Source organism: Salvia hispanica, chromosome 3, assembly GCF_029641045.1.
Source record: "Salvia hispanica isolate PSC_SH4W2 chromosome 3, Shi_PSC_v1, whole genome shotgun sequence".
In the NCBI taxonomy this organism is placed as follows: Eukaryota; Viridiplantae; Streptophyta; class Magnoliopsida; order Lamiales; family Lamiaceae; genus Salvia; species Salvia hispanica.
In genome coordinates, this window is record NC_142694.1 from 30,778,404 (window position 1) to 30,843,310 (window position 64,907).

Consider the following 64,907-nt stretch of genomic DNA (forward strand, 5'->3'; position numbering starts at 1 on the left):
GGCTTCTGGTGACGATGAAATCAGAGTCTATGAACATAACTTTGTCGTACTCTGCTAGTTCCCAGAGGCGGAGCTTGCTGTAGTTCCACTCGTTGTAGGCGTTTTTTTTCGAGTGAGGGTTGCGTATCCGCTGGATTCGCTTGATCTTCCACCCGGCTGCTCGGAGGCCGTTGATGGATTCGGGAGAGACATGGTTGTCGGCTAGCAAGACGAGGTCTTTTGTTGTGTTTGATTGGATGATGCTCTGTGCTAGAGCTATTGCCCCACATACATAGGCTTCTGAAGAGTGTAGTATAGTGGAATAAGCCTCTCTTGGCTGCTTCGTCCTCTCGTCCTCGGTTGCCTGTGCCCGTAAGCCTTCACCCGATACGACTTCGTTGTTGAGTTGGCAACTTCCGACAGGCGTGAGTAGTATCTGTCTTATCCTTCTCAATTGAGGTTTGTAAATCCAGAAATTAGAATCTTGCAAGACAAGATCATCACATCTAAAGATCTCCCACATGGGCCCACTTGACCCTATAAACACTGCAAATATAGGTCTAGTAGTAACCCTACTTTGGGCTCTCCCACTTCTCACTAACAAGTTCGCCACCACCAAATTCACTTGCAATCTAAAAACATCCCTCACTCCAATCTCCACACATCCATTAGAAGGAACCCTAGCAACCACCACGTCGAGCTCCTTGTGGTTCTCGAACACTGGCATTGGTACCTCGGGGCACTTGGAGGAGTCCTCGTTGATCCACGATGGATACAGGTCGGACCACCGCATGCCCTCTTCCACGTGGCGGAAATCCACTGTGACGGTCTTTCCTTTGGTCGGGATCGGGCCCGGCATCGTCCTTTGGTCGATGTTGACCAGTGCGGCGTTGATGCGATCGTCTCCGAACTCTTGTGCAACGAATTCGAACCAGCCGTGGTTCGTGGCTGGTTTAAGGTAGGTTGTTGGATTTTCGACCTCTTCTTGCATTTGTCTTAGGTATTGAATGTTGAGAGTTGTGAGGACTGCAAAGAAAAGAATGACAGAAAAGGTGTAGAACTTAGACATCATCAAGAAAAATTTTTGTTGTTGTAAAGATTGGAAAGAGTTTGAACTAATTATATGCAAATCGAATTTAAAGAGTCTTGATTAAATTCAACCAACTAAACCTCCCAATCCTTGCAAGAAATTACAAGACTAGTTTATGAACTCATTAAGTGACAATTATTATGAAAAAAGTGAGAACTCAAAAAATGAATTCACTTATTTATAAATTAGACAAGTAACTAGTACATATATGTGATGAATCTCTACGAAAATATAAAAAGATTTCAACATTATTTTCACGCCTAATTTTTTCTATATATAGCGGTTTTAATATGTCATTTAACTTAATTAATTGGTGGTTTCCATCATTATTCGACATTTCATCTTCAATAATAAATACTGAAAAACCATGTTACATTATTAATTAAAATTGTAATTACGCATAGTTATAAAAAACAGTAAATAGACAATTGATGACCAAGGTTTTAAAAAACTAGAATATATTTTTAGTGGAAAACTCTAAATAAGAATTGATCTTATAAATGTCAATTACATTGATATAGGTACGAGAATGTGACCATTCAACAAACCGAATAATGATGAACTTTGCATTAATGTACTTATTTTTAGGGATAATATTACAAGTAATCACGAACGTACATCTCTTTACTTGATTGTAAAATGTTTATACCATCTTAGATAGAACCCTTAAACACAAACCTCTTTCCCTAATCAGTGATAGATTAGTTAAACTCAATAATTTCAAGGAATAAAAAAAATTGGGCAGCTGGCCGAGGACGGAGGTGATCACGGTAAAAAAAATATTCATTATGGAATCTATTTCATCTATTAGACCTAAAAAAGATTTAATTCAAATTTGGAATTAATCTGAGTTCAAAATTTCAAATCGATCTGTCATTGTATTAGAACTAATTTCTAATTTCAAAATCGAGGTCATTAAATTTGACTCGTTTCAGTTTGATGACTTGGTCCGAATCTTAACTCGGTCACTCACTTTGTTCATATTTTACAATATAATTTTCAGTTCTTGGTATGCTAGTGCTAGCCAGTATATTACTAGATTAAACTAATTTATGTTCTTTTTTCTATTCTTTTCAAAACCTTGCTGAAAACTATGCATCTGAACTATGCACGTTGTGTTTTGCGATATCAGATCCCTATAATAAAGTATGGAGCCGTATACAATAAAGTACATAAATAATCGATTTACTATTATTTATGTAAATTGCTTTTCATCTTAACCCAAATTAAAATGTTTCATTCTTTATAACATACATATTTTTCTCCCTCATTTCATCATCTAGAGGATAAATATTTACTCTGTGTTTGTATTAAGAGTAAACTACAAAAACAATCTCTGGATTATGAGTTTATCTCGTCAATAGTTTGATAAAACCTCGTTTGATCAGGTTTGAGCACACACGTTTATAACGAAATAAGAGAAAGATAAACCCTAGTTGAAGTGCTAGGGGGCGATTTCCGCCAGAACCGAGAATGAGAATGAGTAATTAATTTTATTTTTCAATGAATCAAACAAATACTATAGAATTCTATTATTTATAGAATTCTAAACCCTCAAAATATATCTTGTTGAGCAAGCAAGATAATAAATAACAAGATTACAATAAGATATGCAAAATCTAATAATAACAAATATGGAGATTGAGATAGATTTGGACACGATCTTGGGTATGATTTAAATGCTCAAGGCCCTATCATAGTCCATGGACTTTAAAAATATCTCCAGTAGTCCTGGACTAAGGGTTTATTTCAAAATTGATCATTTTATACGGTATTCTTTCGAAAATGTCCTTTTGGACGGCTTGGCAATTTCATCTTATCACATTTTAACTGTTTTAATATGATATTATTTCAATGATGTACTAAATTTGATATTATTTCAAAATTATCTTCTTCTTCCCTTTGTCATCCTTCACTTTGTTTTTTATTTTTTATTTTATTTCAATATTAGATTTAATTTTATAAAAATAAATTAAAATTTAAAAGTTTTAATATCAATAAATTATTTTAACTAAAATTATTAATAAAACTATATCATTTTTTATATATCGATATCTTTGAATAATACTCCAAATATAATAATGGCATTTCGTAAAAAATATAATAATATTTTGTTGCCACATATTTGATTATTCCATTTGAAATATTTATGGAATTTTTGTGATTTAGAAAACAATCATTCCTTATTTAATCAATACTCCGTATTCAGTATTTTTTTTTGTCCCAACTTGATGGCCTGTGTGGATGGAAAATTGAAAATGAAATGTGACATGGAGTAATTTTTATTATTGGTAATGAACTAAAATAAAATACTACTAAGAGCACTCCCAATGGAGGTGGCGAATTCTCGGCGATAAATCGCCGATTATCGCCGAATTATCGCCGGCCATTGTGGCGAAGTCGGCGATAATTCGGCGATAATGTTACCGTTGCTTCGCCGAGTGGCGATTTATCGCCGGATTATCGCCGAGCGATCGCCGGCCACTGTGGGCGACGCTCGGCGATAATCGGCGATTTTTAAAATTTTTTTTTTTTTTTTTGGCCGAACGGCTATTTTATCCCACCCCTATAAATATTTCATCCTCTTCCTCCATTCATCACCCACAAACTTCATTCACACAAATTTTCAATCTTTTTTCTCTCCATCTTTATTAAATGAGTTCTGATTCATCGTCTCGTGCTCAGTCCGACGAGGAAATATCACATTCTTCTTCCGAAGAAGAGGTACCTCCCGCTCCCACCGGATGGGATGTAGCGGGTTTCGCCAACAACCCAATCAACAACTATATCTCCCGCTGCATACAAAGCGAGATCGCTCGAATGCAGCAGCCACCCCCCCAACGGCCAATCCGCCGGCGGCGCCGATACATCCCTCGCAACCACACTGGTGCGCACGATCGGCTGTTCGCCGATTATTTCGCGGAGGAACCACGTTATCCGGCAGATGTATTTCGTCGCCGGTTCAGAATGCGCCGCTCCCTCTTCCTGCGCATTGTTAATGCGTTGTCCGCGCGTTACCCCGAGTTCCGGCTCCAGCGAGACGCAGCAGGGAAGCCCGGACTATCGCCCCTACAGAAATGCACTGTTGCCATCCGGCAGTTGGCATATGGAGGGTCCGCCGACATGTTCGATGAGTATCTGCAATGCGGCGAGACGACTGGCAACGAGTGCCTGAAGAATTTCTGTCAGGGCGTGCGAGAGATATTTGGGGAGCACTACCTTCGCTCGCCGGACGCAGCTGACTGCCAGTTCCTACTGGATTGGCACTGGAGGACCCACGGCTTTCCGGGGATGCTCGGCAGCATCGACTGTATGCACTGGCAGTGGAAGAACTGCCCAACCGCGTGGCGAGGCCAGTTTACTACCGGCTACAAAGGTACGCATCCCACCATCATTCTTGAAGCCGTTGCCGACCAACGGCTTTGGATTTGGCATGCTTATTTTGGTATAGCCGGGTCGAACAACGACCTAAATGTTCTCAATTCCTCGCCCCTTTTCAACGAGCGGATCAACGGATTAGGCCCCTCCATCGAATTCACGGCCAATGGCAATGTGCATAACATGGGGTACTACCTGGCTGACGGCATCTATCCGCAATGGCCCGTGTTTCTGAAGACGATCAGATGCCCACTCGGAGATAGAAGAAGGTATTTTGCCCGAGCGCAAGAGTCTGCGCGCAAGGATGTGGAGAGGGCATTTGGGGTGCTCCAATCGCGATTTGCACTGGTAAAGGGTCCGACGCGCTTTTTCTACCAGGGGGATATTGCCGATATCATGTATGCGTGCATCATCATGCATAACATGATCATCGAAGATGAACACGAAGGCGTCCTCGACGTCACCAACGACCCAAGTGTTGCATCATCGAGTCACGGTGTCTCAACCGAGTCCGCCCGCCAGGGTGTACCGCACAACGAACATGAACGGTTCCAGGCGTTCATGGACATACACCAGAAGGAGGCCCATCAAGCACTACAACACGATATCATCGAAGAATTGTGGGCAAATAGAAACCGCGCCCACCGCCCTTGAATTTTTTTTTCTTTGAATTTTTTTTTTGATTTTTTATTTCCATTCGTGTACTTTTTTTTTTTTTAATTTTCTTCGTTGTAATGTGTACCCGTGTTTAATACAACGAACTTTATTACTATTTATTTGATTTATCTTTATAAATTAAATAAGCTAGCTTTATTATATATAAAAATAAAACAATTAAATTAGTGATGATGTAAAAATGAAATGTTGAGTTAGGGAGAAATAAGGGAGAAATAAGGGAGAAACCATTGTAGGGGTTGGCTAAAAACTGGGGATAAAATGTGATGCTGATGTGGCGCTGATGTGGCAGGAGTTAGGGAGAAATAAGGGAGAAATAAGGGAACTCCATTGGGAGTGCTCTAATAATCATAATAGAAAAGTGGCTTAATTTCGTCAACCCAAATGTTGTCATAATGCAACCACGTCGATATTTCAATTAAAGGAAAAAATGATAAAGTGGAAAAAAGATGAACCTTGTTGGGATACTCGTCACATACTCGGCATTTTGAATAGCTATTTCATATTATATGAAGACTAAGATTATGGTAAAAAGGAGACTAAATGCCAAAACTGGTCATGAACATATAGTCATTTTACGATTTTGGTCCTAAATTTTATTTTTTGAATTTTTTGATCTTGTATATTTCAAATCGGATCACAATTGATCATCCGTTTACAATTCTATTAATTTTATATCAGTCAACGGGTTTAACCCAATTTTAACCGATTAAAACTCTTAATTATGATTTTTAAGCCACTAAATCATTAATTATTATTCTATTTATTACTCCTAATAAAAAAAATATATATTAAACAATTTGATGAATCATCTTCTCCCCTCTCCCTCCCGCGACGTTTAACCCTCCGTCTCCCTCCCCCTCACTTCGATCGCCGGCGATAAAGGCATGGGTTTCGCCGCTGACTCCGCCGGTGCCGGGAGGTCCCCAGAGGATGACGGAGGGGCGGAGGAGGGAGTCGCCGGAGAGGAGATGGTCCTGGCCCAGCACCTCGTCGAGCGAGCGCGGCGGTTCTGGTTCTGGTTCTGGGGATCTGGGGGCTTTTGGTGGTGGATCAAATCAGGGGAGTGTTGGATTTTCTCAATTATGGTTTTTTGATATCTGTTTTGGAATTGGGATTGAGATTGATGAATCGGTTGATTTTGGGCTGGATATTGGGAGGGGTGGAATCGAGAGGTGGTGGTGGGGTTTGAGGAAGGTGGGGGTTGTGGTTGAGGAGGAAATCGGTTGCTTTGTGGATATCGCCGCCACAGGAGGAGAAGACGGAGGGTTAAACGTCGCGGAAGGGAGAGGGGAGAAGATGATTCATCAAATTGTTTAATATATTTATTATGTTTTATTAGGAGTAATAAATAGAATAATAATTAAAGATATAATTAGTAACTTAAATCATAATTAAGAATTTTAGTCGCTTAAAATTGGGTTAAATCCGTTGACCGTTATAAAATTAACAGAATTGTAAATGGAGGACTAATTGTGACGATTTGAAATATACATGACCAAAAAATTTAAAAGATAAAGTTCATGATCAAAATCGTAAAATGATAATATGTTCAGTATCAATTTTGACATCTACTTTAATAAGAATACTAGTATAAATATTATTGGAATATGATTAAAAAAGTACTATATGAATATCATTGGAATATGATAAAAACTCGTGTGAATATTATTGGAATATTGGTTTTTATTTTGTCATAATGAGTGGATTAATAATTAATCATTATGTTAGTATTGTTAATTGCAAAATTGTAACGCTTATCTAACTTCCGAAACTACCCCTCTCTCTTTCTCTCTCTCCAAAGTCCAACCTCTCTAAAATCAGGTATCAGATTTTCGCGAAATAAACACAGAATTGCAGAAACAAATACCGGAGAGAGAGTAACACATCACCGGAAGAGATAGGGTTTCAAATCCTCCCCCAATCATAGTTTCCCTTCTATCAATCTCCCAATTCCACCGGGAGATTGATTGCTGCAGGCAACCACCTTTGGCTTTCCGGAGAATATCATTCTCACTCTTCGCAGCTTCCCGGGAAATTCCAGGTTCGATTTTCGTGACGCGATTCAGGAAATATCTCATTTATGCGTGCGGATTTGTATTTGTTTACGCGTCGTGTGTATTGCAGGGAATTTAATGGCGATTGAATCATTTTTATCCGGAACCATAGGTTTTTATCTGTATTGTGGCATGGATGGGGAAATTTATTAATACATATACGGGTGGAGGAGTTGGAGCTTTTGAATTCTGAATTTATTGAGAAATTTTATCTATAGTTGGGTTAAAATTGTGAGTTTCTGGTGGTGAAGTTGCGTTGGGTGTGTATTGACTGATCCATGGAGTCAGATGATTCAGGCCAATCGATGAGCCATGTCCAATGTTCTGACTGTGGGCGCAGCAGCTGTTCGATGACGGGCACGGCTTTATCCAAGCCGTGTCTCCGCTCTGTCAAGCGTAAGTATGATGATGTCGAGGATGAACACGAATTCACTGTGCCGGGGCTTGTTGTGCCGCAAAATGCCCGTGTGGAGGTAGAAAATGAATGCGTGGCACTGCGTGAAACAGTCTGCAGTCAGCAGGAGACTATCCAGGACCTCATTATGGAATTGGATGAGGAGAGAAATGCATCCTCTTCAGCTGCAAATGAGGCCATGTCTATGATTCTGAGGCTGCAGAGAGAGAAGGCAGAGGTTCAAATGGAGGCAAGGCAGTTTAAGAGGTTCGCGGAGGAGAAAATGGCGCATGATCAGGAGGAGGTATTGGCATTGGAGGATTTGTTGTATAAGAGGGAAGAGATCATTCAGTCACTTACCAGTGAGATTCAGGCCTTAAAACAAAAGTTGTTGAGTTTTGGGCTCACAGAGTCCGAAATCGATGGATATAAGGTTGTGGGCCAAAACACAAGCATGATAGAGAACCTGGAGGAACAATATGAGTTCTCTGCGTACGAGGTGTACCCATCTCTCAAGTGCAATATACATGAATCCCAGGCTTATCCAGATGGCGATGAGGAAAGTGTGGGCGTTGAGAAATATCCGTTTGGGGAAACACCACGCTCTCGGTATGAGATGAAGGATTTTGAGTACAGGCTCAGTGAATTTGAGCGAAGTCCTAAAACCATTGAGCCTGATAGGGAATACTTTGGCACAAGGAACATGCTTGAAAAGGTAATTGTTGGTCCATCTCCAAGACGACCTAAGCATCTTAGGAAGTCATCTACTGATAGCTCAAATTCACAATTTGGGATGGTTAAAGAAATGAGTCAAGATTTTGCCACAGATTCCCCAAAATTTGGTAGCAGTTTCAAGAAGACAACATTCGGGCAAGTGGATAGTGCATCTGAAGCTGGAAGTGACATAAATGACAGAGTTTACACAATAGATTCCATTCATCAAGGATCTGGTGTCATGGAACGTAAGGCTTCAATTGGATCCGCATATGACGACTATACAAAAAGTCCCCGGGACTCACTAGACCATTCTGATGTTACGGACCTAGAGATGCAGAAGCTGTATGCAAGGCTTCAGGCGCTTGAAGCTGATAGAGAATCAATGAGGCAAGCTCTTATCTCTGTTGGAACTGATAAAGCACAACTGGTTTTGTTGAAAGAGATAGCTGAGAACTTGTGCAAAGAAATGGCACCAGCTAAAGCAATGCCTATCCAGAAGAAACCAGCAACGAAGAGTTTTAGCTTCATTTCTTTATTCAAGGTAATGATAGTTGTAAATACTTGAATTATTTCTGTTGTGCTGCATTATCTGCAATTACACTAGATCAAACAAACATTAGTATTTGGAAAAACTTGATTAATATGTATGGTTAATTTGTTATGCAATCTAACCATCAGCAGTCTCACAATATATTGCCCTGAACAGGCCTTTTGTTACCTATAATTGTTAGTGGGGCAGGCCTCAGTGTATGTTACAAAAACAGTTGATTTGAGCTTTTTTAAAATACGATACCTACCAATAAGACCTACTTTTCCATATATTACGGCATCATGATACTATGTAGTTTGTGTTGTTATTAAGTTCTTCCAACTTTTATCTTTTCACTGTGTCTGCACACACTTGAGATCATCTTCTGGCTGTTAGTGTATCACGATAGATATATTATTCTCCTTTCTATAGTCCACATAAAAGGCACATACACTTTCAGAAGCTTAGCATACTGATCATTGTCTCTAGTAAGAATCCTTCATGCAGCACACTGGTCGTGTGTGAAAGCTGATTGCAGGACAATAATTTCAGCTACATCCATAAATCTTGCAAATAACATTTTCTTCATAAATGCTGACTATGTATTTCTCTTTGTTCAGTGGGTCATATCTTTTCTTTTCTGGAGAAGGAAAGCACGCAGAAGCAGGTTAGATACTGCACCATGGAATCATCTGACTAGCTTGTGGAGATTATTGGATATCAGATATTTTTCGCTCTATACTCTTTTTTGCTGTTTTGCTTGGTAGTGCTTCCTTATGCCTGCTGAATATTGTCGATATGATATCTGAGCACTGAAGGCTCTGCCGGATAAAAACTCATAATAGTAGCTATTCTCAAAGATATAATATATCTTAAGTGTTAGCCTCAGTGAAAGAATAGCTAGCAGTTAGTGAAGTAGTGGAGTAGAATCACTTATTGATTCTGATAATAGACATTTTCATGAGAATCAGGAAAAGCAAAAAATAATGGAAGATTATAGAAATTGTATGAGATCACCATTGTGCACTCATTATTTTTTTTCTGACTGTCTCAGGTACATGTTCGGGAAATCTGCCAAGAATGAAGGTTTGCTAATGCTTTTAGACAAAGGACCTCGTATCGGACAGCGCAGGTTTGTGTCGACAGTAAACCTGCGAAACTGAGACTGATCAGTCTTTCTTCAATCCCCTGTTTCCACACCCGTTTGGATGCTGAGTGCTTTGATGCTGCTTTTTTGGTGTTTCGATTGTGCGTGAAGGTTGTTCTTGTGGATTTGCTGCTAAGGGGATTGATTGGTCATTAATCACACGTCGTTGTGCAGTTTCGCTACTTCAATTTGTGACATAGCATACATCTCATTTGTGGATATAGGAGATGCACATTCTTGTCTGTTGATCAGCCAATGTAAGAATTGGGTTTGTGGAAATGTAGTCCTTGAGTGTGCCTTTTAGATAGTTCTCTGCTGTATATTACCACTCGTGCTTTCTATTTTTTCCCCTTTACTTCACACTATAATGTTGATTTGTTATTTCTCTTGTATCCCCAACTGTTGTTTATAGTAGGACTGATAATCCTCAACGCGACACAAACACACAAAATTTATGAGCTAGTATCATGTCTTATCGTATTTGTGTTCTTATTAGGTCAAACCCGATAAGAACATAATAATGCGGATTGGGTTTCAAGTTTGAATAACCCATTAATTGTTGGTTATTTTATTGCCTTCATAGTCACGACCATCACCATGTTGTCGGGTTATATATCATGTTCTGTGTCGGTAGTGTGTGTTATTGAGTTTGTGTTATTGTATCAATACAAATAGAATCGTGTTGTGTGCGAGTCGCGTTTGGGCTCTTCATGTTCGGTTGTTCAGGTTGAGAGTTTTCTTGACATGTCTTGTGAGTTTGTTGAGAAAGTTCCTTAGCTGGGATGGATTATGAGGTTACTGTGTATTTCAGTGAAGATCTTTTTAGTGTTTTGGGGAGCGAGAGGTCGGACTATAGGTGGATCATAATTGGACCAGCAGGTAGAGGTGCCCACGGTTCAGGAACCGACGGTTATGGTTTGGAACCGCCGGTTTCGGTTTTGGAAATTGTTGAACCGGAACCGAACCGCGAGGGTGTTTCACGGTTACAATTCTGGTTCCAAAACTGCCGGTTTCGGTTTCGGTTTCGAACCGGCGGTTTTTTACGGTTTCGAACCGCCAGTTTTTTTGCGGTTTTTTGCGATTCCAACGGTTTTTCGCGGTTCTGGTTTGGAACCGCCCAGAACCGGCGGTTCCGGCACGGTTTCGGTTCAAAAAGTTTTGAACCTGAACCGAACCACGGTTCAAGAATTGACGGTTTCGGTTCGGTTAAATTCTCACGGTTTCGGTTCGAAACCGTAACCGGCGGTTAAAACCCTAAACCCCAAACCGTAACCGCCGGTTCGGTAAACCTTGGGCAGGTCTACCAGCAGGGTCTGGATCGTCTTTCCACATTGATCCTAACTCGACCTCTGCTTGGAACGCGGTGGTGAGAGGCTCCAAGAAGTGGGTGCTGTTTCCTCCTGATGTGGTATGTGCCTTCAAATTTTCCTTTTTAAGTCACACGGTTAGTTTATTGAGAGATTTTAACAATGATTTCATCTTATTTTTAGTCTCTACTCCATATGCCTGATCACATTCACTATTTTATATTTATATTCTTTTTGTCACTAATTTTGGTTGCAATATTTTCTACTTATATGTATTACTAGTAATTTTTAGTTTTGCATATGTATGGCATGTTATCTTTGAACGTTTCCTTAGTTCAAAAAATTGTAATGATTGATATTTATTACAAAAAAAACATTGCTTAACTAATCGACAAGCACCCTCCGAGCACTTATTGAGCGTACATGTCAACATAGAGAGCACTCAACTAGCAATAACTACTTAGTGGGAATTTCATGGTTTATAAAATAAATTATGGGCTATATTGCGAATACCCAATTTAAGTGTCATTGCGAAAAATGTCCATTTAGCTTAAGGGCGTGTTAACTGTAGGAGATTTCCATTTTTAACATTCGGAAGAATTAAATTTTTAAAGAATTGAGCTATAATTAATCACATATATAATTTTTTTTCCCATTGTATAGTATCCTAGAATTGGCCCAAGAGTTGGTCCAGATATTACCAAAATAAAGACTTTGACCTAATAGAATTATGGATTGAAAAATTTATCCTTCCAACTGGAAAGGTGGAAAGATGTGGCAAATGTGTAAAACAAAGTTCATTTCTTGGTGTACTTTTCAATACACAAACAAATCTTATCTATTAGGCAAGATTTCAATTCTTCCTCACTTGGCATGAAAGTGCGGGCCCACCCCAATTGTAAGGCCCCCAACAATTAATTAGTGGAAGGTGAACAACCATAATTCCAATTGGGCCAAGAATTGTCCAATTCTTACATAGTGAACACGCTCTAATTATGAGAGCATCTCCAATGGTAGGCTAGCGACCGGCTAGCCGATTGATGTGGCTAGCCAGTCGGCTAGCCGAACCATTGGAGCAGGCTAACCGAATTTCGGCGAAAAAACCGGCCAAGGCTAGCCGATTGCGTGTGGCTGGCCGATGCGCTGGCCGCCATTGTGGCGGCCCGATCGGCCAGCGACGATTTTTAATTTTTTTTATTTTTTTTTAATTCTTTTTGAAAAAAAAAATTAATTCTTTTTTAAAATTTTTGAAAAACTATATAAACGCGATTTTCTTTATCTCTAAATTTCTGTACAAGAGCAACATCTAGCGATGGACAACAACAACCAGCCCAATACAAAATTAAGACCTAAAACAGAAACATGTCATTTTTTAAGACCCCCGTTCGGCTAGCAGCAAACTATAACGGATTCAAGGCATACTAACATTTTTTAATGTATTTTTTTAATAAATTAGTGAGGAGTAGAGTGGGGCGGTGGCTCGTGTGTGGAAGCCCGGATTTTTTTTTATTATGTAATTTTTTTGATTTTTAGTTAATGTACTTTTTTTATTTAAATAAAATTAATGAATTTTCTCGTATATGTCTCGTAAATTTAATTCGGTATGTAGTATAGTTTGAATTATTTTTATTGCGGCTGACCTATGGCTGGCCTAAATCTGATGTGGCAGGTGGATTTTTAGTGCTGCTGGCGTGGCAGAGAGAGAGAGTGGCTGGCCTATTGCTGGCCTATTTAGCATTGGAGATGCTCTAAAAAATGACAAATGTATTCATGATATATAATCCTTAAAGGAATGTCGAAAATACACTTCCTAGAATAGAAAAATAAAAAATACTAGATATAATGAAACCATAATTAAAGTTGATGGTAAAAACCTAAATTGACCTATAGTTGATAAAAAAAATATGTTATGAAATACTACTAGATCTAGATACTCTATTAAAAATGATATAGTATAAAATTACTTTTATGAATTTCACTATATGGTATCACTTCGGACATATTCAATTATTGAAGCTAGTCTTCCTTTAAATATTGCTCCTAAGTGGAGAACATTATACCATCATCTTTTGATTCAAATCCAAAGTCATAAATGGGGGCCATTTTCAGCCTCTTCTCTCTCTTTTCACTGTCTCTCTCTAAATCCTAAATCCATGACAATTGTGTGGACATAATTATACGTAATTTATGTACGTCCAATTTGTTTGTTTGAAAGCATGAGCCATATTGTCTTTCACATCGCAACACCTAATTTTCATAATCGCTAATAGACATTTTCCTCCTTTTAAATTTCTCTTGTCCTTTCCATCTTTTCATTTCATTTTCATCACTACATCTATATATATTTTGTAAAAAGGACAGCCTAATAAGTTAATAACTATAAAGAGGTTTTTTGTGTTCATTTGCCCATTTCTTTCTTTACAATTTTAACACACAAATTCAATCTATAAAAGAGTTTTTTTGTATTCATTTGCCCATTTCTTTCATTACAATTTTAACACACAAATTCAATCTTATTGCATAACACAAAATTAAAACACAAGCTCAAATTTAAATCATATTAAAAAGTTAGAAATAATGACCTAAAATGCTCTAAATTGTGACCTCCGTATTTTATAAATCTGAATTTTATAAAATGACCTAAAAACGCAATGAGATATGTGTCACCTAAAAATGATAAATCTGCGATCAATAATAAGATGCATAATTTATTGACCATTAAATTACATGATTTTGTGAACTAAATTTGGCCTTGGTTTTGCAATAATATATAGTACTTGTTTTGATCATATTTCTATTTTTTAAACTGATAATAATGTAGCTATGAAATCTTAATAAATATATGTTATATTGATATACAAATAGAAACTCGCAATATGTTCAAATGATGTTGGCAAAATCATATTTCTATACAAATACTCATTGAGAATAAATGGAGTTAGATTTAATGAGAGAAGACCAAGACCAAATTGGTGAAATTAATTAATGAAAAGTGAATGTAAAAAGAGGTGAAAATAGTGTGTAGTAAAATGATGAGGGGATGGTGATAGAGTGGGTGGACGTGGAAGCTGTAAAGAGACAGTAATAGATTTTTGGCACCACGTGTGTGGTGGCTCAGCTGTGGCCAGCCCACTGCTCCGCCGTCCCCACCGCCGTGTCTCTATCGCGTGCTTTGGCCGGCACCTCCACTTTTTGACACGAGACCAACACCATCCCATTTTTAATTCCATTTATATAAATAAATATCCCTAAAATTATGATTTTACTTTCCCTTTGTGAAACAAAAGAGTTCTAATTAAATTTTCATCATTTATCATTCAAATAAATAAATAATGGAGTACTCCTAATACTTAAAATTAAATTATATGGAGTTCTAGAGTAAATTGTCAATTAAATCAGAAAAGATGGTCAAACTCCAGTCACACCCACACTTTTCAAAAGCTGAAATTTAAATTCTAAAAAGATGAAAATTTTACAATTATCTCATCTGACTCCTTTATGCCACGTGTTACTCAATTTTAAACACGCCACTCACCTATAAACTGGATTAAAACCACTCGCCACGTCATCATATATTTCAACGGATGAAATAATTGCGAGATTTTCATCTTTCATGGCTTAATTTGCAGATATTAAAAAGTGTAGGAAGGACCAGAATTTGACCATCTATCATGATTTATTTGGCAATTAAATTGCTCTTTTTTTCTTGATAGTTGATTTTACGTAACGCTCGTCATTCTCATTGCTTACCGAAAATGTAATTCTATGATAATTCAAGTGAGTGTTGTGAGATAATTCTGGCCTAAATGTTTGTTTGTCTTTGTATTGGTTGCGTCTGACAAAAGACATAGAGGAAGATCGAGCTGAGTGTTATGATAGATTTAGGGTTTATAAGTAGGGTTTTGAAATTTGAATTGAGAGGTCAGAGGTGGGTGGCGATCCAGTTGAAGGTCTCTGACAATATTTGGCCACTATATACCATAATTATGCATTGATAGTATTGATTGGCACTGACATCATAATGAATTAATGTGTTATATGTACCAATTAATTAATATGTGAAATTATCATGCATTCATTCTAATGAATTTCTCACAAAGAAATTGTACTGAAAATATTGAAAGAAAAAAAATACTCCTACAAGAATCCATAAAACTAAATAAGTACTCCTAAATTAATAGTAGCTCATAGAATTTTCCCTAAATTATGCCCCTTTTATCCACACATATATATAGATAGTCGACTATAAGTGACTAAATGAGTCTTCGGTATACTGCGATATATAAAATTTCAAATCCTTAGCGTATCGAAATCTCTCAGTAAGGTAATATAATTAACGTACCAAAAATAATGATACACCAAAAACTCAAAAAATTCAGCATTTTTTGGTACGACAAGTCTGGTTATTACAGTATTTTTCCCACTCATAGTCTTTGATATAGAACATATGTATTTATCCTTATTCTTCCTTAATTAAGAATCACCTTCACAAATTTTATTTAAAAATGGCTATTAACTAGCTCGAATTCAAGGTCATGAGTATCGTAATAATATAAAACTAGAAAAGATAATTAGAAGGAAAAAAAATGATGACTACAACGATGATGAGACCATGACGAAGAAGAAAATACTAGAAATTAAATGGATAAAATCAAACCCAAACACCTACAAAATAAGCACAAAACAAAAAAATATACCATATATATATAATTGGGATCGAGTGACAAATTCCATATCTGAAAAGGAAAAGGAAAAGGAAAAGGTGGTACACGATATAGAAATTTGCATGCCCTAGCAAAGAGGCAAGCTAAGATGAAACGATGGCCATTCAATCACAATTTCATACCTAATGAAGTTAAACAACATTAATGTCAAAAGTTTGAATTATAGAGACACCTTTATCCTAACCCTATTCCATCTCGATGAGACTTGTCTTTATTCCACAAAATAAATTGAATGAAGATATGTATGCCACTTTGAGTTTTTTTAAGTGAAACCAAGTTTGTGTCATATACCCTTATTTAGTGATGCTCTAGTGGCTCACATTGAGTTAATATATAAGTAATTTCATAGACCAAAGAGGACATATGGTATCAAATAAGTAACAACAGTGCATAATTGGGTTGCATCACACTGTATTATTCGTGTTGGGAAATAAACACAGACAATCACGAATATAAAAGGAGAATGAACACAAGAAATTGTTTACCTAGTTCGATACCAAGTGTATCTATGTCTGGGGGCGATGTCAAGCAAGAGATTTCACTATATAATTTTAGGATGATTTTACAATGAGGGGACACCTCTATTTATAAGCAAAATAGAGAGCCATAATTCTAGTCAAACTAGGAAACATATTCCATAAGGAAATATCTTCTATGGAATAAATCTATCACAAGGAAATATACTTCTAGGAAACAAATCCTAAATATGGTAGGAGATTAGGCTTCATAATTAACAATCTCCCACTTGGAGACTAACAACTCCTACGCCACCATATCCTCGTGATCTCATCCCTGCATCCGCTTAGCATCGCCTAACCTTCTCTTCAAGTTCCAAGGCCAATTGAAGCTATGCATAGCTTCAATTTCTCTAAGGTCACCACCTTAGTAAACATGTCTGCTGGATTCTCACTTCCAAGTATCTTCTCAAGTTGTAGGATTTTCATCTCCAATAAGTGTCGAATGTAATGATACTTCAACTCCACATGCTTTGTCTGGATTCTTTGCCAATAGCACTCTGACTATCACTGTAGAGTCTGCTACTCTTGTTCTCCTTCCCATGTTCATCTAAGAAACTCTGCAACCACACCATCTCCTTGCTTGCCTCCGTCGCAGCTACATATTCAGCCTCCGTAGTAGACAAAGCAACGGTCTTCTGCAACTTAGAAGTCCATGAAATAGCAGTACCACCATAAGTAAATACATACCCGGTTGTGCTTCTTCTCCCATCAAGATCATTGGACGCCAAGTCTGCATCCACATAACCTGTCAGCTCGACATTCTTGCCATTGAAACATAAGACTCTTTCTGTAGTACCTCTCAAGTATCGAATGATCCACTTAACTGCTTCCCAATGTTGCTTGCCTGGTTCACCCATGAACCGACTCACTACTCCCACTGCTTGTGTAATATCAGGCCTCGTACACATCATAATACTGCCAATTGTTGAAGCATAAGGAACTTTCTTCATTTCAGCACGTTCTTCTTTTGTACTCGGCGACTCCTTCTTCGACAGCTTGAAGTGACTTCCCAAATGCGCACTTACTGGCTTCGAATTATCCATGTTGAATCTTTCCAAAACCTTATTAAGTAAGCAGCTTGCAAAAGATACAATTTCCTGCCACCTTGTCATGCTCGATTCTCATGCCCAAAATTTGATTAGCCTCTCCAAGATCTTTCAAGGAGAATCGTTCAGACAATTGCCTTTTCAACTTATCCATTACCTTTGGATCACCTCCTGCGATCAACATATCATCAACATATAATAACATGATAAGATAGCTCTTTTCAAACCTCTTGTAGTAACAACAATGGTCAGCGTAGCATCTTTTATAGCCAATCTCCATCATGAATCCATCAAACTTCTTGTACCAATGCTTTGGATCTTGCTTTAAACCATACAAGCTCTTCTTCAACTTGCACACAAGATTTTTCTTTCCTTTTACTACGAATCCCTCGGGCTGTGGCATGTACAACTCATCCTCCAAATCACCATGAAGGAATGCCGTCTTTACATCCATCTGATGTAACAATAGATTTTCTGCAACTACCATACTCAACACTAAACGAATAGTAGTCAGTTTCACAACAGGAGTGAAGACATCTGTATAATCAATACAGTATCGTTGCTCAAATCCCTTGACAACCAGCCTAGCCTTGTAGCGCTTGCTACCATCAGCTTCACCTTTGATTCGATAGATCCACTTGCAATGCAATGCCTTATTCCCTTTTGGAAGTTCCACAAGCTCCCATGTGCCATTCAGGAGAAGAGAGACAAACTCGTTATCCATGGAAATTTTCCACCTTCGTTTATCAGGGCCTTCTCCTGCCTCTGCATAATACTCAGGTTCACCACCATCAGTAAGTAACAAACAGAAATTAGAGGGCGAGTACCTATCAGGTGCACGTCGCTCTCTAGTCTGTTTAGGCAGCGGAATAATCGGTGGTGGAGTGCTTGGTTCTTCTTCAAGCACCTCTTCAGCATTCTGACTCTCCTTGCTCCCACTCGAGTTTGAGATGTCTAGCTCGACTAATTGGGGCTTAGAACTGCTAGAACTCGACGCCTCCAATCTATCCTTGTATAATACATGTTCATTGAAAATGACATCTCTACTGCGAATAACCTTACGGTTCTGCTCATCCCAGAGTCTATAACCGAACTCATCGCCTCCATAACCAATGAACGTACACTTAATAGATTTGGCATCCAACTTACTTCTCTCAACAGAACTAACATGAGCATAAGCAACACAACCAAAGATACGTAGGTAAGATAGATTCACCTCTTTTCCTGTCCAAACCTCCTCGGGTATCCGAAACTCCAACGGAACTGATGGACCTCTGTTGATTAGGAACGCAGTTGTATTGACTGCATCTGCCCAAAAATTCTTTAGCAATCCACTTTTCAACCTCATGCATCTTGCTCGCTCATTCAACGTTCTGTTCATGCGCTCCGCGATTCCATTCTGTCGTGGAGTTCCTTTCACAGTCTTCTCCATGCGAATTCCATTCTCTGCGCAAAACTCCTTGAACTCTGCAAGTTCATATTCTCCTCCATTATCGGATCTTAGACACTTCACCTTCAGCCCGGTTTCAGTTTCAACAAGGGCTTTCCACTTCCTGAAAGTACCAAACGCATCAGATTTACTCTTCAGAAAATAAACCCATACCTTTCGAGTGGAGTCGTCGATGAATGTCATATAATATTCAGAACCTCCTAGGGACTTCACAGGTGCTGGTCCCCATAGATCGCTATGGACCAACTCCAACTTTTGCATCTTCAATTTTCTGCCTCTTCTTGAGAAACTCACCCTTTTCTGTTTTCCAAACACGCAATCCTCGCATAGGCCAACTTCAACTGTTTTCAGGCCCGGCAGTAAACCTTTTGAGCACATTATCTTCATCTTTTTCTCGCTCATGTGGCCAAGACGACAATGCTACAAATCTGCATTATTTGCTTCACTTGCAAGATCAATGCAATCTTTGGAGTTAGTTTTGGTATACAACGTACCCTCTTTCTTACCTCGAGCTACTATCATAGCTCCCTTGGTAATCTTCCAATTGCTGCATCCAAATGTTACCGTGTACCCTTCTGCATCAAGCTGCCCAATCGAAATCAAGTTTCTCTGTAATCCAGGAATGTGTCTGACTCCATTCAGTTTTATTACAGATCCATTTGATGTCACTACCTTCACGTTTCCCTTTTCCACGATATCTAAGGGCTCGTCATCAGCCAGATATACTTTCCCTAAATTGCCAGAAACGTAGTTTTCCATTACCTCCACATTGCTGCATGAATGGAACGACGCTCCAGAATCCAATACCCACGATTCCATCGGAATATTCACACTTAGGACCAACGCCTCGCCATCGTCATCTGACATGGCAGCGTTTGCTGTATTCTTCTCTTTCTGATCCTTATTCTTATATTTCTTCGGTGACTCACAATTATTTCTAAAGTGCCCAAACTCATCACAATTCCAGCATTTAACTCGATCTAAATCTTTCTTGGATTGGCTCCTTCCTCTGGATTTTGATCTTCCACGATTTTGCCTCCCTTCGATCTGCCTCTCTGTTCTGTATTCAATACTGAACCAGAAGTAGAAGATCCTGATTTTTTCCGGCGAACTTCCTCACCAATCATCAGATCTCTTACTTTGTCAACTGTCAGGTTTGTCTCTGCAGCAGTAACTGCTGTCACTGTGCCAGCCCAACTCTCAGGCAGGGACGATAGCAAAATTAGGGCACGAATTTCATCAGCGAATTTTATATCAACCGAGTTCAGTTGCGAAGTAATCATGTTGAACTCGTTGAGATGTTGTTGCACCTGCTTTCCCTCTTGCATTCTAAAATTAAACAATCGTCTAATCAGATGTACCTTGTTTGCCGTTGATGGTTTCTGATACATATCCTCCAAGATCTTCATCATCTCATTCGTCGACTTTGCTGCAGTCGTGTGATAAGCCACCTCCTTGGACAACGATAGCTTAATCGCGCTCATCGCTTTTCTGTCCAGTAGCTCCCACTCCTCTCGTTCCATCTTTTTGGGTTTGGCTTTTAAAGGTTTCCACATATCTTTACCGTACAGGTAATCCTCAATCTGCATCTTCCAAAATCCGAAATTAGATCCGTCGAACTTCTCTACAGCAATCTTCCAGTCGATCCCCATCGTGATTTCTGCCTCTTAAACCCTAGGCTCTAGATACCAGTTGTTGGGCAATAAACACAGGGAATCACGAATATAAAAGGAGAATGAACACAAGAAACTGTTTACCCAGTTCGATACAAAGTGTATCTACGTCTGGGGGCGATGCCAAGCTAGGGATTTCACTATATAATTTTAGGATGATTTTATAATGAGGGGACACCTCTATTTATAAGCAAAATAGAGAGCCCTAATTCTAGTCAAACTAGGAAACATATTCCATAAGGAAATATCTTCTATGGAATAAATCTATCACAAGGAAATATACTTCTAGGAAACAAATCCTAAATATGGTAGGAGATTAGGCTCCACAATTAACCATTTGGTTTTAAAAATCGGATCGGCATTTTAGATCGCGAATCGATGTGTTATTCAGTTGAGCATTTGAATTGATATGAACATGAAACCGACTAGTTCGACTGGGAACCAAGCAACGAGTGAACTAGTTTATTTTGTTTTTTATTTAGTTCTTTTTTTGTAAGTTTTTTTTTTTTAACTGAACCTAGATAGCACATGCATTGCTTTAGATGACTCCTTTAACTAGGAAATGAGAGTGAGAGATTATTATTGAATATCATGATTTTGGTGTATAAATTTCAATTTGTTGTCATGTTTAGAATGTTTCGGTAAAAGCTTTTGTTTATATATTAGATATCTGAATTTCACTTTTGAAACATTGATATTATGAAGAAAGGTCAATAGTATATAAGTAAACATGAAAACACAGTTAGACCCACTTTATTAATTATTTCTACCGAAAATAATTCATAATGATTGAAATATAATGACACATTTACTTATTTCAACTGACAAAATGATTTACAAATTGTTCATTCCACAATGTTTCTTAATATCTTGAGATGAGCATTGAATGAGTTGTGCATTTGTACGACTCCCATTAAATTGGCGCATCACTTGACTAAAACATTCATATCTGAACCAATCAAACATACGTCAAATATGATAGGTGAAAAGAAATCAATAAAATATTGGTAAAACTTTATTCTAAAATTAATTTGCAACGAGAGGAGTCACTTACATGTAAATATCACAGTACGCTCAAGATTGTATCCGAGATTAAATTTATAGTGTGTTTAAGGGCATCCACAATGGGGTGGAGGATGCGACGCTCTAAGCCCCGCCCTATGCTCTGCCACATCAGCATTTTATCCTCCGCCCCTTCTACCTGCAATAGGACGGACTATAGCTCGCCCTAAGCCCCGCCCTAAGTATTTTATTTATTATTTGAATATTTAAACACTACAATATTTATTTTTTATGTTTGCAAACATATCAATTAGCAAGAATAAATATAAAGACACTTAAATTAAAGGCAAATGCTATTGTCAATATTTATTTTTTATTTTTTGTGCTTGCAAAAATGAAAAATTGTCAGAATTCATTATTGAATTTAGAGAGAAATTGAGATGAGGAAGAGAGTGGAGTGAAAAGTGTGAAATAAAGTAAAAAAATTGGTGATATATATAAAAGAAAATACAAAAAAAAAAATTAAAAATAAAAATAAAAATGTGTGCATCCTCCGTGTCATAGTCCGCGGATGATGCATAGGGCGCGGAGGATAAAATGTGCATAGTCCGTAGTGCTGCAGTGGTGGACTAAGGGACGGAGGATGCATCGTCCGTCGCATCCTCCGCCCCATTGTGGATGCTCTAATTCATGAGATTCAACTCCACGACTCAATCCTAGATGGATAATTATGGGATAATTAGTCATAGCTAACCCCCTATCACTAAAATAATCTCACGACTCAATTCTAAATTGTATATTGGTATTATTTTATCTTGGAAACCGAACACCACCTTAAATGATAAATTTGTAATTAGTCCACAAAAAATTCTAACATTTTATTCACGAGATTACTATAATTGTCATTTCAACGCAAGCAAGTTAAATAAAGCTTATTAACATTTTCTTAAATTAAAATAAAAATTAAAAAGTGATGTGCATATGCGTGAGAAGCCAAGACATGGTTCAATCATCCCCTTTATCCTATCTTTTGCATTTATGTCCCGTAATTTTCATCAAAAGGTAGAAATTCAATTATCACAAAGTTTAGGGGCTCACATGCAACTTGACCACTCTTCTCAAATTTCTCCATCGCCCTCTCCTATATATTACTCCTGCATAAACCCTCCACATTTATGATCAAACTTCAACAACTTCACTCTCTCTCTCTCTACTTTCGCAAAATGTAAGTTCAATTCGTTAACTCTGTAGAAAAAAAATGCAAATTGTAAGTTCAATTTGTTAATTCTGTAGCAAAAAATGATGAATCAGTGTAATCGAATTTAATCAATTTGCAGAAAATGGAGAAGACAGCGAATTCGGCGACGAGTCTCATCCGGACGAAATCGGACCAGCTGGTGGAGACGATAGCGGCGGCGCTGGGCGCGATAAAGTCTCCTGGCGACGCGGCGGCGGACAGCAGCGGCAATTTGTCGCGGATCTCGAGCCGGCGGCTGACGGCGGCGTCGCCGGGGAGGAACACGCACATTCGGAAGTCGAGGAGCGCTCAGCTGAAATTCGACGTCGACGATTTGAGCGGCGGCGCCGCCCTGAGCCGCGCCTCCAGCGCTAGCCTCGGATTTTCGTTTAGCGGATTTGCTAGCTTCACTGTCCCCGCCGATGATTTCGCCGATTCAAAGCCGTTTAGCGACGACGAGATCGGTTAGTCCTCTCCTCTCTCACTCATACATTGCAAATTTATGCATTTAATTTTTATTTTTTGTAGTTGAAATTAAATGGATGATTATTTTTATGATATGCAACCGAAATTAGACGCTTGTTTTTAATTATTTACATATAGATTGTGAAAAGGGTGGTTGAAGACTAAAAGCATGTGATATTCTCTCTCTATATACATATGCATGCATGTGTAAAAATTGAGCCCATTTTCTTATAATAATACATATATGTATATTAAAAATAATACTATATTGTAAAAAAAAATCAAGCTAATAATATTAATAACAATAATACGGCTCATGAGCATTGATGCGTTTCTTTGGACATAGAATTAAAGAATAAATATTTAGTGAATTAAATGAAGTGGGAATAAAGGAGATAAGCAATAAGAGAATAAAGAAAGACTTTAAAAGAGAGGATTGCATAGCTGCATAGGAGTATAAGATTTTGCTTGAAAAGAGAAATAACTCAATTATAATGACGACTAGAAAAGGAATTCGATTCACTACTAATGGAATGGGGGAGTAAATTTTAAAACTAAAAACTCTTTGTTTTTTCTCGAATTTCAGTTCTTCCTGGTTCTCCAACTTTTGACAATTGGTAAGGACTAGAGATGATTTTGGATAATTTATACGAAATTAACAATGAAAAAGAGCAAAAATTATATGGTACCATATTCCAAAGTGGATGAAAACACATGCATGAATCGTGAATCTAGCCAAACCACTTGATCACGTTAAATTTAATTTTTTTTAGAGTCACAAGAACTTGCATGAAAATGAAATTATTTTTTTCTATCTGTCACCCCCACACCAAATTTCGGCAGTTTCGATGATTCTAAATGACATTTTTATCTTCAAATTTATATCACTTTCTGCAAATAAGTCATGAAAGACGATGATGGGACGAAAATTCTACATGATGAAACATATAATGTTCGTTTGATAAAAGGTGATATATAGACTATAGTAGACCAGCAGTCCTAGTCAATGATTGTGTGGGTGTGTGTGTGTGTCAATTATTTTAGAAGAAGCTCAGATTTTGATTATGAAATTCAAGAAAATTAGGTACTAATTGAGATTTGGGTGCGGGACACAAAATTCTCCACCAAATCAAATAATTGTAGCTCATCCTATTTATCTCACTACAATTGTAAGGTCAAGAATAGTTTGGCGACATAAATGGGGTCCCTTGCTTTGCCAAGGACATTCGTACATTTCATCTTCTATTTGTGTAGTCGTAGTAGTACATTTATGGCTAGGGATTCATGATTAAATCAAAATCTTCTTATCTTCAAACCATTTACACCAAACTTAAACTCATTCTGAATATTTATCATGTCAGAATATAATTTTACTCCAACCAATTACATGAAATAAATTTTACATTATTTTTTAATATATGTCTCGTAAATTTGCAGTAGCTACAATATAAACTCATATTTGGTGTTGTTACGTAGAAAAAGCAAAAATAAATTTGAATATACAGTTATATTGTAAAAGTTTTATACACCAAAATGAGATTTAGTGTATAACTGTAGATGATCTAAGTGGATCGGCTCTTTTAAAGGTAACGAACTGTTAAACACTAATTTTGTCCAAAACTACCAAAAAAATAAGTAAAAAAAGTGAAAACCAGCTAAAGATCGACAGTGTTTAGCTGAAACCGTTATAATTCCTTTTGAAACTAAATAACCAGCGGCATTCTATTTATGATCTCTGTTTTTACAATTTTATTTTTCAAAATAAAATAGAAAAAAGAAAAAAAAAACTTTATAGAATAGTTGCTTTCTACTCAAAAATAAATTCTGACGTTTTTTTTTTCCAAATTTTTTTATGTATAAAGTTGAGGACGAGAAACTAAAATTCATACACTAAGATCTATCACTATTGTAAAAATACCATTTTCAGTCCTTCCTAAACACATTTCCGAGAAAAACAAGTCTATCTTCTTTTTTGTGATGAAACTATATGAATAAAACTTATCTAACAACAGTAACAATAATACTGCCGCCATAGCAAATCTATTTTGCCACTACCATTTTAAAAATAATTTCGGGCTATGCTGTATGGAATATTTGTACTAGAAAAATCATTTTAAATTTGACTAAGCCCTATTAAGCCTAATATATTAATTATTACAATTATAACTGATTTTACTTAGCTCCGCTCACTAAATTATGGAAAATGTCGCCTTTCGATGATATCCAAACAACAGAGATATTCTCTGTAAACAAAGAGGTCTAAGAATCAAACACAATCCCCAGTCGTGTGAAAGCATTTCTATGGCAAACACTATATCATGTGTTTTGGTAAAATGGCTGCAGCTGAAGATCTTGAGGCAGGAAGGCACAAGAAGAGACTCCAATCAGAACCCACAATACCAATCTACCTCAAGGTAAACATACACACTCATATATACAGTACTCAATAAACCTCTTTCGAGATAGCATACACGTGTACAAACGCAATTGGTCACAGCCCTGTACTTTCTAGAAGGAGCCACAGAATTGATGTGTGATACCATCTATTTGGACAGGGATATTAATGGGATGGAGGTGTTTATCTAGCTAGAGATCAATGCAAACTCAAATCATTATTGCTATTATGTCATCTCAGGTTCAGTCTTGTACAGAATCTCATTTCCCATGGCATTTTTGTACAAGACTTTCCTATATTCTATTTAGAGAAACAAATCTAACCATTGCTATAGTCACAAAGCATGATCTTAGGCCAGAAATAGAATGCTTATGATGATGAGCCTCATTTTCTTGCAATTGCCTTTAACATACACATCATATTCTTGTCTTCTAAAAATGTGCAGTTCACAGATGTAACTCACAAGGTGATTTTAAAAGGCATGACGTCGACGGTGGAGAAGGATATTTTATATGGGATCAACGGCTCTGTTGCTCCGGGGGAAGTTCTGGCTCTGATGGGGCCATCTGGAAGTGGAAAGACTTCGTTGCTGAGTCTGCTGGGAGGGAGAGTGAGAGAGCCTGCCCATGGTGGCTCGATCACGTACAATGATGAACCATATTCCAAGTCCCTAAAGTGCAGGTAATGATCTGCTCTGTCCCTTTAGAGAGATTCAAGGACAGTAATGATGACATTGTGAATCCACAGGATAGGGTTTGTGACTCAAGACGATGTTCTGTTTCCTCATCTTACGGTGCGGGAGACGCTGACTTATGCAGCTCGGTTGAGGCTTCCAAAGACTTTGACGAAAGAGGAAAAAGATAAAAGAGCATCGGATGTTATATACGAGCTGGGGCTAGAGAGGTAACTAGGGAGGTAGTTTTGTCAGTTAAGTGCAAATCTTGTGAAATTGACTGACCCTGTCAGCAATGTATGTCAATACCAGCTGTCAAGACACTATGATAGGGGGCTCCTTTGTCCGGGGTGTCTCGGGTGGAGAAAGGAAGCGTGTGTGCATTGGAAACGAGATAATTATCAACCCGTCCCTCTTGTTCCTGGATGAACCCACCTCAGGCCTTGATTCTACGACTGCTTTGAGGATTGTGGACACATTGCACGATATAGCCGAGGTACTGTGGAAGTATACATACAACACAAGGGTTAATATCTAGAAATAAGGCGCCGTCTACATGAATTTGAAATTTTTACACTGACTTTCAAAACATTGCAATTATAACACCACCTTTTTAATTTGTGTCTGATTTGACAGGCTGGGAAAACAGTGGTGACCACGATTCACCAGCCATCGAGCAGACTCTTCCATAAGTTCGACAAGTTGATCCTTCTTGGCAAAGGGAGTCTGCTTTACTTTGGCAAGGTGTCGGAAGCAATGGTTTACTTCTCATCCATAGGCTGTTCCCCTCTAATTGCGATGAACCCTGCAGAGTTCATGCTCGACCTTGCAAATGGGAACGTAACAGACATTTCTGTCCCCTCGGAATTGGAGGATAGAGTGCAAATCGGGGACTCCACAACAGAAACAAAGAGTGGAAAACCAGCTCCAGCAGTTGTGCATGAGGTAAAAGATATTCATTCAGTCACCAAAGAAATTAAGAAACTATAGAAATCACAGCTCAACCAGTAAACTATATGCATAGAAATTAAGAAACAATAGAAATCACTATTGCTTTCCTCATATGTTACCACTCATCAGCAGTATCTTGTGGAGGCCTATGAGGCACGGGTTGATGAAAGTGAGAAGAAGAAACTTAAAAACCCAACACCTGTTGATGACGAGATTAAGGCCAAAGTATGTTCTGCAAAGAGAGAATGGGGAGCAAGCTGGTTTGAACAGTACTCCATACTATTCTGCAGAGGACTAAAAGAACGGAGGCACGATTACTTTAGCTGGTTGAGGGTAACTCAGGTTCTTGCAACCGCAGCTATTTTGGGATTGCTATGGTGGCAATCTGGCAGCAATAACCCCAAAGAACTGCAAGATCAGGTAACTAAACATACTTTCATCTTCTAAACCTAAGCTCATTCATAATTCCTAAACTGGAACTATAATAGAAATGATGAATTGTGTAAGCAAAACTATATCCGTAAATAAATTCTGTAACAACCTATCCACATCAATATTAGATTGTTTATTCTGCAAAATGAAATAATAGTATGCTATAAGAAATCGAGAGAGGAGATTCAAATAAAGGCTGGTAGCATAATATTTCTAGTCAAATGAAGTGAATTAATATGGTATGTTCATCAACAAGCTAAGGAATAAAAAATTAATCTGAATGCAAAAAAACATTTGCAGGCAGGGTTACTGTTCTTCATTGCTGTGTTCTGGGGATTCTTCCCAGTCTTTACAGCCATCTTTACATTTCCCCAAGAGAGAGCCATGCTAAGCAAGGAACGAGCAGCTGACATGTACAGATTGAGTGCATATTTTGTGGCAAGAACAACAAGCGACCTTCCGCTTGACCTAATACTGCCAATACTTTTCCTCGTGGTTGTATATTTCATGGCAGGGTTACGAATGAATGCTTGTTCCTTTTTCCTCACTGTAGTGACAGTCTTTCTCTGCATTATAGCAGCTCAGGTATGCCCTTTCTCCATCTATGAGATTTTTTTGGCAATATACATAACATGAATCAGTATCATAAGAGTAAAAATGATGGCAGGGGCTCGGGCTAGCCATTGGTGCCACACTGATGGATTTAAAGAGGGCAACAACTCTGGCTTCGGTTACAGTAATGACCTTCATGTTGGCTGGAGGATACTTTGTGAAGGTAACCACGTAAATTATGAAGTGAATTAATTTACTCAACAATTAATAGGGATGAAGTAGGAAATAAATGTACACTATAACATAAAGTTTAAACTTTTTGCAGAATGTTCCAGTGTTCATATCATGGCTTCGCTATCTCTCCTTCAATTACCATACCTACAAACTTCTCCTGAAAGTACAGTACGAGCACATAAGTGACACGATCAACGGGGTCAGAATAGACGACGGTTGCAAGGAAGTTGGAGCACTGCTAACAATGGTGATAGGCTATAGGCTACTAGCTTACCTATCGTTGCGAAGAATGAAGCTCCAGCCAGGATCTTAGTTGTACACAAAAGCAATATTATTAAAGGCCTTGTGACAGTGCAGTTTTTTGTTTTCAAGGCTTTTGCTAGCTAACAAATCATCTAGCCACAAGACTATATTGAAACTCTTGCCTCGAAGAGAGGTCGTACAACCACCATTCCGCTGAGATTAGTTTAAACATCATTGCATGGATTTCTCTGAAGATACTTTTGCAGGATTCACTCAAAGACATGTTTCCAGCAAATTCTGACAAGTTCAAGCAGTGCCATGAAAGTTTTTCACCCTCTTTTCTAGGCTATGTTTGGTTTTCAGATTGTATTTAGACGAACAATAGGGAATAGGATTTTTCCTCAAGATGATTGTATGTATTGTACTAATGTTTGGAAACGTTTGCCATTCCCAATGAACACCCAAGATGAAAATGAAAATATTCCTCATCTGGGGTTGGTCGAAGTATGTGTATGTCAATCTCGTTAATCTACAATGTAATATTAATTTGGTATGGAACTGCAGTACATGACTTACAGCATCTATCTCAAAAGTAAACTCCTCAATAGTATTACCAAAACAAACTCAGGCAAAAGTACCTCAATTTGGTTACTTCACCGCTCTATCGACATAAGGAAAAGGTAGCTAACAGCATTTGATGGCATCTTATTGCTCTTTTTTAGGACTGTTGATTTGGTATGCTTTCCTATTGAGTCTCGACATTTTTGCTAGTTTTTCATGCTAAAGTCCTGAACCAACCAAGTAGCTGAAGGAGAGCGGTATCAAGCACAGGGTTTTTCTTCTCGAATCCTGCATTGAAGTGGAAAAGGAGTTCAAGAACACGAAACAGTTACAGTTGATCTACCTTTATGAAAATCTAGACAAATAATAGGTTGTTTGAGGATACTGTATTAAGTTATGAGAAACAACTTTAGAAAACTGACCCAAATCAGCCGCCACTCGATGTGCACACATAACTCCCGAAAAAGCTACAGCTATGACACCTTGCCCAGGAAAGCAACTATCTCCCACACAATACAAACCATCAATAGCCTGCAAACTCCATCAGAAATGAAGTAGATAAGTGGCAGAGATAAGATCTGATAAAACAAGTCAACTTCGATGATTGATTACGACAGCAACAGTTTATCTTTGGTTAACGTACCGTTGTGTTGAAGGGCATGCCCAGTAAGCCCTTCGGAACATTTCGAGGCATTGGACCATAAGTGCCACTATCACGGGCCAAATATCGCCGATGTGTCTTTGGTGTCCCCACCTGCCATATTCAGAAGCATCACCGACATAATAACAATTTGTGTCTTGAACTGACATGGACAAGAAATCATAATATTTTGTCCAGCGAAGATGCAATCACAATATAAATATTTTCTCCTCCCTCTCGTCAGGCAACTCTTAAATTATTTATTAAAGTAGTTATGTACAGTGAAATTATTTTAACTTTAAGGAATTCATCGCTGGAGTGATAAACAGTATAAATCTAGAAGTTACAATAGAAAAATGTTAAGCATCAACTCCGAAACCAATGTTGTCGAGTAAGTTCCTGTACCTCCTTAAATACTATAGATGACTTCAGTCCAGGGAATAGTTTCTTCTCGAGCCTGTTAATTATCTCTCCGGCCACACGTTCCTTCTTTTCTTCATAATCCTTGCGCGACAGACCCTGTAGAAAGATGGAAATTTGAATTAAACTCTGAAAAGTTCAAAAAGAAAATTGGTAGTAAGAAAAACTAATGCTTTTAATAGAATAAGAGATATAAAGAAACCTCCCAGTCCTCAACCGAAGAAGTCGTGAAAATGTGAAGAATGTGGTTTCCTTCTGGAGCCAATGATTTATCGAGGACAGTTGGAATGCTTAGAAATATACTTCCATAAGGGATTTCCAAGTTTTTCCAGTCATCCTAAGATTAATAAGGTAAACCAAATTAAATAATTACTTATATAACAACTAATACATAGGCTGTGCATTATATGATACAAATCTACACAATACCTCTAGGACGAAATGGTGGCAATCGGTATCTGGTGGTAAAACATCAGCTTTAACCCCCACATGAATAGAGAGAAAAGATGGTGCTTTAACATATGCCTCCTGAAACTTTTTTTCTTCCTTGGGTAAATTTTCTTTTTTCAAGAGCTTGCCTACAGCAGTTGTGTCAACAGTTTCATATATCACATTGATATGGAAGATAAAGCAAGAGTAAACTGAGTTTTGGAAACTCACCGAAGGTATCCCATCTAGTGGCATTTGAAATTATGGTTTTAGCATAAAATTGCCTTCCATCTGATAGATTCACCCCCACCTGTAAAATGAGACAAGTGAACCGTGTCTTTCCTTAATGATCTCAGGGAAACAGACCATGAAACACAAAATGGAAGGAAGTTGCTGGTAAACTTACTGCTTTTCCGTCTTCTATGATAATGCTGGTAGCATTTGCCTTATAAAGTATCTCGCTCCCCTTTTTAGTCAAACCCTTTGCTAATGACTTTGCAATTTCTCCAACTCCTCCGACAGGATAGTTGATCCCACCAAAATGTCTATCACATACAACCTAGAAGAGAGGAATTTCAGAACACAGGGTGTGAAAGGAAAGTAGGGGAAATAAGGGGATTAAGTAGGGAACATTCTGTAAAAAGATTAATCCCCATTAATGACTAAAATCTAGATGGAGCAAGAATAATAAAATAGATTACCATGCTTGCATTGATCATAGGTGTCCGCTTACCATTAACCGTACTCACAATGAAACACTGAAAAGCAAGAAAATTGATGACACGGATTAAATATTTTTAGTCCAAAAGGTTAGTTTATTCATAACATACTAGGTAAGTTCACCTCAGCATCAATAAAGGACAGCAACTCAGGATCTTTGATATACTTTCGAGCAATGTCACCAGCATTTTGGGGAAGATAGTAGGCTGAGATGAATAGTGAAAGCACCAATCAGCATAAAAGAAGCATGCGAATTTTGCAGTTTATAGCAAGGTTATTCGATTATAAATTTATATATCGGAGTATTAATAGCCTAAACCCATTACTATGTTGGCTCTTAACTTATATCATGGGCTAAAGAGTAAAGACCTCCAACAACAGGGAGAATGCCCAAGCAGAACAGATTACTTATATCAATAGACAGAAAAGGAAAAAAGTGGATATAAATATCCACTAATATAGTTTACCATGTTATCGTCATTATGAGAGAAAGTTAGTGCAAACCATATAAGCAAAAAAACACCAATCACCTAGAGTCAAGCATTCAACAGGCTTCTTAAAAAATTGCCCGAAAAGGTAGATTGGCTCCTCCAGTGACTTCAACTCCAATGAGTTCAGTGCATTATAGACCTAATCATATATCCAAGTGAATGAAAGGTTAATTCAGACATTGTGAACAACCTAAAGAAGCAAACAATCACTTCAATCAGAAACTAACCTGCCAGCAGACACCGTAGAATTTGAGAATCCCTTCTTTCTCATGAGGGAATTTACTGATAAGTTCAGAAATAAACTTGTTATATTCTCTATGTACTTGGACAGAGAGGCCATTAGGTAAATGAAAATGAACAGTGGTGGGATCAGGTATCACTTCCAGCCTAGCTCCCACAGCTGCTAATGCTTGTGTGATCAAATTCAGATTTCCCTGCAAATACAATGGTGCAATTGAGTTTCAAGAGTGATGATCACATCTATACAACAGCATATTCAAATTTCCCTAGTTCTCACTTCTCAATCATTGGGCATTTCTACGCAAATTACTACATTCTTCTCATTCCCCCAATAAATGAAGCCAAATGCAAAAACAAGCTAACCTTATCGCTGAAACCAAACATGACCGATGATCCAACATCGAATTTAAAGCCATCCCTCTCATAAAACCCAGAGCTTCCTCCAGGAATCACATACTTCTCCAAGACCAAAACTTTCGCCCCTTTCACCGCCAGCTGTGTCGCCGCCACCAGCCCCCCAATCCCGGAACCTATAACAATTGCATCATAGGAGCAGCTATCCCTCCCACTTGTCCCAGAAGTCTCTACCACTTCCCCAACATCAACAGCCGATTTCAACCTAGAAAGACTGCTCCTTTTCTCACCCTTACCCCTGCTGGCCCCAAATTCCAACCCATCACTGCTCGAATTCAAGGAATTCAAATGGTTTAAACAGAGAATCCTGCGATTTTGGTTTCTGGGGTTTCGGCTGCTCAAAGGCTCAGGCTTACTTAAAATTGAGCGATGGAAAGAAACCCCAGAACTGAGGATGCTCATTTTGAAAATTACTAGTATTATTCCAGAAACAATAAAAATCCGGAGATTGTCAAGAAAGTGATTCTTGCAAGAGCTTATTAGTTTGGCAGTTTGAGGTATTTTGGTGATTGAGTTAGGTTGGGTTTAGAGTGGTAGAGGCGGCCTTTGGATTCAGGCTTTAATGGGGAACTGGTTTGGAAGTATTTGGAGGGAAATTAATGGCGAAAGTAGGAGTTGAACTGTAGATGAATTGGAATCGATTTGGGGAAAAGATCCCATTTACAGAGTGATTCTTCCCAAGATGAGACAAAATTCAGACTGTGTTCAACTCTTTTTACCGGGAAACAAAATATTCCACTTTTTTTATTAATAAATAAATAAATACTCCTATTATTTACATTATGATGATTAAAATAAATTGAAAATTTATGTCTAAAATTAAATGGTAAGTACAATGTTTAAATTTTAATTATATATAAATGTAATATAAAAAGGTTAACACAAACAAAATTAATAATACTCCTAGGTTTTATGATATTAGGAGATGGATTAAGGTTTGTCGTAGGTAGGGATGTCAATTCAACCCGAAACCCGTAGGCTGGTCCGAACACCCCGGTAATATGAGCGGGTTATGGTTGTAATTTTATGACCCGAATACAAAACGGGCTAAACGGGTTGGCCCGAATGGGTTGGCGGGTTAAACGGGTTGACCCGAACTGGTTGCGGGTTAAGCGGGTTGGCCCGAACGGGTTGCGGGTCGGCCCGGTGGGCTGTGAGTTTTAATTATAAAATATTAAGCTTTTGGGATTTTTTTATATTTTTGAATCCTCAATCTTCATTCTACACAATTATTAGTCTTATTCAATCTCCATTCTACACTTTTTCACTCAATCCCACAATATCAGCTTTCAAGTTTCATCTCAACTGATTATTGCACCGTCCCATCATCTGCCACTAGTGACTTACCACCACCAAAGCCAATCAAGACAAAATTAAGAACTAACCCATCAAAATCTTAATATATTTATCATTTTAATAATGATTCATGTAAGATATGATTTTTAATTTTCATAAAGAATTAGTTACGAACAATGCCATAATAATGACACGAACACAAGCTTTAATTTATATTGTAGTTGATCGAGATGAAAGGCTTCTTTTAAAATATTATTGAAGAAAACTATGAAAATTTGAAGATTTTATATGATTTTAAACTAAAAAGAAAAAAAGTCTATCTAAAATTTAAAATCATTTTATAGAAGAAAAATTTGATATAAGAGATTATTTTCGAAAGCTTTTATGCCCGAATAGCCCGATAGATTAGCCCAAAACCCGACGGGTTAGGGTTGAAAATTTATGTCCCGAAAAATCCATAACCCGAATGGCCCGCACCCAAATAGCCCGGCGACCCGAATGGGTTAATCCGAACCCGAATGGATTAGCCCGATTGACATCCCTAGCCGTAGGTGATCTGATCATCTCCGGAATGAGATAGATATGAAAAAAAGATTTATCTCATTAAAAAAAATACTCCTATTATTATAAGGATTGATTGATATTGATATGGCATAATTTTGGTGGTTATTATATTAAAATAGGAAAATATGGTTATTTTTTTGTATTATAGGAATAAACTTGTATAGAGATAAAATAATAGCAATTGAATTACTTATCGAGTTATTTCATCAGGCGCATAACCCTAATTGATAGGAAACAGCCCCAAATTTCTCTCTTTTACTAAAATCACACAGCGCTAATCTTCTTCTACATCCGCTCAACCTCAAATCTGCAACTTCGAACAATTACATGATTTCCTTTTTGTAGTTTAATGTTCTGTGTTTTTTTTAATCTCAATTTTGTATCTGTGGATTGGGCGTTTCTGCTGAATATTGGTGATTGAGCTTGCATACCACTCGTTTTCCTGCAATAAGATAGAACACAAATTTTGCACATTAAGGTTAGAGTTTTAAGAGTTGGAGCTTTCTCATTATTGCAATGTAGCTCAATTTTCTAATTGCGTTGTTGTAACTCAATGCTTGTGTCGTTGTTGCATATGAATTCTGCATCACTATCTGTTGTTCATTCAGTTACTATCTAATTGCCAATAATTTGTACAAAAAATAGACTATTTTGTTCTTTATTACTGTGTGCTCCCACTAGATTCATGCTGTAATGTATGTTTCCGACAGTTTAACTAGCATGGAAGACCAGAGGAGGCGTACCATGGAAGCGCTAGAGCGCCGATTTGCTCAAGCGAAGTCGGAGGTTCAGACACAGCAACAGAAGAGCAAGAAAAGGCCAGCTGAAGATAAGAAACCAGTTTCTGTATCTGTTGAATCTTTGAATGTAGATTCACCGGCCGTTAAGCCCCTCTCTGTATCGTCATCTAAAAAAGGTTTATCTTTAATCATATGATTATAGTCTAATCTTTTTATTAGAATAAAAGCTTAGAACACATTATTAAAATATAGTAACTGATTGCAGCTTCATTATCTTTTTCCATTTTCGAATAAAGTATGTATGCATAACCAATTTGGATTTTCCTCGTTCTTTAATGTCATTAGAGTCTAAGCTTTTATATTGTGGTGGTCAAAAACTCTTAAAATTTTTAAGTGTTGTTTTTTGTGAAACTAATAGTTTCAAATTTTGCGAAATCTTTAAATGTAATGCCGTTTCAAGTTTTAGAGACTTTTGCATCTTTCTCTTGTCTAATCTCATGTGCCTTCCTGGATGCTATGCAGGCAAATTTTCTTTTCCAGGTCGTACTTTTAAAGAAGGTATTGCTCTACTAAAAATATATAGTAGCTCTCTGGATTTGACTTTGATAGAGAACTCTTAATATTAACCCCCCTATTTTACAGGTACAGAATCAAATGAGCCTGCCTACTTCAATCTTTCTCACTCTGTTCATGAAAACTTGCTACGAAGTGGTGTACAAGTAAGTCTCACATAGTCCGTCTGAGAATCTGTGTTGTCATTTGACTTGCTTTTACTAGAAATCAAGTTAATTGTGGCTTTTTCTATTTGCTCTATTGTGCAGGTTTCCGATGGTAAAGCCACAGTTAATGGGGTTTTACATGAGCTTTTCCAACATGGTGATTCAGCTAAGAAATACATGCAGGGATCCAAAAATATAAAAATCGAGAATACAATGCTTCTTGATAATTTTGTCCAGAAAAATGGCAGTTCAAGTTCTGGTCATATGAGAGCACTACAGCATGGCTCAAAACGCTCTAAAAAACATATGTCCCTAAAGCAACATAAGCGTATTGGAACATTTGATTTGCTACAAGAATTCCATAAGTAAGTTCACTATTCAGTTCTGTTTTGCCCATGCGGTCTTTATGTATTGACGCCAGTATGGTTTTAATACTTAGTTAGTATTCGAATTTGCGGCATGTTCTTTTAGTTGTAGCAATTAAGTAAAATCATGGAGTTTTTATTATTGTTTTTTAAAAAATGGTCTGGACCAAGGGAGCAACTGGAATTTTGGCTTTGCTGTGATAGTCCACAAAAATTGGGATTGCTACTTGTGTAGTGTGTACCTTAACGAATACTCCCCAAGGTAGTTCACTAGAATGATGAAGTCCCTATAAATTCAAGAATTCCCCTTGCCTTTTGGACATGATTCGGTGATTGAAGTTTGAAATATGATTTGCATAAAATATGTTTCTGTGATAGTCCAACAATAGCTGGACTTGTGAGGAAGGTGGTTGTTTTTTAGAATGTTATGTTTTTGGCTTTTCTCTTTGTTGAGTGCATTTCAAGTTATGGTTTGGTGCGTCTTCTTCAAGGGATGCATGCGTAAGTTGTAACTTGTAACTACTCCTTGGATAGATATATTTACCAGATACTTTTCTGTCAACCTTTCGTTGATTGTGATAGGAATCAGTCGTTACTTTAATTGTACTTAGCATATGATCATGAGATCATTGTCGATTACTTCTCTTGTAATATCTCAATCTTTTTGCTGACTTTTCAGCTTTGACATCTTCAAGCCTATGCATGAGAAGTGGAAAGCCTATGTGCAGAAGCTTCTTAAAATTTCTGGGTTAGTTTTTATTCTATTTTCATCTTTAGTATTGCCTTTTCTTGTAATGTATGTAAGCCTGTAGTCTTGAATGCTCTTGCAGGAAAGAACAGTTGGCTCAGTGCTTCCTTAATGCCGACCTACATGGTGCAATCATTTTAGGTTTGGAAAATTCACTCATTCCTCAACTTTTGTAAAATAAAAAATAAACTTCATGGTGAAAGTCTTACTATGCCTTGTAGTGTGACTTTAATTATCGGTGTGTGTGTAGTTGTTCAGTGTAAAACTGCAGCGTATGTTGGGTTACACGGCATCATGGTTCGAGAAACCAAAGAAACATTTGGAATTGTTACAGAGGACAACAGATTCAAAGGTAATAATTTTCTCCCATCAACTGAAAATGATGTTCTTGATCTGTTGTTTGCTTCAAATTGTTTGAGTGATGTTTTATTTTGCAGTTGTGCCCAAAAAGTTTTCTGTTTTTATGCTTGAAGCAGATTGCTGGAAGATTACACTACATGGAGATAAACTTGTATCCAGAAACTTGGTTCCATAAATATAATGAATGAATTCCATATTAGTGTTTTTTTTTTAATTTTATGTTGATTTTCAAATTTTTGTGATGAAAGAATTCCATTATTCCATATTGGAGAAGAAACAATGACAGAATAATGAAAAATCCATCATCTCCTAATCAAGTTTGATGATCTCAAACCCGATTAGCGTGTTGGAGGATCCTGTCGAGGCAGTCGCCGGCGACGTCCTGGGCCCACTTATCGAACGTCTCAAATTCTGCGATGGAGCATTCCTCTTTGCAGGTGTCGATGTCGGTGCTGAAAGCGCTGACGTCGAAGTTGGCCTTGATGAAGTCGCCGGTGGAGATGCTCTTCACCGCCTTCTTCATAGAATCCGCCGCGCTCTCGTACACCTCCTTGCAGAGCTCCAGGCAATCCCTCGCGGAGGCCACCGTCGCCGGGTCCTTGAGCTTCCCCTCCACCTCCGTCGCCACGAACTGCTCCACCTTGTTCGCGGCGGCGCTCATGTGCGCTGTCAGGTAGTGGCTGTCCATTGCCCCCTTGTTGATGATATTGTTGCTCTCAGGGGCTTCGGCGGTCTCGTCGTAGGCGGGAGCCGGGGCTGGAGAGTCAGAGGCTGCGAAAGGGGGCTCGGCGATGGAGTCAGCAGAGACGGGGAAGAAGGGATCGAGGATGGGCTCGGTGATGTCTTCGTAACCCTCGAGGTCGTCGGCCGTCATCGGCATCTCGTCGTAGGCGGGAGCAGGGGCGGGAGAGCCGAAGTCGGCGAAGGGGGGCTCCGCGATGGAGTCGACGAAGGCGGGGAAGGGGGGTTCGGCGATGGAGTCGGCGGCAGCGGCGGAGCATAGGGTAAGAAACAATGCGGCGATGGGCATGATGGATGGTGCCATGGTTTTTTCTCCTTACAGAAATGGGGATGGATATAAAATCAGTGTTTTCAGTTTTGTGAATGTGTATTTATAATATTCTTTTGGTATGGAAATTTTGGGTGGCCATGCAATATTATCGTGCTTTCTAAATTCTTTTAATGGATTATGAGGTGATTTCTTTTTATTACGAAAAAGAAAGGTTTGTTGGCGATTTCCTTTTTTAAAAAAATAAAAAAGATACTGAGATAGCATGGAAATGTTAACGTCATATTATTATTTTTTATGTATAGTCAAATTTCAATAATTTAAGGTGGACTCATTTTGTTTTATTTTTAGCCAATCAGTATCTATCACTTCTTTATCTTGTACTGGTGTCTAGAAATTGAAATATAGTAGTATAAATTAAGATGCTGGGATTTGTTTTATCCTGATTAGATGGTTTGGCTGAAATGATTTAATTGTTTCCCTAATTCTTATAATTTAGAATATTTGCTAAAATGGTTACGAGGCTATGAAGCGAACTGTACGCATTTACTAAATTCCACAGTTTGTTGAATTCCTAATTATGTACATTTGGTTTTATTTCGTCAATAGGATATTTATTGCGGATTTGAATTTTCAAACTTGAGTTATAAATTTTCCGGATTGATTTCGGAACAATAATTGGTAGATAGTATATCGGATTCGGACCATCTCATATAATTTAAACAAAATTGAAAAAAAAATGTTGACCGGCTCATATATGAAATATTTGTTCAAACATCGTTAGTTATGACATTAATAAGTGAGAATAGTTATGAGTAAACTTGAGACTTTTCATTCACATCTTATTTTCCTCCTCATTTCAAAAAGGTTGGAATTGAGAGACATGGAATTAGAACAAGCACGACTAAACACTAGTTTGTCGATAACCCTAAACCCTAAACCCTGAATTAATGGGTCAAGGGATTCGGAATGTTTAGTGGATGTAAAATCGAGACAATGGCATTATGATTAAATGGGGTAATTACATGTTTCATATAAAATGTTTTACCTTTGTTTTAATTTTATATAAAAATTATTAAGTTTACATATTTCATAAAAAAAACTTATATTAGTGTTTTAAATTATTAAAATTTTACCATTGTTCAATTAAACTGAAATTGATCTTGATTTGGTGATTGGATTCAACCATCATTTGTGTAGGCTTAACTATGATTTCATAGTCTTCCGATGGTATATATATTTAAATTTTTTGTCGTAATGTACAAATTGACATGTTTTGTATACACAAAACAAAATTAGTAGTACGACTATTTCTTAACTAAACATTAGTACTATACATTTATGATGAGAAATAAGTATAATTGCAATTTTCAATCATACAAAAATCAGTGATCCAAATTAATTAATTAATAACAAAAATTATTTGAGCCTTATATAAGAGGGGAAGTTAAAGTCATCGAAGAGTGAAACCACCAAATCGTAACAATAAAAATGAGAAAAAAACGGAGAGAAAATATAAGAAAACTGTCAACCAAAAAATCCTCAATTTTCGAAACAAAATTCTTGTTCCATTTTTCACTATCATCCTTAAATGCTTCCTCCCTTCGTTCTCATTAGATTCTTCAAATCTAGTAAATGGTTTTTATCTTAAATATTCCCTTTTAATTATTATATGAAAAACAGATAAAAACCCCATTCCAAAAATGGATTCTTCAATGAAAACTGGTTTAATGGCAGTTTTTGCCGTTTCCGGCAGCGTCGTTTTCGTCGCAATGCAAGTCCACAAACACCTCCTCTCCAAATTCATGGACAAAATCGAATTCGAAATCGGAAATTCCACAGGTTTATTCATTTTTTTTAATTTAATTAATGTGAATTTTTATTCTATTTTAGTTGATTTGTGTTTTTTTTTTTTTTTTGCAGAGACGGTGGCGAAAGTGGAGCCGAAAAAGAAGGTTCGATGGGCCGATGACGTGGTGGATTCGCCTGCGGATCGGAGGGCTTGGGAAAAGGCGGCGGAATCCGACGGTAATAACGATGAGAATTTGGAGGCGTTGCCGGAAAATTGGCAGGCTATGTATAGGGAGATTTTGCATGAAAGGCATGTATTGAATTACTAGTATTTGTTTGAAATGATGGGGAATTATGACCCATCAAATTAATATAATGTGTGGGTGTAGATGTGTTTCTTGTTTTAAGTGGTGAAATATCATTGTATGATGCTTGTGTTGTTTTGTCAGCATCTAGTTTGTAAAAAGATTTAGTTGTTCTTTGATATTTCTTTCCTTTGGTAGTCTATTTTGGGAATGTAATGCAAGTACATTGTGTATAGAAATGAAAATTGCATATTGTATATAGAGATTTATGAGTGATGTTGTGTTTTGTTTTGTTTTGTTTTGTAAATAAGTCTATCCTTTGTTTTATGTACATATATAAATTATCTTTATCCATAAAATGAGTGTCATTTGTGAACGAAATGAGTTTTAATGTGTGATTGATAAAATAAGAGCATCTTCAATGAGAGTCAGGGGGTTGAGGGTGTGTCACGCTAGTGGAGGTGTCCTAGCGAGAAGCGCCCTTCATTGCTGAGCGGCGCAGGCGTCCATTGTGAGTGTGTGTCGTGCGTGGGGTGAAAAGGGGCTGGCGTGGTTTAGTTTTCTCTATAATAGGGCGATAAGAAAAGTGATGGGGACAAAATCAATAATAATAATAATAATAATAATAATAATAATTATTATTATTATTATTATTATTATTATTAGAAATTGGTAAAATACGATAGAAATGAAAAATAGGTGAAGATGGAGACATAAAGAGAAAAATTAAGGAGAAAGTTTTTATGAGACTGGACCGGGTGTGTGCATAATAATGCACTCCCAATAACATATAGAATTAGTAATCATTCATAATATATTTTAAATATTGATTATCATAAAATATCTATCACGTGTACATTTTTTAAGTCCACAACAAATAACTTAATATACAAGCCACTAACTAGATAAATAATTATGAACATGATACATTAAAAAATGATTTTCATACTCCCTCCGTTCTATAGTAATAGAGGTATTTTTTTTGGTACGGAGATTAAGAAAAGTTATGTTAGATGAGTTAAGTGAAGAGAGAATAAAGTGGAAAATAAAAAAAGTAGAGAGATGAAGAGAGAAAAAGGTAAGAGAGAATAAAGTAGGTATGGAAAAATGTGTTGACTTTTACTAAAAAAAAGAAATTACTATATTACTATGGAACGGATTGATTAATAAAGAATAAATATAAAATGAAGTACCAATATATGGAGTATTTTTAAAAAATCCGACGGGATTTAATATATGCTCTTTCAAACACGAATTAAACTTAATTCTATAGTATCAAAGCATGGTAAAAAGATCCACTTCCTCATTATTTAGATGAAATTTTTTACCTTGTCGAATTGTAACCACCAAATAGCTATTATGATTGTCACGAGCCGATTCATTCAATTGTCCAATCACAAGTCCTCTATTTTTCACATGAATCCAACCCCAAGCATCTCTCCTACATATTTTGTCCATTTATTTCTATTTTCTTATATTGTTTACCTTCTCAACTTATAAGTATTTGAACAACTAATAAACTTCACAATATGTAAATTGTCACTGCATTTGGGGATTTAACTTTTTATGGTTTAGTAACCAATTTGTAGCTTTTTTATATATGCATGTGTATTATCCTGCGGACAAAAGCTTTATCACAAAAAGTAATATACTAATAATATCATCTTCATATATATATCTGGTCAATTATAATCCAAAAAAGTAGAAAGAAAATTGATGGTAAGCAACAGGAGAACCTCACCTTCAATAATTATTTCTATAAGAATCTCAGTTCTCAACCACTCTCATTTCCATTCATCTCTCTCCTCTCACTATTCCCAGGTAGTATTTTTATTTCTCATCATAAAAATCTGTGTCACACCATTTCAAAACCATCCTATTATCAGACCGTCTGACACAAGACTCTCGCGAAAAAAACTATTTAAATAATGGTTTAACCCCGCAGGTTAATTAGGTGTCCTCCCCAACGATGACGAGGCAGCAGAAGCAGATCGCTCTGCGCCCCTCGTCATCGTTGGTGGCGCGGCGTCAGCCGCTCCTGGAGGCCTACGCGCCGCAGGACCGGCTGACGGCGCGTCTGGCGGAGGTCGTGGGCGGCACCACGGCGGAGTGCGCGGCGGTGTGCTGCTGCTGCCCCTGCGGCCTCGTCAACCTCCTCGTGCTCGCCGTGTGCAAGGTGCCCGCGGGGCTCTGCCGCAAGGCGCTGCGCCGGCGCAGGCTCGTGAAGATGGGGCTGCGGCCGGCGGCGGCGGCCAAGTGCACGTGCGACGAGAAGGACTTTGAGATTCGGCCCGTCCCCGTCCCAGCCCCTGACTTGTTCGAGTCGGGGCCCGAGAGCATGGAGGTGATCGAGCTCGATAAGGAGATGTTCGCTCGGTTTTATGCTGGAGGATTCTGGCGGAGCTCGTCTGTCAGAATGTGATTTCTGCCTAGTGCTCGGAACGGTGGTCTTGCAACATCGGTTCTATTTTATTTATGCGACATATATAATGTGGGATACGTGTGTTACTATGAAATAAAATGGATCCCAACTTAATTGAGATATGCATCTATAATTTGCCTTTGTTTCGTTTTTTTTTAATCTAATTTTGTTAGTTGATCAGTTTTATCATGTGTGGTAATTAAGTTGTTTTTGTTTATTGTGTATCCAATTTTCTAATGTTTTATGTGTTGGGTAACACTGTCATCAAGCAATAATTACAAAACATACTAAAAAACAAGAATTTTCATTATTATAATTCTATATACTACAAACTAACGAGCTGGAATGATCAAGTCAAATACCAAAATAAAAATATTTATATCAACTCTGTCGTCAAGCAATAATGACAAAACATACTTAAAACGAGAAATATCATTATAGTAAATCTCTAAATAAACTAGCATCACCAAATTAAGTCAGAGTGAGTGTATAATTAAGTGCAGCTTAATTAATATAAAACTCAAATGACAAGAATTTGTTTGAAATTGAAAAATTAACAACCAGGTTAAAGTTGAGTGTGATGTTACCAATATTGCAGATTAAAATAGCATTTGTGTTTGCATTCAACATAAAACTCATATCTTTAAACCTAATTAACCCTTATAAGTGATCAATATATCATTTGAAAAAGTAAGAAGAAAAAATAGAGACTTGCTATAAAACTAGCAAGACGACGAAGAAGAGAAAGCGACTGACAAGCTGAAGTTTAGGGGCCACAAACAAATGCATGGTCACCATCAAATATTGAGTAGTTCCAATCCATACTTTGATGCCAAAATTTTGTCATCAAATTTTATTTTCAACTAGTACTTCGTATTTCTTTTGATCAACATACTCCCAATATAAGTTCAATTATCTAAATATATTGGACGTGTTGTGTATTCAATCATACTAATTGCATAAACTTTTCTCTCCTCTTTCCTCTCTTTCTGCGGTTGTAAATGATTGGACACGTAACTAAATTGGTTGGACTCGGGTTAAAGACGTATAATCGATTCGGTTCATAAATTGTGGAGAACCGGCAGATTTAGAGAACCCCGAATGGCCTAAATGGTCTATTTTTCCTTAATGTCGGCCGGAAAATGTCATGGATGTCCTTCTCAATCTGCGAAAAAAGAAACAAGTAGACATTAAACGGAATTATTTTTAGATTTTGTATAATAAAAACTTACTGCTACGTTTTTCCCACAACCGCGACGATTTGTAGGTTTGTATTTTACTTTAATTTTTTTCTCTTAAAGGGACACCCAATTGAGAGTAGCAAGAAAAAAATTAGGGTTTTACTAAAAAAATTATATTAGAGCATATTGCATTTAGTTTAGAGTGATAATAAATAACCAAATTTTATACAATCAAAATAAGTCATATTAATAATTTGATGTATTAATTATACATTAAAATAATAAATGTGGTGAGTGGACAAGTTAAAAAGACTTATTAGCCTTTAACCTCATTTTTTATTTATATTTGAATTTCCTTTCTATTGTTTTTAAAATTTGAATTAAAGAATGCACTAATTATATTTATGGTTCCAAAAAAGTAAAAAAATTATACACAAATTATAAATATATGACCACAATATAATGCACTTTTCATATACTATATATGCATCCATATATTTTAATTAAATGCATAAATAAACCTTTTTCTGAAAAAAATAAACTAGTTTTTGGTTGGACAAAATTTGGTCACATAGATTTGTTGTTTAGTTTATACTCATATGATAATGCCCCTCAAAATTAAGATATGTCGTATTTCATGTACTCCCTCCGTCCCACTCAAGATGGTCACATTCTTGAGTGGCAAGGGATTTTAGGAAGTGTTATTAGGTGGAATAAAGTAGAGAGGAAAAATGTAGTTGAATAATTTAATGAGGAGAGATGAGAGAGGGGGTGATTTCCAAAAATGAAAAATGACCATCTTGATTGGGACAAACAAAAAAAAAGGTGGTCATCTTTAATGGGACGGAGGGAGTAAAAAATAAGAGAAGTGAAATCATTTATCGAACAAATCATGAAATTTCGTCATTAATCTATACTACTAAAAGGGAGAGTTGGATAGAAAGTCAATATTGCCATTTTTGGAGGGAAAATATAAAGCTATTTTGTTTATTCATTTTGATAAATGACAACCATTAGATAGAAAATTGGTCCAATTACATGATACCTTCCCAATCAAGATTTGAAACAATTATAATAGTATGTATTTTTAAAATTAAATTTGTTTTAATTCAATAACTGATTCATTAAATTTTTTTATAATCCTTTAGATATTAAAAATTATCGTATACAATATTAAAACTAAATTTATTATTTATATTTAATATTACCTATATAGTATGTAAATATATTTATATTTAAATTTTGTGTACATAATTATGGAAGAAGATGAAATTATATATATTTAAAATTAAATATAACTTATTAAGTTTGTATAAAATTAAATATAACTTATTAAGTTTGTATAACTTCTTAATATAAATAGTACTGTAAATTATCACATTATTCAATACATCCAAGATGCATAAAATATTATCTTTATTTTAAGTGATAATTTACTTTTTATACCTATATGTGGCAAGAAGTAAGAAATTTATTCTTTCTAATATTAAAAATTCATATAGTCTTTGGCCATATATATCAAGTTATGCTATGGTCTGAAGTTAAACAGAAGAAAAAAATAATCAACTAAAGTGTGATTGTTAGATAATACAATTTTTTTAACTTGACTTCTCAAAGAAGTTTTAAATTTTTATGATTTAAATTATTCATATATTTAATGTGGATATGTTTGATATTCCAGAAAATTTTCCATTAATTTTTTTTGATTAAGCTATTAAATTTAATTTAACTTTTATTTGGATTAATAACTACCATAGCACTATCAATAAATATTTTTACTCAAACATATTTTCTTTATTTGTATATCTTATTCTAATTAAGTCATATTCTTTGAACATAGTTACACATCTTCTTTTTGTCATTAATTTTTATTGTTTTTACTCCATTTAAATTATAAATTAAAATTATATAGATATTTCATTCATTAGGGAATAGTAAATTCTTCATTTAGAGTTAGACAAGATAAATATATTTTTATTTTTTTAAATCTTCATATTGAGTAGAATTTATATAGTCTATATATTTATTATATTTTGTATTCGTTATTTGAAGTTATTTGAAATGTCACGTGCATAGCACAAGTTGCGTATAAAAAGAAGTTGTATTTATTAAATTTGTGGAAAATGAAGAGGAAAAAGGTCAGGTGGATGGAAGAGAGAAAGTGGGATCTTTTGCGGTGGGTTCTACTGTACTGAGTGTCTATCTCTCAGCTGACAAATAATCACATGGTCACCAATACAAAGGACATCGACATGACGCACCAATGCCATCTTTACGCTATAATCCAATCAACAATCAATCCTTTTTCTATTTTTTCTGTTATGTTTTCAAATCCAAAGTACTTCTTGTTTTGTAATCTTAATAACTGAAGGTGTCACAGTTTGTTCAAGAATCGATGGGTGTATCACGGTGATCCGTATTAAGATTAAAAGAGAAATCGATCCCTTAATTATACTTCCTTCGTCTCATTAAATATGGAACATTTGTTTTTCGATACAAGATTTTATATACTGTTATTTTGTGAGTTAATGAAAAGATAAAGAGATTGGAAAAATTAGATATTTTTTTTATTTTATTTTAAAAAACGGTTCGTTTTTAATGGGATACTCTTACAAAAAATGTTTCATTTTTAATAAGATAGAAGGAGTAGTAGTGATACAAAAGTGAAATTCATAAATTACCTATGTGAAATCCCTAATTTTTTTCCCACTAGTTCATCGGTAACTCATGAGGGTCGTCATCGTGTTCTTGTAAATTGTGTTGTTATAGGTTCGAATCAACGCCCCATTACCAATCTTATATGAGGTTGATCTGGTTCCCCGCCATTTGGATCTCGTTTCAAGTACATGTGGATCTTACAAAAGGTGCATGTAGTATTTATAAAAGAAAATTAAAAAAATCAGTTCAAGCAACCATCTCAGGGACTAAGCACTCCCAAGGTTGAAATCGCGTGGATGACCTAATTAGACGCCAAGTATATTATTATCCACTAGCCACTAGGTATTGACCTTATTCTAGGATATTATTATGCAGTTTTAAACTTTTGTTTGTTTCTTCTTGTAATGTTAGATACTCCATGAGAGAAAATGGATAACTTTAGTAGGCAGTAGTCTATGATTTTGCGACATTGGACATGGACCAAAAGTTGATCACAATGTATGCAATATTCATACCATCATTTTAAGGGATTATATATTCTATTTAATTCGGTTTTGAAGTTGGACAGATCATTTATGTTGGCCCCCTCGGTAGTGGAAATTTTACACTCACTAGTCAAGATTGTAGTGAAAATTACAATTCTCAAATCAAAATAACTAGTATCTTGTTTAATTATTAAGGTAGGACACTGAACACATTGTTTTCATACGAACAGAGAAAAATGTAACGACTCATACTGAATTATAATTTTAATAATAATAACTATAATGATAACCTTTATTATACTAATAATTAATGATTTATTATTATTTTGTTATTAATTAATACTAACATATTAAACATTTTTAGTGTGACTTTAAAATTTATGAATGATAGTACGTGATTATTATAACTACTATCACCCATGTGCGATGCACGATCCATTTTCTTTTATTTAAACTTATTTTATTAATTCATAAAAATATTATTATATGAAATCTGAAATCATAAATATATAAAGTAAAAATTAATTATTAAAAAACAAAAAATCAAATAAAAAAAATAACACACAAATATATTGATTGGTGATTTGGGCAAAAATATACATACACATTATTATTAACATTATGATAGTTTTAATTAAATTATTTATATCTATTTTATGATTAGTCAATTAAATCATAATCTTAATTGATTTTTGGTTCATCTCATAAGTTATAAAAGTAGGTAATTAAGTCGCCACATTTATACATTTCTCAATCCCATCACATGTTTCACCAATTTGTTGCGATAAAATTTTGATGAAATTTTATATTTAATTTATTATTCCACTATAATATTATTCGTGTATTTGTTAGTATATTGGATTTGCATATTAATAATTTTACATTTAAATCTTTGTAAACCACATTCCAAGACTAATTAAGAGCCACTACTCCCACTAAAATAAAACATCCATTGGTCCACTTCCAATTGTAATCAATAGCCACTACTCCAAATAAAACTCCTATAATTCACTTCCATCAATTATTACATGAATTAAAAACTGTTTTATTTTGTTGAATTTAATAAATTATTCATAGTGACATTTTTGTTATTTTTCTTTAAAAGCAGCTTTTCCTTTGTAAAACTAAAGAGTGATGGATGTAATCAAAGATGGGCATTCACAATATCAACTTTAATTAAACTGAGAGGTAACAACTTTAGTAGAGTTCACCAATTCTTTTTTCTTCAGTCCAGCCTCTCTAGCTTGAAGTTCATGTTCTCTCTTTTTTAATTCCTACAGAGGTTTACAGAAGGGTAAAGAAAGCCTCAATCAGCATCTCCTTATAAATTCTTTAAAAATTAAAAAGATTGTATCAAACACTCATATTGGTATACCATGGAACCACCAAGAGGAATATCAACTGTAGCCCCACGATTGTAGTCAGCAAGTTCATGAGGAAGAGGTGAAAGCTTTGAGTTTGCATATGAGTTCTGATAATCTCAGATAGCAAATTCTATGTTAGCAAAAAGAAACAAAAATATTGTAACAGCAACAGTAAGTTATAAGCACAAACTCAGAGCTATGAAGTTGGGATTTTACCAGTAAAGGAGGCAGGCCGCAATGCACGGCACTCCATTCCTAGTGAACTTGTCAAGACATTTGTGCTTATAACTTAAACATCAAACAACACAATCAAATGTTTGATGTTTCTAGAATGAAATCATTCCTCGCTCTCAGTCCATCCATCTCCAATTCCGTCACCGCCGAACCTTTTTTCAACCTCTACATCGCTCAAGACCCATGATTAGCCCCTCCAATCTAAACTAAGAACTCTTTTAAATACTTCCGGCAGCAGCAGTAACATAATTCAATAGCTTAGTGGGTAAGTGGCAATGAATGTCATTAGTGGGTAGTTAATCATTTAGGTTACATAACACGTATTAAAATTTAATAATATAGTAGTAAATATATTAAAAAAATATTTTTATATTAATAATGGCATTCATGTAATTATTCCTAAAACTCCCTTTTTATATATTTGTAGATTATAAAGCCAGTGGATAAATGACCAGCTTCGAACAAGAAATATTATTTGGTTCGGTCGTGAATCATTGACCGATTGAATCAATTTTCTAAATTATTACTAACATTTTTAGAAAATTGTTTGTAGATTGATGTCTTGACCCATGCCATGCCATGAAATCACGTATCTTGAAACTAATCAATCACTAGAAGAAATGGTGAGTTATCGAAGTTGAGGTTTCATGATTAAAGAAAACAATGATTTATTGGAGAAAATTGAATCATATCGATGAAAACAATAAATTATTGGATTTGAAGCATTCGTTTTGGTTAGATGGAGTTGAAGAAATTGAATAATATTGATATACGAAGATATGGGTATGGTGATTCCTCGCCTTAGTAAGATTTGTTTTTCATAATCTGGATTTTCGCATTTGTCCCTAATAAAAAATAGAGATATTCGTATATTGTTGTGACAAATTATTTTTAGAATTGGGCGATGTATTTCCATATTCATTGGCCCATTTGAGTTGGGCTGAAGTGAATATGCATTGCTAGTTAGTATAACACTTTATAGAATGAATCATAAAAGAAAAAATTATTCTAGTAATACAATATATCAAAATCATTTATTTTATTGGATACAGAATACCTAAAATAAGACCAAAAAAAAAAAAAGAGTCATCCATTGTTATCGAATATCCCATTGATTATTATAAATATTTTATCACTAATCAAACGTTTTAGACTAAAGTTTCAATTGAATTATTGAATTTGGCACCAAATCCAAACCCACCATTAATACTTCACATTTAATTTTATTTAATTTAATAACCATTTTCCCTTGTCTGCAATTAATAATTTACTAATTTATTCATTAATACACGATTTCGTCACATCTCTCTGTTTCTCTCTCCTCCTTTGTCTCTCGAGGTTTCCCTGAATGACCTCTGCGTTAATTTTCATATTTGGAGGGAAATCTGCTTTCAACTTTTGCGGAATTTTATGAGATTGTTCTCCTGTTTTTGACAACCGTCTGTTGATTCTTCTCTTTTTTGTTTCTGGAAAATTTCTCTATATTATGGAGGTAAATGATTAATTTGCTCGATTATTTTGGGAAAATTGATAGTGCGCGTATTTGTACGATCGGATAGTGAATGTATGATGCTCGATCATCCAATTACAGTGGTTGTTGAAGAATTTCGGCTAGTTTTTCATGATTTATGATACGTTTCATTGTTAATTCATTGAATTTTGGTCACGCCTCTGATGCAATCACATAATTCGATTGTTGCCTGATTATTGATTGTTTTTTTGGGGATAGGTATGGAGGATATGCCCTAACATTTGTGCGTGTGTTTTAGTTATGAAGGAAAAAACGGTCTATTGTTAGTGATGTGATAAATGAATCGACTCCAATGCATTTTGCTCTCTGATTTGTTTGTGTTTTTAGGGTAAAGTTTCGGGGATGGATGAGGCTAAGAAGGCGGAGGCTCACATGACCTCAGCTGCGGCTTTTGTCGAGGGAGGGATACAGGAGTCTTGTGATGATGCTTGTAGCATATGCCTCGATGGGTTTACCGATAGTGATCCTATGACGGTATAGTGTTGATGTGGTATTCACATTTGCATATCCGTTGTTGCTATTTGTGAATCTGTTTGATAATCTTATGCAGGTGACAAGTTGCAAGCATGAGTTCCATCTTCAGTGCATTCTTGAATGGTATGTATCACTCCGTTTGAATTTGCAGCTCATGCTTTGTCTCAATCTTTAGGATTGTTCTAGTTCTAGTTGCTACTTCATGCTCAACGTAACATCGTTTATTTGGTATTTCATGTTTCACTTAAGATGTCAAAATGAATTATACTAATAACTTTATATAGACTGCCTAAGTCTATTGTACTTATAAGTTATAACTAACACTTATGACTACCAATGCTGTGGCCCTTACTTCGATTTGGTGGTAGTACCAAAATGTTTGTATGTTAATTTTGGCACTAACCTACATCCTCTGTTTGTTGAGAACTTAAGAGAAAAAGTTATTATAGCAGGTAGAAGATGGTCTAGATAGATTTTAGAAGCTCTTAGGTAATTCATTATGAGACACTGCCTCAATTGCTGTCTTTGTTGTATCTGAAACCCATCCCAATCACACAGGGGTAGCAAATGAGTACTGAACTTGCTGATCTGGTTCGCAAATTTTCTAGTCGTAGTCTTTCATTACCAGTAATTATACTCTACCAGAGCTGATTGACTATCATCCAACAATGGTTTCCATTCTATATTTCATTTAATTTTAAATTTAGCTTCAAGCTCAACAATAATTTTACAACAGTTGAAAATGCTGTTATGTACTTGCAATTCTATGGGTCTAATTAGTTTGTACGTTTTTGTTAGCTAAATCTTGTATAATCTAAACTAAAACAAAGTATGGTGAGGCCAAAAGTTAGGAAGCCTGGTGATAAAGTTATTTTGGTAGTGTTTGAGGAAGACTGAAATATACACTCATCCTTCCTTCTATTGGTGGAGTAGGTGCCAAAGAAGCTCCAATTGTCCAATGTGCTGGCAAAGTGTTAGTCTGAAGGATCCTGCAAAGTATGTTTCTGAAGTTTACCTTCTATTGGTTTAAATTCAATCCTCTTGTTCAGTTCTGTTGTTTCTTGATTTGGGTTGATGTACCTTCTATTTTATGGCAGTCAAGAATTACTTGAGGCTGTAGAACGTGAAAGAAGTTTTAGGCTCACTCCGTCAAGGAATACAAGAATATTTCGTCATCCTACTCTCGGAGATTTTGAATTGCAGCATGTACGCTATCAATATTTGTGTTAACTTTGAAAATTACTCCAGTACCCCTGCTATTTAATGTTGTGTTAGTGTTTCACAACTCTTCTGGCCAAATGCAGTTACCAGCTGGAATTAATGATGCTGAACTTCAGGAGCGGATTATCCAACATTTGGCAGCTGCTGCTGCAATTGGTAGAACTCACCGAGTTTCTCGGAGGGATGGCTCAAGGAGCCGTTCTTCTGCTCATGCCCGTCCACAGTTTGTTGTATACTCAGGTCATCCTCCTGGGTCTTCTGCTGGTTCTGGTGGAGAAGGAACTGAGCCAATTGCAGCACCTGAAACTAACCCATCAGTATCAGTTGCATCCATAAATAACATAGGAAGCAATCAAAATTCGGCTGTATTATCCAGACCTTTAGTGGTGCCAACCTCTTCCCCAGGATCATCAAATGATAATAGGTACTACTACTACTATAAATGGTTTCTATCTATTATATGGCGATCATTCCAAATGATTTTTTATATCAACTTTCAACTCAGTTTATGTATGTCCACTTAGTAACTATGCAAGCCAGTCGTCCTTGCCAAATCAAGACAGAGCTGGACCATCTGAGTCACCATCCATTTCAAATTCCTGGAAGTCTCGATTCAGTTCTATGTCAATGAAGTATGAGTTGGTTTTAATTTTAATCATTATTTAATCTTCTTCTTGTGCTTAGTTATTTATGGTTTAAGCCTTCTGAGTTCTGAGTGTTGTCAATTCAATTATTTTTAGATACAAGGAGTCCATTTCAAATAGTACAAAGGAATGGAAAGAGAAGCTGTTTTCTCGTAGCTCCTCCATGGCAGATATTGGTTCGGAAGTCAGGAAGGAGGTGAATGCTACTGTATCCCGCATGATGGAACGTCTCGAAAGTAGAGATGATGATAGTCACGTGCCAGAAATAAATAGTGCAGAAAGTTCTTCGGGCGCTGGACCAAGCAACAACAGTAGGGATACTCCCAGTGAAACGTCGTTGAATGGAAAAAACTCTGCTTCCGTTGCTGCAAGTTCAGTATCAAGTTAAGTTTATAATATTGCTAAGGGGCGTCCATCCTCAGCATTTCATCTTTGAAGGTGAGTTGTTGAGTTGCCAGATGAGTAATCTTTATCTTTTGATATTTGGTTACTTTTTTCGATTATCGTTCTTTTCCTTGGCAATCCAGGTATATGATCCAAATATGACATGCCGAGGATGAGATGGTGAATGGTACTCATTGTTCGATCCACAAACAGAAACAGGAAAGGAAAGCAACTTGTTAAGCTTTGTTTACCATAAAATCTTTATCTGAACATAAATGTTGCAATGTGAGTTTGGGAGAGAGATTTTGGCAGAGATAGTGTAGTGGATGCTTTGCTTTCTTATTTCTCCATTTGAATTGATGCATGGAACTTGCAACACTCACCCTATCTATGTAAGTGTTATAAATGTTGTTCAATTGGATAGATGGAGCTCGATTATAATCTCGGGACGTTGTCATATATGATTAGTCTCGACTTGTGAGCCTGTGTTTTTCCTCTATACCAGAATTAGTGAAAACACTATTTGTCGGTTGGTGGTATTTCATAAAAAAAATGAAAGCACTATTTGTATTTATTTATCATGTCCCAGTACCATAATGAATTAGTAAATGAATAGATTAAAACTGAATATTTGGAAATGATATGTGTAATATAAAGTTGATTATGGAACATGTTTTATGATCTTGGGCTCCTTTCCGTACTAAGTGGGTCTATTTGTGTGGGTTGGGCCTATAGAGGTAGTACAAAGTAGATCCATTCACATGCATAAATATCTATTGATGGCTTTTAAATTAAACTTTTCTTTTTTATATAAAAAAAATGAAGTTTAAGCGTTCTTGAAGATCGAACTAAGACATCAGTAGAACGGATGACACAACAAAGAACGAACCAACAAGAAGGGAAGAGCAAATTAAGCTTTTACTAAACATAATTATTTATTTAAATTGTATTTATAACTTATAAGTAGTTATGATTTTTTTTGGAAAAAAAATTCTTTTATCATCACAATTGAATTTGAATGATTTTTATTAAAACAAGCTCACCAACTCTCACAAATGAAAGAAAATTCAAGTTGTATTCAAATTGAGAATTAATTTGATTTGAGAGGATTTGGCTGATGGATTTCAATTTCAAATGAGAACATAAAGAAAATTCCAGAAAAATACTTTTAAAAAAGTGTATTAATATGGCATTCAATTCCAACTTTCAAAATACTTCAGTTCATAAGTTTGGAGTCCAACATTCTTTGAATTCAAATGGAAATGCCATCAAAATTATAAGTCCAAATGCTTAGTGAAAAGCACTTGACTAATTTTAGCTTTTACTATTTCAAACTTTCTTTTAAATTTTTATTTGAATGATCTTAGATTAAATAATCAAGCCACATTACTAACTATATTTACTTTATTACTCAAATTAAAAAGTTTTACTAATATCAAGAAAAAACAACATATTCCCTACACAATCAATAAAGAGAGTGAATTTATATTATACTGTAATATAATTCAAGCAATATAACTCGTGAAAAATAAGATCTAATTATTATTAAACTCCATGGGATTGGAATAATTATATTGATGGTCCACATGTGCATTAATGTACATGTTTCTTTATACATATAATTGAATTTTATATATCAAAATATGAAATGAAGATGATTTGAACCCCATTCGGCACCGACAGCCTCGAGCTATACTTTTATGAAAAATTTGATCACCAAATCTTATATTGTGGTTCATATTTCGTCACCAAATCTTATATTGTATTTGTAGTATTAATTGCAATAGGGCATCATTGAGCAATCAAGTCTCTCGAGTCGTCCCTCTAGAAAATAATTATATTAATCAAAATTAAAATGCTAGAAAACTTTTTTTAACTAACAAAGTATAATTGACAAATAATTTGAAAAGGTTAAGCTCATATTAAAAAAACAAATCTATTTTAAATATAACCTAATTTAGCAGTTTGTAGGAGGCTACATTTATATAAATAAAACACAAAAAACTGTCGGTCGTCATGCCAATAAAAAATAATTTGAGGAGGCAACATATAGTTGATTATGACTTGGAGATGTAATGATGACACGATAAATAAAAAAATGAAGTGATTATATATTTTGTAGAGAATGATTATTTAGTTTCGATTGTATAAATATATTTGCTATCATATTATATATGTTATGAAAAGTTGGAATAGAAGTACTAAAATAAAAAAGTTAAAATTTTTATCTTTCCTAGTAATTTAGTTAAGATCCTAACATATATACTTCCATAAATATTTCATTTCTCAATGACTTTGTCACTGTTAAGCTACTAAAGTCTAAAACTCCGGATTAATTACTCTCCCGTGACAAGCATTATTTGATCAATAACAATTTAAAAATAAATGAATGACCAAACAACCACTTTCTTTCATTGACCATAAACAATTCTATAATATGACACAAAAATCAAATATACATTATTAATTTATAGCCAAAATGGCTTTTAGATACAAACAAAATTCAATTGATGAAGAGAAAAAATTATATAAATAAACTATTTAAAGTATTAATGTGAGTGAAGATCTTACAATTAGGAGAGAAGTCCTTATTAAATGTGAATGTCGCACCAACCAATCTCTATGTACACGCACCAAAACAAAGCCATAATTATAAGATTACATTTTATATTACGAATTATATATTAGTAGTCTTTGTTATTCAAAGATAAAAATATTGTAGGCATGGTCAAGAACAGTACAAAATGTAACCACTTTATTTTATGTAATTTAGTATGTATATTTATTCTAGTGTTTGTTAGTTGGTACAATGAAAATGATATTGTGTTATAGTTGCAATTTTGTGGAGATAAAATTGAAGTTTTGATATTTTAATTAAATTCAAAATTTCTTGTTTAGTGAAATTAAGTACAGTAATTGGTAGTGCAGTTGTGTATCGTGTATTTGTGTCGTCTGTGCATAAAATATTGGTTGTGTTGTGTGCAGTGTGTATCATCATTACACGATTTCCCAGTCTTACGGTAAATTTGCATTAATTTTGTGGGCTAATTTTGTCATTTAGGATTAAGCCTTATAAACTTCTTAATATTAGTAGGCTTAAAAACATAGTTTATGCAAAACGTTTACCCTATGCGTTTGTTTCATATTAGTATAAAAATTATTTTACATATATCATACAAAAAGTTTCATATGTGTTTTAATTTAGTAAATTCTGTTATATTGTGTTTAACCTTTTACTATGTAATTGATGCACAAACTATAAAACAAGGATGGAAAATTTTGTACTAATATGAAATAATTATAAAAAATTTTGTACCAATATAAAACAATAATGAAACATTTTATACTTCACATAGAGAGAGAGTTAACACCGTTTAAACACAAATAAAATAATGTACTAAATAGAAACACGAATAAAACTTTTTGGAATATGATTTATGTAAACTTCCTTTCTTTAAATATAAAACAAAGGTGAAACATCATGTATAAATTATGTATTTACCCCAGTATATAGTATCCCACTTCATCAAACTGGGTTGTCAACTATGAATTGAAATTCTAAATGATTTAATAATATAGCTGATCTTGAAACATAAAACGATTAATCCACCAATATATTTAAGCTTTAAATTTAGATCAGATTGGTCCTATTCAATTAGAAATAGTTTAATTCTTCCAAAATTCATATAAAAGGGTTTAAGAGAGGGCGGTTATATCTTAAATCAATATAAAAAACTTAAATCATTTTGTAAATCTCTCCCATATAATATTGTAAGTTGCTTGATGATAATACCAATATAAAAGTGATATATTATTAATTTGAGTGGTTTGATTTGAAATATTACCATTATCCTCTGGATGCCAATTTAAGATGTATGTATGGATTATGCAACAGTAATAAAATATTTTGAAATCAAATTGGCAAAAAATTTAAATTGAAATACATATTTAGGACCTATATTTATCATGACGTACGTTTGCGGTTCCTATACTTGCAAAATATAATTTGCAGTCCCTACACTTGTACTTATGCACGTTTTAAGATTTTTTTTACTTTTTGACATTTTCTAAGACTAAAATACCCCCAAATGAATGAAGGGCAAATTTATACACTATTTTCTGTTTTTACTCCTTCTTCATTTTTCGTCTGACTATAACAAAATTAGAACTGAAATTCTGGATTTGTTAATCTTATTTCCTTGTATTCTGTTAAACTTTTTGAACAATTTAATCACATGATGATAAATTTTACATTTTCACGTCGTTTTCCTTCATCACGCCTAGATTATTTGTGATTATGCTTCGAATGTGGAGTATTTTAATTAAAGATCCCGTAAATAAAAGATTAAAAATTTGAATGATGAATTTCAACAATTGAATATCTTAATCTAATCAATTGTAAAGTGAGGAATAATAAGCGATAATTGGATTGGATGAAATTATGGTAATTTTGGTTGTGTGTATTTAGCAAGTGGGCGGCGCCCGACGACTTATGTGGGTTCTCACAATTCTAACAAAATAATGTAAAATAAACTTTTTAGCTGAACATTTGATTCGTCTTATTTCCTTGTTCAAATATGTTCCATCTCAAATTTTCTTATAATTATACGAGTCATTTACAAAAAGGGGAAAGAGGAAAAAAGAAGAAGAAAGAAAAAGGAGAGAAAATAGTGTATAAATTTGCCCTTCATTCATTTGGGGGTATTTTAGTCTTAAAAAATGTCAAAAAGAAAAGAACCTTAAAACGGGCATAAATATAAGTATAGAGACCGCAAATGATATTTTGTAAGTATAGAGACCGTAAACGTGCATCGTAATAAATATAGGTCCTAAATATGTAGTTCACTCAAAAATTTAAAAGACTTACTTTAAAACTAAATTTTTCGAGGGTAAAATTAAAATAAATTAAAAGTTGGTGTATTTTCATACGGTTATATCAAATTTGAATTTATGTACCAATTCATGAATCAAGTAAACGTCATGTAGTTAAAGGCAAATATGAAATAACCTTATTTAAAATCAAGTAATTAATACTATTAATAACATACTCCCTCTGTCCCGCTTTAGCAGTCCCATTGACTTTTCTGCACTTGTTTTGTAAAAATGATAACAAATAGTTAAAATGGAAAAATAATAAAACAAAAAAGAGAATAATGTAGATAAGACTCTTCTCTATATTATTCTATTTTTTACTTTATTATTTCTCCACTTTAACTATTTATTTATTTTTTAAAAAACGAGTGCAAAAAAATCAATGAGACTGCTAAAGCGGGACGAAGGGAGTATTTTTCAATATCTTGTCCATAATTAAATTTAATTAAAAATAATAGTACTAGAATATTATTAAATTGAAAGATTGTGAAACAAAATAATTAAGTCTCCATACCTAGTTACCTTGGCGTAAAAACTATACACAAATACAACGTGACAGCTCCGCTTCCGAGTTTGCTGAGACTCGGCTCCATAGCCGAGCCGATCAGCTGAGCTTAGCCGCCGGTGAAGGTAGACTGACTTGCCACCTTGTCATTTAGTGCGTTAACCTTTCTATTTTAGGTTAATCTCAAGTTGACTTTACTTACACCAGCATTTCAATTTTAAGACAATTGTTTACTCTTAATTATACCAATTCTTATTCATTTTCAATTCCATGAAAAAATCATGCACTATTCTCTTAGTTTTTTTTTTATATTTACGACTAGAATAAAATAGAAATTTCAAAAACGAAGAAGAATTATTATAATTATCATAAAATAGATAAATTGAAGTAAGAGTCAACACTTGTAAACTTGTTGACAACGGCGAATGACGGTGTGACAGTGTGAAGAAGGGTAGGATGAGCTAATTAAAATATAAAAAGATAAAATAATGTATTGTAGTAATATGCAAAAAATAAATGAAATTACTCTTTTAAAGTTTAATTAGAATAACTATAACTTTATGTGACTCCGTGTGGACCCTCGCCACAGCTCATTTCTAACTTACTAACAAAATAAAAACTTATTAGTATAATGTTTGCATAAAATAAAAATAGAGTAAACTTAGCTGCATTATTCCCCTCTCTCAAGCAAACGATTCTATTCCTTCACACACCTACGCCCCTTTACTATATATACTATATAATGATAGAAATTCATTTAAGAGAAGATTAGGATGTATTAACTTAATAAGGCAAATTAATTATTTAGGAGATGATTAGGGTGTATTAACTTAATAAGGCAAATTGTTAAAAAAATCCTGAATTTTGTCAAATTCTAGTTCATCCCATAATTTTAAAAATCATCAATAAAAATTGTATGAACTTTAACAATTTTCTCACTTTTCGTACAAAACTAATTTGAGTAAAATTGCGTCTTATTACATCTGAAAAATTCTGAGGACCAAACTACTCGTAAATTTTATTTCAATGCGCTTAACAGTTAATTCAACCATTTTATTAATTGAAGACATTCATGTCAAATCAATTTACCCTATTTCCTATCCAAAATTTTCAACCATTACCTGCAGTCTGCAATGGTATGTTCACAAATATCCTATTTCATCCGTTCTCATAAAATAATTTTCCTTTACCAACTTACTAGCTCCGTCCTGATTAAGAGTCACACTTTGACCAGGTACGCATTTTAATAAAAATGTAAAGAAAAGTTGGTTGAAAAAGTTAATGGAATGAATGACCTATTTTTTTATATTGATTTTATAATAAAATATGAGTGAATTGAGTTAGTGGAATGTGAGACCTACTTACATACTATATGATAAAAATAAAGTGTGACTCTTAATTGGGGACTGACCGAAATGAAAAAGTGTGACTCCTAATTGGAGTAATTCATTTTATAAAATTGGTCCACTTTTTATTTTTAAATTTTTTTCATTATACATCACTATTAATGAGATGGATAGATATCACTATCCATTAATTTTATTTTCTTTTTTATATTTGATCAATTTTACAGTAACACTTTCACCACAAAAATCCTATTTTTGTAGACTGAGGAAGCATTACACTTATTCATACGCACATGTTTGTTGGCGCCATCAATAATTGTTACATGCATTAACAATTTTAATTAAATGTACAAAATATTTAATTTGCAAAAGAAAGAAAACAATAAAAAGGTAAAAAAAAAGAAAAAGCATATGATATAACCAAACAAACCTCATCCCCGCAAACCAACTCCACATATTTTCTCTCACTATATTCTTCCACAGTAGAGAGAGAAATCAACACACACCTATTTAACTTATACTTGCAGCATTATTTTCCTAGAGAGAGAAACCCCCAAATTCATCAATCGCCATGGATTTTCAGATCTGTGGCCTCTCCCTCGCCTTCCTCGCCCTCCTCTCCATCACCGCCTCCGCATTGCCGGCCGGCCAGATCAATTCCAATTCAGTCCTCGTAGCTCTCCTCGATTCCCACTACACCGAGCTCTCTGAGCTCGTCGAGAAGGCTCTCCTCCTGCAAACGCTCGAAGACGCCGTCACCAACCACAACATCTCCATCTTCGCCCCAAGGAACGAGGCATTGGAGCGAGATTTGGATCCCGAATTCAAGCGCTTCCTGCTCGAGCCGCGGAATCTCAAATCGCTCCAAAACCTGCTCCTCTTCCACATGATTCCCACCCGCATTCAGTCCAATCACTGGCCGGTGGGCCCCAGGAAGAAGCCCGTGCTCCACTCCAGCCTCTGCCGCGACGCCGCCGCCGAATTGATCCCCCTCCACGAGAAAAACGGCCAGAAAATCGTCGGCACGGCTAGGGTTATCAAATCCGACGACATCGTCCGCCCCGACGGAGTAATCCACGGCATTGAGAGGCTCCTCATCCCCAAATCCGTCGAGCGCGAGTTCAATTCGCGCCGCAGCCTCCGCGAGACCTCCGCCGTGATCCCGGAGGGGGCGCCGGAGGTCGATCCGCGCACTCACCGCCTGAAAAAAGCGGCGCCGCCCGTCCACGCCGGCGCCCCGCCGGTCTTATCCGTGTACGACGCCCTCGCCCCGGGCCCCTCCCTCGCTCCGGCCCCCGCCCCCGGGCCGGGTGGCCCGCACCACCACTTCGACGGCGAGAGCCAGGTGAAGGACTTCATCCAGACGCTCCTGCATTACGGCGGCTACAACGAGATGGCGGATATTCTGGTAAATCTGACTTCTCTCGCCACCGAGATGGGGCGCCTGGTCTCCGAGGGCTACGTGCTGACGGTTCTAGCCCCAAACGACGAGGCCATGGCCAAACTCACCACCGACCAGCTCAGCGAGCCCGGAGCGCCGGAGCAGATCATGTACTACCATCTGATTCCAGAATACCAGACGGAGGAGAGCATGTACAACTCCGTGAGGAGGTTCGGGAAGGTGAAATACGACACGCTGAGACTGCCGCATAAGGTCGTGGCGGAGGAGGCCGACGGCTCGGTCAAATTCGGCCACGGCGAGACCTCCGCTTACCTCTTCGACCCCGACATTTACACCGACGGCAGAATCTCCGTTCAAGGAATCGACGGCGTCCTCTTCCCGGCCGAGGACACCGCCGCCCCCAAATCTGCTCCGCTCGCCAAGGTCGTTTCCAAGCCGAGAAGAGGTATGTCCATTTATTAACCCTAATTTGCAAATTGTTGATTGAATTTGATGTTGCAAATTGGGGGTTTTGGTTTGTCAAGGATTGATCGGTGAAATTAGAGAGTAATTGCTTAGTTATCTGGCAAACGTGGCCGTAATTTGTGTTTCCGGTGGGAAATTCCGCCGAATTTCAGTTGCTGAAATATTACGCACATTAATCATAATTTATTATTAAGTCACTAATTAAACATTTTAATTCAAGTCACATTAGTGCTTCTCCATTAATTAATCGAGTTTTAGCCCTAATAAATACGCATATTTTAGTAAACTGTAATTATGAGTAACAATGATTTTAATTATTTAAGAAGCTTGTAACGAAATTTGTCGGTGCGAAATTGGGGTGGGAAGAATCAGGTGGTGGCGGGAACACGGTGGAGTCTCATGAGTGGACAGTGATGTGGGGTTGGTGAGTGGCGTCGCGTTGCGTGTGCAGCGTAAGTAGGATGGGGTAGCGCGCAGTGGATCATAGCAAGAATGATTCCAGAATCCAGGCTAGTCCAGCTGTTGTTTTCCATAATAAATTATTCATTTATTTGACTCTAACAAAAGCGACCAGCCTGTAATTTGCTAAATTAGAAATATTGATTAAATACCCTACTTTTTTAGGAAAAAAACACTGTATTTTGTGTGGTTTATGATAAGTCTTCTTTAAAAATAGTGAGAACCTTGGACTCTACTATAGAAACACAAATAAATATAATTCATATGATGAAGTCCACTGCTAAATTAGCTGGAATGGCAATATTGTTAAAAGAAAATAATTGGAGACATGTGGCTTGATTTCTTATAATTTTCGAATAATAATTTGCAGGGAAGCTGCTTGAATTGGGATGCAGAATGCTTGGGGCTGTTGGGCAAAATCATCACTTCTCCACCTGTCATTAAATTTTCAAAAAATATATGAAAAAAAGTAAATGATAGCTGCAGAAAAGGTGAGACTCCCCATATTTTCATCATAAATTTTATGTTTGAGTTACTAACATAATTGTTCATTTTAATTGACAGATTTTTAGGATGGTGAATGTCTGTGCATGAGCAGAAGATAAAGGGTGAACCCCACAAGAGAGCTTTTTTCTTTCTTTTTTATTTTGGTTTTGTTATTTTGGTATAAATACTGTAATTACATACCCATTTTTTTATTTGTATTTAAGTAAGTTTGGTCCGCCGACAGCCAGTGTATGCACAAATATATAGTCTTTTTTTATTTTTGTTTCTCTTTATAAAGAGGGTTTGCCTCTGTTTTAAGAATGTCAAGAAAATCTTGTGATGAGAACTACTTTTTCCTCTATTTTTACTTCTAATAATGGACATTATTTGTTGTCCTTGTGTGGATGGAAAGAACCTTCTTTTTTATAACTCACTTTATTTATAGGACAAGCAATTTCAGTGGACATGTCATATGCTTTCTTTCTTGGTACATTCTTAATCTCCAAGGTTTCCATTAATTACAGCTTGCAATAGCATCACATTTTGTTGTCCTAGCATTTGAGTTGGCTTGATTTAAGGACAAATTGTCTATAAAGTCATTAACTTTAAAAATAGTTTGGTTTTTTTTGAACTTTAAATGTTGCATGAAAAGTCATGAACTTTACCCGACTGTGTAAATTTCTCATCTCTAACCCAACTCGATAGATTTTCGACACAAACTTATCCTACATGCCACGCCGAAGGCGTGACTCGGCAAATGACAAATTTAGGGTTCAATTCGAATTGTGGAATTAATGCTACTTTTATGCTAAATTCGATTTGTGGAATTCGATTTGTATGTGTTCATTTGTGTTACTTGTATGTTTGTGATAAGTCTGAGGTTAGAGATTGTAAAGATAGAAGTTCATGCAACATTTAACATTCGCGGGAAACTAAATTGTCTTGAAAGTTCATAATTTTACCGGCAATTTGCCCTTAATTTAACTACATACCTACAGTCATTCATCTAGCTAGAACATGCATCCATAGTGAATCTTCAAGACCCAAAGATGAAAATTAGTTCTGTGTTCTTATGTTTTACTCCATGCGTTAGCATTTGAACTTCATATGTATATATATACATGGGTCTGATTTTACAATAGAACATGACCTCCCAACTCTCCCAAATCCCTAATTTTGTATATTTCCTAATATCACGATCCAATCTGAATCACTACAAGCTCTTACTACTTCTAATATTTTTACTACATTCCATCTACTCAAATTCTACTTCACCTATACTCTATAAGTACATAAATGAAAAAAAGTTAAAAAGTGTGGATGAATGGGTATATTTCAAGTAAGGCACAAGGTGGCATGTGGAATGTAAGTTACGGTAGAACCTTCGCAAGAATCAATAGTGGTTGTTACATGGATTAAAAATAATAAATTAATTAACACAATGTCTCATGTCTGAAAATAATAAATTAATTAATAATGTCTCATGTCTGAAAAGGACAGCTTATTAAGTGGTAGATGCTAATATGGTTTTCACAAAAAATTAAGATGCTGCGTCTAATATAAGAGATGGATGGAGACATCATATCTAACTTATAGTATTACTATAATTATCAATTATTGGTTGCATGTCTCCACAATAGTTCTTTCAAACAACCCTCTTTGTCTTTACTTACAACTTAATTATTTACTTCATAGCAAATTCAACTACTTATCTTTAAATAGTTCATCTTTCCAAATTAATTTTCCAAAAATTAAAACTTTACTTTCATGAGTATGGAGTGTAATTTCATTATCAGAATAAAACTTTCACTATAATTCTCTTCTTATTTTTAGTCTTCGTATTAAATCATCGGTCATTTCAACGTGTACTCCAACCATAAATATTTATTTTTATTATTTTATATCCCATAAATATTTATTTTCATTTATATCTAAAATAAATATAAATATAACTCAAATTAAAATGATTTAAGGCATCCGCAATGGGGCGGACGATATCGTCCGTCGCATCGTCCGCCACTACAGCATCGCGGACGATGGGTCTGCGGACGATGCGCGGAGGATACCCATCGTCCGTCGCATCGTCCGCCACTG

General features: G+C 35.8%; 9 protein-coding genes and 1 pseudogene across 13 annotated transcripts; 7 read left to right on the forward strand and 3 right to left on the reverse strand.

The window, feature by feature from the left end:
- LOC125216338 (putative UDP-glucuronate:xylan alpha-glucuronosyltransferase 4 pseudogene) overlaps window positions 1–1,051 on the reverse strand; it is a 1,648-nt pseudogene extending 597 nt beyond the window's left edge.
- A 5,865-nt stretch (window positions 1,052–6,916) lies between these two features.
- On the forward strand, window positions 6,917–10,358 carry LOC125214302 (myosin-binding protein 7-like). Its single transcript, XM_048115258.2, has 4 exons — window positions 6,917–7,166; window positions 7,250–8,831; window positions 9,440–9,486; window positions 9,874–10,358. The coding sequence occupies exons 2-4, from the start codon at window positions 7,458–7,460 to the stop codon at window positions 9,980–9,982; spliced, it is 1,530 nt and encodes a 509-aa protein (XP_047971215.1). The 5' UTR covers window positions 6,917–7,166; window positions 7,250–7,457; the 3' UTR covers window positions 9,983–10,358.
- Window positions 10,359–22,784: 12,426 nt separating this feature from the next.
- LOC125211691 (ABC transporter G family member 22-like) lies at window positions 22,785–29,372 on the forward strand. 4 transcript variants are annotated; one of them, XM_048111588.2, is made up of 11 exons: window positions 22,785–22,911; window positions 23,024–23,387; window positions 25,732–25,802; window positions 26,229–26,464; window positions 26,531–26,686; window positions 26,769–26,952; window positions 27,093–27,401; window positions 27,537–27,827; window positions 28,140–28,424; window positions 28,507–28,614; window positions 28,717–29,372. In XM_048111588.2, exons 2-11 carry the CDS (start codon window positions 23,027–23,029, stop codon window positions 28,936–28,938), a joined length of 2,223 nt encoding a protein of 740 aa, XP_047967545.1. In that variant the 5' UTR covers window positions 22,785–22,911; window positions 23,024–23,026; the 3' UTR covers window positions 28,939–29,372. The 4 variants fall into 4 exon arrangements, with proteins under 4 accessions (XP_047967545.1, XP_047967546.1, XP_047967547.1 ...); XM_048111589.2 differs by having other exon boundaries at window positions 27,540–27,827; XM_048111590.2 differs by having other exon boundaries at window positions 27,552–27,827.
- Window positions 29,373–29,377: 5 nt separating this feature from the next.
- On the reverse strand, window positions 29,378–33,471 carry CRTISO (carotenoid isomerase). Its single transcript, XM_048111593.2, has 13 exons — window positions 32,733–33,471; window positions 32,357–32,563; window positions 32,169–32,268; window positions 31,762–31,844; window positions 31,620–31,676; window positions 31,325–31,477; window positions 31,150–31,228; window positions 30,919–31,067; window positions 30,692–30,826; window positions 30,475–30,588; window positions 30,073–30,183; window positions 29,852–29,960; window positions 29,378–29,717 (listed from the first exon to the last, which is right to left on the reverse strand). The coding sequence occupies exons 1-13, from the start codon at window positions 33,183–33,185 to the stop codon at window positions 29,644–29,646; spliced, it is 1,824 nt and encodes a 607-aa protein (XP_047967550.1). The 5' UTR covers window positions 33,186–33,471; the 3' UTR covers window positions 29,378–29,643.
- A 1,360-nt stretch (window positions 33,472–34,831) lies between these two features.
- On the forward strand, window positions 34,832–38,730 carry LOC125216257 (ribonuclease MRP protein subunit POP4). 2 transcript variants are annotated; one of them, XM_048117919.2, is made up of 10 exons: window positions 34,832–35,121; window positions 35,354–35,559; window positions 35,906–35,941; window positions 36,026–36,102; window positions 36,205–36,467; window positions 37,147–37,215; window positions 37,298–37,356; window positions 37,466–37,567; window positions 37,653–37,726; window positions 37,850–38,730. In XM_048117919.2, the coding sequence occupies exons 2-10, from the start codon at window positions 35,364–35,366 to the stop codon at window positions 37,856–37,858; spliced, it is 885 nt and encodes a 294-aa protein (XP_047973876.1). In that variant the 5' UTR covers window positions 34,832–35,121; window positions 35,354–35,363; the 3' UTR covers window positions 37,859–38,730. The 2 variants fall into 2 exon arrangements, with proteins under 2 accessions (XP_047973876.1, XP_047973875.1); XM_048117918.2 differs by having other exon boundaries at window positions 34,833–35,121; window positions 37,653–38,730.
- Window positions 37,725–38,620, reverse strand: LOC125209752 (uncharacterized). The gene has a single exon (XM_048109335.2). It carries the CDS (start codon window positions 38,618–38,620, stop codon window positions 37,904–37,906), a length of 717 nt encoding a protein of 238 aa, XP_047965292.1. The 3' UTR covers window positions 37,725–37,903.
- Window positions 38,731–40,081: 1,351 nt separating the features above from the next.
- On the forward strand, window positions 40,082–40,943 carry LOC125211479 (uncharacterized). The gene is made up of 2 exons (XM_048111296.2): window positions 40,082–40,426; window positions 40,508–40,943. The coding sequence occupies exons 1-2, from the start codon at window positions 40,288–40,290 to the stop codon at window positions 40,702–40,704; spliced, it is 336 nt and encodes a 111-aa protein (XP_047967253.1). The 5' UTR covers window positions 40,082–40,287; the 3' UTR covers window positions 40,705–40,943.
- A 1,511-nt stretch (window positions 40,944–42,454) lies between these two features.
- On the forward strand, window positions 42,455–43,228 carry LOC125216434 (uncharacterized). Its single transcript, XM_089067850.1, has one exon. The coding sequence runs from the start codon at window positions 42,650–42,652 to the stop codon at window positions 43,100–43,102; it is 453 nt and encodes a 150-aa protein (XP_088923976.1). The 5' UTR covers window positions 42,455–42,649; the 3' UTR covers window positions 43,103–43,228.
- Window positions 43,229–50,302: 7,074 nt separating this feature from the next.
- On the forward strand, window positions 50,303–53,737 carry LOC125210970 (E3 ubiquitin-protein ligase RHF2A-like). The gene is made up of 9 exons (XM_048110632.2): window positions 50,303–50,516; window positions 50,883–51,029; window positions 51,106–51,152; window positions 51,963–52,025; window positions 52,127–52,235; window positions 52,334–52,674; window positions 52,775–52,882; window positions 52,991–53,332; window positions 53,422–53,737. Exons 1-8 carry the CDS (start codon window positions 50,511–50,513, stop codon window positions 53,280–53,282), a joined length of 1,113 nt encoding a protein of 370 aa, XP_047966589.1. The 5' UTR covers window positions 50,303–50,510; the 3' UTR covers window positions 53,283–53,332; window positions 53,422–53,737.
- A 6,696-nt stretch (window positions 53,738–60,433) lies between these two features.
- LOC125214122 (fasciclin-like arabinogalactan protein 15) lies at window positions 60,434–63,227 on the forward strand. Its single transcript, XM_048115017.2, has 3 exons — window positions 60,434–61,848; window positions 62,698–62,818; window positions 62,892–63,227. Exons 1-2 carry the CDS (start codon window positions 60,573–60,575, stop codon window positions 62,769–62,771), a joined length of 1,350 nt encoding a protein of 449 aa, XP_047970974.2. The 5' UTR covers window positions 60,434–60,572; the 3' UTR covers window positions 62,772–62,818; window positions 62,892–63,227.
- Window positions 63,228–64,907: the final 1,680 nt, after the last annotated feature.

Coding starts and splice junctions, on each gene's coding strand:
- LOC125214302 (XM_048115258.2), top strand. CDS start 7,458: ATGGAGTCAGATGATTCAGGCCAATCGATGAGCCATGTCCAATGTTCT. Junction 8,832..9,439: donor GCTTCATTTCTTTATTCAAG/GTAATGATAGTT, acceptor CTCTTTGTTCAG/TGGGTCATATCTTTTCTTTT. Junction 9,487..9,873: donor AGGAAAGCACGCAGAAGCAG/GTTAGATACTGC, acceptor TGACTGTCTCAG/GTACATGTTCGGGAAATCTG.
- CRTISO (XM_048111593.2), bottom strand. CDS start 33,185: ATGAGCATCCTCAGTTCTGGGGTTTCTTTCCATCGCTCAATTTTAAGT. Junction 32,564..32,732: donor TGTTTGGTTTCAGCGATAAG/GTTAGCTTGTTT, acceptor TTGTATTTGCAG/GGAAATCTGAATTTGATCAC. Junction 31,845..32,168: donor TGTTGAATGCTTGACTCTAG/GTGATTGGTGTT, acceptor TATTCATCTCAG/CCTACTATCTTCCCCAAAAT.
- LOC125216434 (XM_089067850.1), top strand. CDS start 42,650: ATGACGAGGCAGCAGAAGCAGATCGCTCTGCGCCCCTCGTCATCGTTG.
- LOC125210970 (XM_048110632.2), top strand. Junction 52,026..52,126: donor AGTCTGAAGGATCCTGCAAA/GTATGTTTCTGA, acceptor ATTTTATGGCAG/TCAAGAATTACTTGAGGCTG. Junction 52,675..52,774: donor GGATCATCAAATGATAATAG/GTACTACTACTA, acceptor ATGTCCACTTAG/TAACTATGCAAGCCAGTCGT.
- LOC125211691 (XM_048111588.2), top strand. CDS start 23,027: ATGGAGAAGACAGCGAATTCGGCGACGAGTCTCATCCGGACGAAATCG. Junction 25,803..26,228: donor CAATACCAATCTACCTCAAG/GTAAACATACAC, acceptor AAAAATGTGCAG/TTCACAGATGTAACTCACAA. Junction 26,687..26,768: donor TACGAGCTGGGGCTAGAGAG/GTAACTAGGGAG, acceptor TGTCAATACCAG/CTGTCAAGACACTATGATAG.
- LOC125216257 (XM_048117918.2), top strand. CDS start 35,364: ATGGAAGACCAGAGGAGGCGTACCATGGAAGCGCTAGAGCGCCGATTT. Junction 35,560..35,905: donor TGTATCGTCATCTAAAAAAG/GTTTATCTTTAA, acceptor GATGCTATGCAG/GCAAATTTTCTTTTCCAGGT. Junction 37,216..37,297: donor AAGCTTCTTAAAATTTCTGG/GTTAGTTTTTAT, acceptor ATGCTCTTGCAG/GAAAGAACAGTTGGCTCAGT.
- LOC125214122 (XM_048115017.2), top strand. CDS start 60,573: ATGGATTTTCAGATCTGTGGCCTCTCCCTCGCCTTCCTCGCCCTCCTC. Junction 61,849..62,697: donor CGTTTCCAAGCCGAGAAGAG/GTATGTCCATTT, acceptor AATAATTTGCAG/GGAAGCTGCTTGAATTGGGA.
- LOC125211479 (XM_048111296.2), top strand. CDS start 40,288: ATGGATTCTTCAATGAAAACTGGTTTAATGGCAGTTTTTGCCGTTTCC. Junction 40,427..40,507: donor CGAAATCGGAAATTCCACAG/GTTTATTCATTT, acceptor TTTTTTTTGCAG/AGACGGTGGCGAAAGTGGAG.
- LOC125209752 (XM_048109335.2), bottom strand. CDS start 38,620: ATGGCACCATCCATCATGCCCATCGCCGCATTGTTTCTTACCCTATGC.